Here is a 70,509-nt window from a genome sequence, read left to right as displayed (position 1 = left end):
GACGCTCATGACTCCCACACTTCTGATTTGGATCATTCTCTGCCATTAAGTAGTGAAGCTGTCACCCAGGAGGTAGAGGAGGTTGTGCACTAACCAGTCAGTTGTTGGTTCAATTCCCGGCTTCTTCAATTGGTATTCTGAAGTAAACTTTTGCAAGATACTGAACACAGATAATCCATTTAACACCAAGAGGTCACAACATGATTTTTTTTAAAACGATTTCTTGAGTTTGAGTACCAGATTATATGCTAGTTGTTAATAATGCAAATACAACATAGCGACGTCATGTGACATCACGATACCCAGAAGTCTCAGGCGGACAACAGACGAGGCGTTTCAGGAGCTTCAGGAGTTTCAGGAAAGTTTTCTGTTCCGTTTCCTTTGGGCTTTTTTACTTGCAGAACTTTTACAGACACAAGTTGTCTACTAAATACACTAAAGCAAAACTTCTTGTTTATACATGCATTCAAGAATAGTTATCAATATTCTTAATAAACTTGGTTTTTCAACTATCAAGTGACTGTGTGTTAAAATGTTATTTACCTTTAGGAGCATCAGCTTCCAGGCACATTACAGTTGAGTGGACCGTCTTGCTTCACTGTGATTATAAAATAGAACAGAGAGCATTGAAATAGCCGAGAGCTGAAAGAAAATGGGCCATATGAAAAATGAAGTTGTGTTTATGTTAAGTTTAATATTCCCTCTGGGCTTGTACTGCCCTTTTTGCAAAGCATGCTGTGTTTGATTGATCAATTCTACGTCCCTGAGGGAGAAGTTTCATTTTTAGTCAAATGGAAAAAGGTCACAATTAACATTTTGTTTATGTTTCTACGATCGCCAGACCGAATAACCCTGAAAATGTTCACATCCAACAGTTCAGATAACGTTAGAAACCTTTCAAAGAAATGCAAAACAGAACTTTATGCATGAGGACATCAGTCACCATCATCATCACGTTGGAAAAACACAAAATCTCAACGCAAGGAAGTTAATACTTAATAAGTTATACTCTGACCTACAGGTCCAGACTCAGACAGGCTCATGAGTCAGTGTGGTTTTTATCTGGGTTCGATAAAAGGTATTTTTTGCATGTGAATCATTACTTGTCATTATCGGAGATCGTGAAATTTTGAAGAATTAAATCAAATCAAATAAAATTAGAATGAATCTTAATCTCATTTTGCAAGTTCCACTAAATGAGTTTGGGGGTTTTTACCAACCAGAACAGTTAAGGAACGTTACTCGCATCACCGGGGCGTTTAAACATTCAACTCAACATCCCTGGCGCAAAAAGCGAAGGTGACATATCAAACGTCCAGAGGACATCACATAAACCGCCGTCCTCCCTCTCCCCCGCTGCCCACTGAGCTGCTTCCCTTTGTTCTCGTGCTCAGAAAGGCTCTCAGTCAACGCGTGTCCACATTGAAACACCTGTGAACACCTGTTGTTCTAAGATCGATGGTGGTGGCGGGAGGAGAGGCCAAGATCTGTGGTTTAGGAATTGGATTGAAGCTGCGCGAGAGGCCCGGTGGGGATGTTGAATCGTCGGCGTGATTGAGCGATGGTGAGAGGCGCCGTGCCCTTCAAAAGAATGTTCCAACTGCGGGCCGGGAACACGCTCTTCTTTTGAAGGGGCCGTCGGCATTTTTGTATTCGCCCGGAGAACCATAACAATGTGATGACAAAACTGCACTTGGTCTGTGTTGAAATAATTTGATTGAGAGCGGTTTGCTAAGGGTGACTCAGCAGCCTGCATAATCACTTGCATCTGTTCATTACAAGTCCAAATGGTTGTGCCGGGGAAAAAACAACAAGAAGGTGAGCGCTCATGAAAAGCTACCGCGTCAGCGCTTTCTGTCCCAAGCACACTGTCCTGATGAGGATTGGACCCAGTGTGATAAGATGAGTCAGTGAGAGCCACGTTTCCCGGCTCCAGGGGAGGTTTTAAAGGGTGACACCGGGCGGCTGCCCTTTTGTTGACCACAAAGACAGCCAACGCAGCAACTCTCTCCGCCAGCTGCAGCCTCACAGCATGTAGCCTAGCCGGGGCTTTACAATCTATTTCATTCAGGAACACTTTTCCCAGGCCTTTGAGAGGAGGGATGACAGCGGGATTAGTGTGCCGCAGATCTAGAGCTTTGTCCTCTCATGAGCTCCGCCAAGGAGTTTATGTCTCCTCTCCTGTCCGCTTACCGGTTGGTTTGTTCGGATTTAAGCAAGATTACGTAACAACTGCTCAATGGATTGTCAGAAAAACTTGTTGGAAGGATATTGCAAGATCGTGCATCTTGTTTTTCAACTCTTTTACTTGTTTCTCAGAAATTACTTCATGGATCTTGGTGAAAATATGAAAAGATAATTGCTCTGATATTTATCTAGATGTTGATGGTCCTAAGAGGATAAGCCACAGTTATTGTTTGTAGTGGACCAAACCACTGTGGACCAAGGAGGGGACGGGGATTCAATCTATCACGCTTATGAATGCTGTATTGTGCATCTATAATTAGCTAACATGCTATTATATTATAGTGCATGTTGTACTACTATAAAAAAATGATGTTTGCAGTATGGTTGCTTATGTTTTCATTGATATTGAGGGGGACAATAGTCTGAATGAGGGAGTCTGGACCCCCCCAGCCCCCCCTGGAACTCCGTCCCTGCCCTCTGGAAAGAAAATGTAAAACTTTGGGGATCCCTTAGGTTTTAATTTAGATTTTTTGCAATGCATTTTTTTTTTTTATGAATAATTTTCCCGTCAGCCTCAGCTGTACTTTGTGTGCAAGGTTGTGTGTAATTTTTATTAAAACACTCCTGTGTTAAAAATATAACCTCTAACAGTCTCCCACAGGACTTGTTACCCTTGTTTCATTCTTTAGAGGCATGTTTTTCCTCACCATCTTTATCCACTCCTCATTTCGGTCTGTTTCAGGTCGGTAACATTTTGCCATCTTTTCATATTCCACCCTTCATCTTCCGGCTCATTGATCCCATTTAAAGGTCACAGGCACATTTGACCCCCCGAGTCGTTCTACTTCCTGCTAACGACTTCATCCCAACAAGATCTTGCACTTCATTACCTTTCAGTTAACATGATTAACCTTGCTTGTCGTCAAATTGTCACATTTGTATTGCCATGCCTGCATGAGCATCATAATATCAAATTCAAAACTATATATTGATATTTAGTTACTCAGTGGAAATGTGGGACATCTTAATTCCACAAATAATAGTCTTTAAAAAAAACTTGCACTTAAATTCTCTCTATTTTTAAAGACAGATGTTTTCATGCTGCATTAATTATGAATCAATTCGTTTTTTTGTTTAATTGCCCTAATTGGCCTTTTGATGTAAAGTAGCAGTCTTTCTGACATTCTTAAATGCTTTTATTTATTCCATCTGATTTAATTATGTGGTAATACTAAAACACAGACAATATTATTTCAGCTTTGTGTGAACTGTGTGAGTTTCTTAAGGAAATAATTTGAAAGTGTGACATGATGTGGATTTAGCCGAAACAAAAATAGTGTCGTGATCGATGTGATCAAAGACTGACTAGGGTTTTCTCTGCTTTTAACCAAATGCATGCTGGGAAGGATACAACTGCCCCCCTGACACTGGAACAGAATGCAGTATGGATGGATGGAGGATGTGGAATTCTGAAGTGTTTCAGCTGGAACCTAAAGCCCATTAATAATGTAATAATTTCCATGTGATGGCTGATGAGTGGTGGACAGGCAAGTGGACAAAACCTGGCTGGGAAAAGAGACTGAGGGAGTTGAAGCGGTAGAAGAAGATTTAAGTTTAATGTGAGCATTTCATTAGGGCTGACAGATTGGAAAAGAGAAAATAAGATCATCTCTCAAGAGGTGTATGATTTATGTTCTTTAGAGTTTTGACTCATTTACATTAAGAGCTAAAGTTCATCAGTTATATCGAACGGTGGGATTTCACTTTCTGTACAAATTACAAAAACTTGTGAGCCTCCTTGGGAAAAGTGTCTGAGATCTTCCCCGTTGGTGTTTGTGCCTCATTTGACAAACACAAATCTGGCAAAGTGATTATACACTGCCACACAGTGTGAATAAAATCTCCAAGCACCTTTTAATAATAAATGAATTATTCATGATAATTGAACTACTTCTGTAGAATCATTTAGTCACCTGCATTATTCATTCAAACTAGGTGTGCATAATGAATGTGGCAAAACAGCAACAACACAATAGACCGTTCCTGTTCTCCCACTCGGGCCGGTGTTGTTGCCCCCGAGGCTTTGACATTCACGTTTCTTTGCTTGTTGATATTTCTTTGGGCTTAAGTTGAAAAACAAACAAACAGACTTTTCTTAATTTTGTATGTGTCGGATTAGGAAAAGATATTAAAGACAAATAGGCAAAGGTCATTTTCATGCCGGCACCGCTGTTGTTTATCCCATACAATGTGTTTATATAGAAAGCATGTCTGCATGTGTGTGTAATAATGACCAGTCCTGCTCTGTCAGAGCTGCTCAGCCCACTGTGTTCTCTGTTTGAGTGCAGCATGAAATTAGACACAACACTTCAAAGAGAAAGTCCCTCTGAGACATGAGAAAATTAAACATCAATTTTTGCTCCGCGGCCACGAGTTCAGTAAATGTTCAGCCATGATTCTCCTCATTGGCCTCAGCCCGTCAGTCTCCTTGTGCTTGTTAAAGAGGAAACAGTTCACATGCAGGACATGAACCTATCCAGCGTTTTCCCTCTGCGATCAGAGGTTGGACTCCCATATAAAAACGTATAACGTTCACTCCCAAAGAACATTTCAAAGTTACTGTATTACAAGATTTATTAAATGTAATTTCAATATATTGAATTCCCCAAGAAGACTTGTATGGGACTTATTCAGCGATTAAAAACCAGGCCTCAGTCGGTCCAGTTTATATATTCTGGCCCACAGCCACCATCACATGGATTATTATCCAACCCCCAGGAAGCAGAATGAATGTACACAAAAACATCATCGCATGTGAGAATGCAAACATCCAAGTCAGTTGACACTTTCTGGAACTGTTCTTGCCAGCCCCCCCGAGTGAGCCCACGTGAGAACACAGCAGGGAAATATCTAGAGGGTGAAATGATGACGTTACATTGCAAGGGATTCAAAACAGAAAAATAAGACACCAAACCAAGATATCAACTTGAAGAGACGAAAAGATTCTCAATCTTTTGATGATGAGGATTGACGTGGAACTTTATGAGTCACAAACAAAAAAGTTCCACAGGATAATGTATACGCCACATCCTGCATCCTTCATGCTCTGCCTGCAGCTGCAATTTCCCAGAAACTTTTTTTAGACTTCATTTCTGAAATCGGCTTTAGACATATTTTTTGAAAGACGGCAAAAATTACAGAAATTGCATCTGCACTACACAGTCCAGGAGCTGAAAAGGTAAGGATTCATGAATTTGCAAATGATTTCCTTTAATGCGTGAATTTGAGCATTGAGTGCGTGCTCTGTGTCGACAGCAGTAATAGTAAATACTCGGCCTTTCCTCCTCTGCCGCTTCTCCTCTGGGTGATCGGTCCTGAAAATGTATGTTATGGTTCTTGAGTGCTGAGTGCACTTGTACGTTTCACAAGAACATCAAAACACAATCAAGTTGTGTGGATCCCTGAGGCTGGAGACCGGGAGCTAGCACTTAGGGAGAGAGAGGACGGCAGGAGAAGGGGAAGAGGAGCTTCAGAGGCGGGGATGTGAAGGCTTAACGGGAGGAAGAAGAACGATGTGCATTTGGGGAAGAGATGACTAGAAAGGTTGGGATAAATTACTTTCCATCATTTAATATTGTTGGCGCCAGATGATAAGATATTTTAATATAAAACCCAGACTGGGTGATATTGCATTGTTCATATCAGTTTTTAAAGCAAGCACAGTTCATGACTAATTGATTCTCTCATACATTCATCCTTCACTGAGAAGTTGTTACCCTCCTCGCCGAATCCGTCCAAAGCTGCACCTCGAACCCAGAAACCTCCTCAATTATCCGGTGTCATAATTCACCGCTGAGCCGAGTTCAGAAAACCTGGTGGATTTTTTTTCACCTTTGAAGCCTCAGTGTGACGACGAGTAACTGAGTCATCACTCCAGCAAAATGAATAGACAGCAGGGAGAGAGAGAGGAGAGGAGAGGAGAGGAGAGAGAGAGAGAGAGAGCAGGAAAACAGGCTTTATTTATATAAACTATATTTGTATTAGCAAAACACGACATAACAACGTCAAAATAACTTCTTACTGTTAAGTTAACAAAACAATTGTTACAATATCTCTTCAAAACATAGACCTTGTATAAAAATGGACGACGAGACTCTATTTCCTCCTGTGGTCCAAAACCGGGGGTGAAATATCCGGATGCTACCAACTTTATCTTTTTATCTGGAGCCATCATCTGCAGTAGGACAGAGGCTCACATACATACATCCGTCCAAACATAAATGAGCCTGTAGATGATTTACAGTCGTGGGAAAACTCTTACATGTGTAAAAAATAAACTGTTGATTGAAGCATTTAAAGATAAATCCTCTTTTCTTGTGTCTGGAAGTTTAAGGTTATAGTCCAGATAACCAAATAGTCGGCATGTTGCATTGTGGGTAATGTACAGGGAAGAATGTAAAATACAAACGGCGAAATCTCTTGTTCTGCATTGATTTTAATTATTTTTAATACAGTACGTCACCAGCGCAATACTCCTTTACCTGGCTTCTAGTGATGCTACATATTGCATCCAGATGACTATCACTCACCAGGTAATTATACACTTATATACACAAAACATAACATAACATTTTCTGCCAATGTATTTCCACTAAATCCTCCCGGATCTCTAATAAACACAATTAAAAGTTGCTACGTGGAGTATATCCACATTAGTGTTGTTTTGTTTGACTGTAGCCATCGCTCGGGTGCATGATTAAATGTGGCAGCATATGGCTCAGTATAATTTCATAACTGTTTCAATAAATCTTCAGCTCTAATTTCTCCCCGCTCTGAGGATTGTTGTCTCTTGATAGAATATATTTTTTTCCCTGTGCCACTGGAAAAGCAATATTTGTAGCGTCTCTAATGGATATTTGTCTTAATTTACCTGTTTATTGCCATGGAGAAGCTTTGTTTCCTTCATTTTCTTTCTGTGCAGTAATGATTCAAAATTACAAGAGGCTCGTGCGATGACTGAGAGTGAAATATTTGGGCGTTTAAGATATTTTTGGCATCTTCCCATATTCATATATATCTAATACAGTAATAAAATGACTTGGCGATGAACGTATCGTGTTATATAACAATTCAATGTTTATCTTATTTCTCTGAATGATGAATAGCATCAGATTACAAGTGGCTGTGGTGTTGTGTTGTGTTTTTATCCATAGAAACAAACAGCAGGTTACAGGTTGGTGTGTTTGTCACTGATAAGGACATTGCAGTGTTATTGCTGTCACCACATTTATTTTAGTCTCTATATGTACATTGCAAACCTTTTCCTCACCTCATTTGAATTTCCCATAGTACCTCCACACACACACACAGAGACACACACACACAGACACACACACACAAACGCACACACACACACACACACACACACACACACACACACATACACACACACACACAGTATGCTAGTGATTAGGCGAGTCCAGGCCTGTCATTAGATCGGGCTGCGCGGGGAAATTATGTCTCAGTAGACCTCCTGCAAAAAGGCAGAGCAAGAGTTAAGACATTAATAGGCAGGGAAAAGTCATACAGCATCACTGTCTACCTCTGCTCAAGGACTGGCAAGATCAAAGGCCGAGTCTGACAGAGAGAGAGAGGAGGGGGGGGGGGGGGGGTGCAATAGAAAGACAGTCAGAGACATAGGCGCAGAGCAAGGCGGAGAGAAAGTCGTCCAGCGACAAGGAGGCAGAGAGAATAGCAAGTTCTGAAACCACAGAAGGGCCAGGGAGGCAGGTGAAGAAGAGAACCATCGACAGGGAGGATTAATAGAAGACATCTCCCTTCTGCCACCTCCCTTGCTGCTGACTTCAGATTATCGGCCTCAGTGTCGCCTTCCCTGCGCCTCGTGAAACCGCCTCTGAACGAGGTCAGCCGCTGCACCGGTGTGGTCAGCACGCCGGCTACTGACTCATGCTGATTGGAAAAAAGCCACGCAGTGAACATGTATTCATCGAGGAATAGTGCAGCACCAATTTTACACCATTGATCAGTTCATCAGCCACAGCCAATAGCGACGGCCGAACAATGTCAGTCTGCGGGTCGCTCGTTCCACCAGTGAAATGTTTCAATAACTGACGGGTAGATGGTCACAGTGTGTTCTACAGACATTCATGTCATACAGATGATGAATCCTAATGATTATAGTGATGCAACCATCAGGCCAATATTGAGTTTTTGTGTTTTCCGTAGCCTCAGATCTACTTTGTGTTTGCTGCTACCAATGTACACATTCCATAGCATCAGCCTGTAAACACTGTTAGTGTGAGCAAGCTACAATCTTTATCAGTCTTAAAACAGGGAAACGTACCAAACACGACCATGATAAATTAAAATCCCCAAAGTAGCACAACCCGTTCATCACTGCAGGTACTCAGTGTATTTTTATCGGTGCCAGATTTTAACGGCAACCTGCCCATTTCTCATGACATCAAAATAGAAACAGAGGGTGTGAGAACGCCGAGAGGAGAGAGGGATGGCGTCCTGTACCACTTTACAGCTGCACACATTCCACTGAGTATGAATAATAAATATATTATATATAAGTGCTTAAGTGCCTGCATAAAATGTGATGAATAGACTATTGAATATCCCATCTAAGGATTTGGAAAGGAGGCACCAGGAGGAATCCATTTTGCCTGGATCACCTGCAAATATGTTCTTAACTTGATGAGGTGTCCCCCGTTTGATTAACACCCCCATCGGATGTTTTTATGACCTTTTAACCTGAAAGTATTGGAACTAAATCTATCAGTTTCAATCAGCAGCTTCTTACCTCTTCCCCTCTGACTTCCTTTACCCTTTTCTCCCTTTGGGTGAAGAATCTATTATTCATGCTTCTGCTCCACTCGGGGAGCGTCCGCTCCGACAAGGTTTGAAGTCTGGAAGTTCAATAGAAGTGAAGTAAAACTGAAATGAGGCAACTCGTTCTGTGTAGACCTGCTCTGGATGAACATGTTATACTTGGGGCACGTGCGCTTGCAGGGGTCTAATAAGTGTTAACGCATGGATTCAGTGTGCAGCTTCATTTAAGTACAGGGTCATGAACTAAAGCTATGGAGCAGCCTCACATGAGGTGGATTGGAATGAGAGAGGGATTCTCTAGAATGATGATAAAGTGATAATGAAGCATGGAGTTCCTACCGTCCAGGCACCGAGTGGCTCATTACCACACGACAGGAGGAAGACTCCAGTGCTGCAGGAAATCGTCACTTCAAATTGAGAACTTCTTATTTCAATTTCCTCCATATGCATTAATTTCATACTGTATTTTGTTGAAGGTGGAAAATGAAGCTAGAGCTAGAGGTTAAGCCAACTTTTTCAGACCAAGTCCAAGTCAAGGATATTTAGCAAACTGCAAGTTAAGCCTTAAATAATTAAATTAATATGACACGAGGATGTTTGGCTGAAACTCCTTTCAATATTATAGCCAAATATCTTGCTGCACAGGAACTGTCTGCTAAGGTCGTTTTTATGTGTCCCTGTCCCTGGACTGGGTCAGAACTTGACACTTCTAGTCCAATTGTTTTGATTGAAATCCGCTTGAAGTGAGCAGCTCTGCATGTCCATCATCCGCCCTTGTCTCTGAGGTCATGAGCTGAGATATAATATTTAATGACGTGGAGAACTCCATGCTATAATTCTACTATACACATTTTGATAGTCAAAGCACATCAATAATTGAAGCCGGTTTCAAAGTTACATTTAATTTGTGAATGATCATGACTGGATTCTTAAAACTGCTCCTCCCTGTTCTGTATTTCCCTGTAACACACGTCTCCCATGTTTTCAGTATTTTTCTGGTATCTTTATGAGAATCCCTGGATCACTAGGCTCTCTGCTAAATCGAAAAACATCAAAAACACTTTGCTCTTGCTTTGTTTGCATGTCAAGTATCTGCAGGAGCGCGACAGACAAACAGTGGATGAAAGCCGGAAAATTTCTGTGTTCTTTCGCTTGATCTTAAAGTTTTTTCTTTGCCCTCTCAATTTCCCACCAGTCCCTTTCATTTCCCTGTGTCGTCTTCTGTCTGTGGTGACACCGACGGCACCTGATGTCCCTGCAGGGCATAAAACACTTTGTTCTGTCAGCCCTCAAATAAAACCTTGATTGTTTTTCTGCATTATTTATTGGGTCTGGATTAGACAAACACTTGTGCTCGTTCATGTTTTACTTGTCTAACCGGAAGTGGCAATATGATGATTGAAGCAGATTTGTTTGAGGGGTTGCATCCCAGTCACGTCGGAGTTGGTCCGTTGTGTGTTTTCTCTCCAGCAGAGATCGAGCTTCTTCGTTCTAAGTGTGTTTCTTCTCGTATTCAACAACACTACACACTCATTCCAGTAAAAAATTAACAAAGCTTGTGTCTGTGTTTGTGCGGATGGACACGTGACCTCTGCGAGACGTTCCTTCTTCGCAGACTTTACTCCCTCCGAGATTCGTCGTGTAATAATCCATCACGAGCAGCAATCCCGGTCTCTCACTTCCACTGATGGAATATTGACAAACGATGACATTTGAAATGAATGATGGATTCTCCCAAAAGGCCCTAAATCCATAGATCCACTTGTTAACTGACACACACTCACTATCAAATGCTTCAAGTCAAACATTTTTCAGAAACGGCAAAAATATCAGACTGACAGACGGTGATTAGGAATCTGATTGGACGCTTTGCTAAGTTAGTGATGTTCTACAGATCCATCCATCCATTGTCTTCTCCGCTCATCCTTTAAGGGTCGTGGGTGGTGGTTCGATACGCTATATACTTCACATACGTCAACTCTTTCTTTTCGTGCAGACTGGGGGGGGGGTAATTGGAGACTCAAGATGTGAATGAATGGTTGTTTGTCTTTGAATGTCGTCCCCGGGATTCGCAGGCGACCTGTCCAGGGTGAACTCCACCTGTCGCCAAACGTCAGCTGGGATTAGCTCCAGCTCCCCCTGCTGCCCCTCAAAGGATAAGTGCTACACGCATCCCATAATGAGCAGTTGTGAGGAGGCACAGGATTAATGACAGCGGGGCTCCCTGTGAGGCTGAGGGTCTCACAGGGAGGGTCGTTAGGCACATTTTAGGGGGGCTGAAGCCCCCCTAAAATGTGCTTCAGCCCCCCAAAATAATTAGTGTGATTTTTTTTTTTTTTAATTAAACTATTGTTTTACACATGGACAAGTTATTTATAACTCTAACATGCTACATGTCATTTTAAATTGACTTCAGGGCCATGAACATGTCTTCTGATCTGATATTGACCTCAAACATGAATAAATTGAAAAAAATGTGTATATATACAGTAAATATATAAATGATAATGACTTGTGTGTGTGTGTGTGCGTGCGTGTGTGTGTATGCGTGTGTGTGTACGTGTATGTGTGTGTGTGTGTGTGTGTGTGTGTGTGTGTGTGTGTGTGTGTGTTATGTGTGTGTGTGCGTGAGTGTGTGTGCGTGTCAGATGGGCGTGGTCAGTGTGATGGGTGGGCCCTCAGATGAGATGATAGTATTATTATTGTATTGTTGTCATAATTAATATATAGATTTGACCAAATGTAAAAAAGTTAAGAAACATTGTTTGTCTATGCTCTGCTGTGTTCATATGAATGGTAGCAAACTAAATGAATCACACTGATTTGTTTCACTCCAACAGTGTGTTAATTGATCAATGAATCCTGTGTGTATATTCAGAAAGACAGAGGTAGATGTTACTATACTTGTTATTTTTATTCAAAAAGTTTAACATATTTACAACACATCATTAGATCATTTCAAATATGTACAAAGGGGGACAGGGGAGGGGTTTGTTTTGAGGAGTAGAAAAAGGGTGAGGGCGGGGGCTTCTCCACCTCTTCTCTCTCCTCCAGCTCATCTCGGCCTCCTCCTTTCTGTAGCTCAGTCCCATAGTTGGAGTTTTCTCCTGCTGCAGTTTCGTCTCCTTTCGGCCCTGAAGCAAGCACCTTCTCTTTCTCCTTCTCCATGTTGACCTCCACCTCACTGCTCACATGTGCAGACTTGCTTCCAGAATTTTAGCCTTGGCCTGACAGTCAGTGAGCTCGGCCAAGCAGTCAACATAGGCCCTGAGGCGAGCATGCCCTTTCTCTACCTCCTTCGTTATGACAACATCTTTGTCTTTCAGCTGGTTTTCCAGCTGCTCCACCTTCTCCGTCAGGGCCTGGATCTCATTCTCCTTCTCCGTCTCCATCTCCCTCTCGGTCTCAGTCTCAATCTTAATCTCCCTCTCCTTCTCCTTCTCCTTCTCCGTCTCCTTCTCCTTCTCCTCCTCCTTCTCCTTCTCCACCGCCATCTTTATGATATCATCTCTGTCTTTAAGATGGTTTTCCAGCCGCCACACCTCCTCCTTAAGAATCAAAATGTTCCTGTTGGCTCGGAGGATTTTGACATTGTAGATCGTCACAAGTTTCTCCTTCTCCTTGTCCTTCTCCTTGTCCTTCTCTTTCTCCTTCTCTTTCTCTTTCTCTTTCTCCTTCTCCTTCTCCTTCTCTTTCTCTTTCTCCTTCTCCTTCTCTTTCTCCTTCTCCTTCTCCTTCTCCTTCTCCTTCTCCTTCTCTTTCTCCTTCTCCTTCTCCTTCTCCTTCTCTTTCTCCTTCTCCTTCTCCTTCTCCTTCTCCACCTCCACCTCACTGCTACATCCTGTATCAGGCTGGGGTGGCTCCTGGTGCAGCCTTGCTTCCATCAGCTTAACCTTGGCCTGACAGTCAGTTAGCTCAGCAAGGCAGTCGAGATAGGCCCTGAGGCGAGCGCGCCGTTTCTTCACCTCCTTCGCTATGACAACATCTTTCTCTTTCAGCTGGTTTTCCAGCTGCTCCACCTTCTCCGTCAGGGCCTGGATCTCATTCTCCTTCTCGGTCTCGGTCTCAATCTCCTTCCTCTTCTCCTTCTCCTTCTCCTTCTCTTTCTCCTTCTCTTTCTCTTTCTCCTTCTCTTTCTCTTTCTCCTTCTCCTTCTCCATCTTCACCGCCATCTTTATGAACTCATCTCTGTCTTGAAGCTGGTCTTGCAGCTGCCACACCTCCTCCTTAAGAGCATTGATCCTCCTGTAGGCTGTGAGGAGTTCGTCATTGAGGATCTTCAGAATATCTGGTTTCTCCATGGTTCACCACAGAGAGTAGATGTATCTTTTGAAGAAGCTGTTGGATGAGTTGATGCACTGTTTTCCGAAGAAGTTTCTGCTCTTGTCTGGAACTTGAAGTCAAAAGGCTTTATGTCTGCAGGTGACAGGATGAAATAGTGTGTAAGATTTAGGTGAATTTGATCAATCAAACATTCAATATAAAACAATTGACACAGATAGAGAGACACACGCAGAGAGAATGAGAGAGAGAGAGAGAGAGAGACAGACTGGCTGGTTTAAGCGAGAGATTGAGATTGAGAGAGAGAGAGTGAGAGAGAGAGAGAGAGAGAGAGAGAGAGAGAGAGAGAGTGAGAGAGAGAGAGACTCCCCTCCTGCTACGTGTGTATCTGGTTGCCATGGAAACTCAACTGAATGCAACTGCTCTCTCCTCACTGGGAAGAGAGAAATCTAAACTCTGAGTGCACCACTCAAACAACTATAATTCAGAAACTATAAGTCCTATCTGTGAAATAAAGACATCGGGAGAATTCCAAGACTTTGCCGGACACACAGATATATTTGAAATTTGTGAGAGTAAAAAAATGGGACCGTGTGAGCAAGTTATGCAAGTTGATGCTCCTTCCAGAAAAGTTTTCTCTGAAATAACATTAGACCCAATAGAGAGGGATTGTTTTTTTCCTTAAAGGAGCTACACACCTCATGTAATGTGCTCCTAGCATTAACTAAAGCTTCCGTCAACTTGTCCTTCAACACATTCAAACTACACATTAACCAAAAAATCACCAGTAAATTTTTTGGGGAAATAAAACTTCCCTCATCAATCACCATGGCACCAAGCCCCTTTGATTTGAATTTGAATCTGAATTTGATTGGCAGTGATGGAAGCTGTTGTTTTTTTACTTTATCTTAAATACTAAAGTTAAACACCAAGGTTAATCTTCCCAATGTTACAAAACACATCGTTTGGTAGAATAAGATGTGAAATGGGAACATTTCCTGGTGCTACAGGTGTTTTGTCCACAATGCCTCGCTCTGCCTGGCCTCGGCGACTTAAAGCTACTTAGCATCACGTTAACACATATCACTCATTAAGATAAGCAGCAGAAAACACAAAAGAAGCCAGCAACAATATTTTCACATTTGTCATAAAAGCAACAGAAAACCGCACATTATCAACATGTAACAGCAGAAGCTTCATATTATACAGTGGTTTAATTTCAAACTTGAATAATGAGCCTGAATTGTATTGGTTAGCATGCTGGGTAAACACAGAGAGAGGGTGAGACATGACTTACCTCAGTCAAGGTCAGAGTGCAATAGCAGCTGTCTTAAAATTTAACAGTATTTAAAGCAATCAACAGCCAATCAGAGGTCTCCTATCAAAATACCAACTTTGATGCTGTTCATCAAAGCATCAAAGGAGGTATTGAGAGAGTGTCCCTGTCAATCAAAATAATCTTCTATTTCAAATCTTAGCATCTGGTTGCTATGGTGATATAACCACCTACTGATGAGGAAGTTTTGCGATAATTTATTTCTGTAAATAAAAACAGGACGTTTCATTTTGGTGGACTTTTAATTGCGTCATTCTTGCAGCATCTGATCTTTAATTTTTTTAATGGCTCCTGTCTTATCACCTTCTTGTCTTAGTATGTATATATATATATATATATATATATACATATTATATATATATATATATACAATATATATTTACATATATGTTTATATACATTAACATATGCATGTAATAAATGAAACAAAATACATTGTTCATTTCGTCGTGTAACTCTTAGCCGCAGTATTTCATCACAAATGAACATGTGAACATTATACAACCCAGGATATTTCCAAACAAAATTCAGACTTAAATAGTTTAAAATTATTTTACCAAGAGGTTCATGTCACACTGTATGGAGAATATTTAAGATAAGACGATTTTCTACAACCACAAATTCCATTGCACAAGTGTTTTGCAGCAGAAAATACCTTCATAGGTGTCTATGGATGAGAGTAATTCAACTCAGAGCTCAAACAAAACCTAAAGAATCACGGAGACGGATGACCAATTACAATACATATGATTAACTGGATATGAAATGACTTCTACAAGAGGATATGACATTTTGATCATTTTGCGCAGCCCTAGTTTTCATTGAAATGCTTGTTCTCTCACATGAAAATACTTTGTTCTTTAAAATGCACAACAATGTTTGTCAGTAGGACTTCCTGATATCTTCCTCAACGATGAATGGACACACATTCTGTTCATCCACCGACTGCCCTACCTTACACATGGCATGACAGTATGATTTTGAAGGTCGGATTTCAAAAACATCTCAGAGTTAATTTTACTGTTTTAGATTCTTAGTACTGGAGATTCTTAACATCTTTCTGTCTAAAGTTGATTTTAGGTCTATTTAAGAAGACGTGTACTGTTTGCAGTGATCTATTAATGCAAAATGCAACAAATTGGTAGCTAACATGGTCTATCAATGAGGCCTAACTGGTTTGACCACTATAGAGGCTGTTGGAATATATGAACTTCATTTGTTTGGTTAATCTTTATAGTTATTTCTAGTTTCTTGGTAGTTGTTTGTTCTGCCTTAAAAGATATAAAACAAGCACGACGATTTCCATGACTTTTATAACTTCAGACGACAAGAAATAGCAAATAACGATTCAAAGGGAGCAAACAACATGGAACCTCGAACAAACACAGAAGAAATGATACATGTAAAATGATTTAGAACAGTCAATTATATTAATGATTAGATAATAAGATATAACAAATACGATTCTTAGTTTAAAAATGTACTCAAAGGAGAGACGTTTAAATGTGCAAGAGTATTGACATTGACAAATGTGACAACTGAAACAATAACATTTGTATTGGAAGCTATCAAATCTGCACCATCAGCAAATGTAGTCATCCTTATAAATCCTAAACATCTCATTTAATTCAATTCAAAAATATATCAGGTAGCACTATTTTGACATGTGACCATCAAATACTACAAATTGCAGCACTGACTGAGCTTTCTCATAGGTTTGACCCAATAGTTAAGTCTCTGGGCTTCAGAAGAGTGTTTCCCTTTAAGTGCCACAATAAGAATCCTTTTCCAACAGGTTGGACATCTCCATCCACGACAGGTCCCACTGCACCTCCGTCACATCCAACTTGGTGGCAGGAAGCACCCCTGCTGGAACTTCCTGTTTGGAAACAGGCCAGCAGCTCCAAGTGCAGAACTTCTGGTACCTTCAAGAAAATACAACAGGCAGTGAATCATTTACTTCACCACCTGTTGGGCTTGTCGTTCATGCAGTAGAAAGTAGGAAGTCAAGACGGATGAAAATTTTATAAATACTAACCTGTAGTGACAAACGAGCCAAACAGTCAAAGGAATGACGATCAGAAGTAGAACCCCACATGAAGCAATGATCCATTTCCAGGAACCTGATCAAGACGACATAATACTTGTTTAAATAAATAAAACTGTTATAATAACCACAACAATTGGATTTCCAATCAACTTGGCAGACAGATGTAGTAAGTGTCAGGAAAGGGCCCACTGTATTTTGGTATTAAGCCGATCCAGTCATTTTTTAACTCTTTCTTTAACATTGTGCTTTTAAAACGTTTTCCTAGGGAATAATTCTTGGACCTTAATGAAAAAAATCTGCCGTATGTAGAGGACTGATATCTATGAGTGTGTGAAATTTGGTGCAGCTTGATTGTATTTAAGGGGACTGCTGGGCCTTGGTGAATATGCGCTCTACTGAGTCCCATTGGAGTTTCTTTCATCTCATTAGATCCTGAGGGATCTTCCTGATGAAATAAGACCTTGATGAAAAGACAGAGCAGGAGGAGAACCAGACAACCAAAAGGCTTCACTCAATAATGGAAAATGTGTTGATTAATATTGAGTATTTCCTCCAAAACAAGTAGATGTATATGAATAAGAAAAATACCAGTGGAGGCTGGAGTCTCCTCTGATGTGAAGTTTCCTAAAAGAAACAACAGTTGATATGTGACACTGATCCACTTCTATAGAACACACAGCAGAGTGATGATGTTCAGCTGACCTCTGTCTGGTCTCACTGATAACCAGCTCTCTGGACTCTGCAGCTGTCTGACGCACACCTGTAGAAGCCTTCATCTTCCCGTGTCACATTCTTAAGAGTCATCTTTATGACTCGGTCTGAACCGGACGAACTGTTAGAGTCAATCAATGCTCCGTTTTTAAAGAAGCTGGTTTGTTTGTGTTTGCCGCTCTGATGCTGATAACACAAGGTGACATCGTCATCCGTAAACACAGGGGAGGCTTGGGTCTTCAGAATTATGTCGCCATCTGTGGAAGAAAAATAGAAGGCAAGATTGAACTCCTACTTCTTTTAGCCCCTAAGGATGCTGAATTTTTGCGGGCGCAAACATTCAGCATCCTTAGCGGCTAAGCCCCCCCTTTCTTTCAACCCTAGAAACGCCCCTGGTCCCACCCTCACTAAACTCTCGCAATTAACCCAGACAGGCAGAGCCTCGATTAGCAGAGGACACGGGGGACGAGTCCCATCGCTCAGCGGGGCCACGTCACCCCACATGCACCGTCACAGGCCGGTAGAGGGAGAAGAGCTCTGCAGGTTGGTTCTGTAGGTAAAGTTTCGCACCAAGAATATTTAAGGTTGCATTTTTAGGTCAGTATCAGAATAGTTCTTACACAAGCAGTGGATGTTCTCAACCTGCCTGTTTGGAAGGGGCTGTTTGGGCCGGTGCTGATGCTGGTTGCACGTTATCTTGCTGAAATTGAGAAAGAAAGAATGACCCTCAGGAATTGAGCTGTGGCAAGAAAAGTCCGACGAACACAAAGAGCAGTTCACCTGTTTACTCAACGTTCAGTGAATCTCAAACTGGAGTATCAGTTTTCATAAAGTAACAAACACAATCTTCAGGCACAAGTTTTCAAAATAAAAGCTCTGTAATTCAGCTTGATATAAAGTATTTTAGCAACAAAATTAAGAATGTGCTTTTATTTTGTGGACAAATTGCTTAAGATAATGATTCTGTGAATGGTGTCGCCATGAGGGAGATCAGCATCTGCGACACACACGAACGCTCAGGTCAGTTTGATGTTGTTAAATAAAAAAAATTCATAATTATCAAAAGGATCTGCCAGAGCAGAAGATAAGTTCATCTCGGTCCACAGACTGAGGCACGCTGCCCAAGCCCCTCTGACCGCAAGGCGCTGTTTATACTGTTTATACTGAACCTACTGTGTGTGCTAATCACATCAAATTCAAAACTGCACATGTCAAGTGTGAAGCCTAAGACACGTGTTCCAAATACACACAGACTTCTGGAATCCTCAGCTGAATACAGGGGTGGACTGGGACAAAAATTCAGCCCTGGCATTGTCTGTCCAGACCAGCCCACTACATTATCAACGGACACCACATATAAGTCCACAAATCTCACGGCGTCTTCTCTCATGCATACTACTGTTACCACCTAGCTCAAAGATGGCAACAAGAAGGGAGGCCACACACAAACCTCTCATGCCAAAAGTAAATGTATTTAACTCCAAATCAAGATAGCTCTAACTACGTAGTGGGATGTGTAAAATATGTTACGCGTCAGTGGTGTAAACAGTGTTTGGATGTGTGAAAATAAGGTGTGATGTATGTTGTAAGGTGCAGAAGCAAAGAAAAACAAAGGCTGAGGGCCCCATGCCCCTGGAAGCAGCCTTTAGATCTGCAGCTGAAGCCCAGCCCAAAAGGGCAGGCCCAGGGTGACGCCCCTGCCAGCTCTACCTGTGTCTGGAAAACAACTCTTCAGACTCTCACATGTCAAGTGGTCAATCTGAGAAGGACATGGATACATTATAATGTCTCTAATCATCACAAATTAAGTATGATTTCATAAAACATAAAACATGATAAACTCACCAGACTAGAGGAGACTCAACAGACAAACTTTGGTACAGTGAAGGCAGAGAGTGGAGGCAGACAGAGAGCAAGTCCTCGAACATGGACAGAGGGGGAACAACTCCTCAGGCTCTCACATGTCAAGTGGTCAACCTGAGAAGGACATGGATACATTATAATGTCTGAAAAATAAAGAAAATGTTTTCCTCTGTCCTGAACCTAGAGTTGAGAACTTTTTGGATGTGTGTTTCTTTTAAAACCTTTTGAAAATTATTATAATAATGAAGTATGAATTTATACATTAAAAAATACATGATAAACTTACAATTCTAACAGTGGTCCCAAATGTCCACATATAAAACAAAGGGAGAACGACTCCTCAAATATGTCACAACAACCTGTAATAATTGATAATTTAGTGTACATGATCACACCATTAAGGATCAACACATAAGCACTCTCATCTCTATTTACAGCTCAGAAAGTTTACTGATGCTATGGCAACAGTAAACGACATTAGTAGCTCTTAGCTAGCTTAGCTAAATCATCTGAACAATAATAACCCATAATATCACAATTCGGCTAATTAAAACAAAATCAAAAACGTTTTCTACTTTGTTTTGGACATGTCTAAAAAATGTAGCCTAGCCAGCCCCAGGCCAACGTTACTTACCATGTCTGCCTCCACTCGCTCATCATTGTCGAGTCCTCCTCGCTCGTCTCCCGGCGCACCTGCTGCTGCTGGGCTGGTGAACCCGGCACCAAACAGGTCCGTCAGTTTGCCACATTTAGCAGCCTCCACCTCCAGACACTTCAGCTTTTTTTCCCGATGCTTCTCAGCGCCACCCGGGCGTTTTTTACTCTTATTATCCATTTTAAGTTTCTGTCTCAGCAGCAGCCCGTCCCGTGACTCCCCCCCCAAAATGGAATGAGGTCCCGCCCCACCCTGGTTTGTGTTGTGATTGACAGCACTGTCAGGGCTCTCTGAGCCTGTCAGCCCATGACTGATTGACAATGGCAAACAACAGACCAATAATATGTGTCGATACTGGCAACACACTGCTAGCCCTCTGTAGCCAATTGGCCGGCCCAATTGGAGGGAATTTAGAGAGGAAGAAGAGAAAAAAAACAACCCCAGAGCGGACCAGACCGGCCCACATTGGGTCAACCATAGATATATATAAACACTAGATGTCTCGTCCGCATTGCTGGCCAATGGAGTCGAACGTCCGCACATGGCGGCCATCTTGCCACAGGCAGCTCGCTCACCCATAACATTGTGTTGGTAGTGGAACATGTACTTTTTAATTAACTATAACTTGCTCAATTTTCAACCGATTTTGAAACGGTTTGGTTTGTTATAAACGCTGGAGATGTAGTTATGACACTGCATAATTATTAATAATTATGTTATGATCTAAATAATAGAATAATGTTCTTAAAAATAGGTACAAGATTTCCCTCTACAAATGAGATGTATACTTATGAATAATTATAATTATAACCATGGGTTTTCATATGGAAATATCATTAAACAGAATAGATAGGGGCAATAAATACACAAATGCACAAGGTTTTTATGTTAAATCAATATATAGGCTACTAAAACTCAACATACAGAATGGCAACATGAGATATGTATACTTTTATAATAGGAATATTACTAATATAATAAAATAATTTGAATTATCACATGTTTAGTTTAAACAAGTCATAATTCAAATTATTGTATTATATTAGTAACATTCTTTTTATAAAAGTGACATTTATTTGCAGTAAAAAAAAAGGTGTAAGAGTTCCATTTACAAATATACATAAAGAAATGCTGCATGTTGAAAATTCCCACCCTCTAGAGAGAACTAGACTACTTTGGAGGTATACAGATGGAGGGCCGACATAAAAAATTACCCAAAAAACAGTGAAATCAATACAAATCTATAATATTTACTAACCTCTAAAGAGGCTGGTGATATTCGCCTAAAACGCTGATATGATATGATAATGGTGATTCTTAGGTGAGTCGCATCGACTTTGTGAACGTAATTTTTTCTATTTCCGGTCTGACTGAGACGTTGATTGTACCGGCTGTGGTGATCGGATCTTGAAATGGTTTACATTTCAGTCCTCACTCCTGAAGTGTTCACTGCAGAGCAGCGTCCCGTCAGAAGCAACAAAACCGTCCCTTCTTAGGGCAACCTCCCACGTCCTCCTCCTCTCTCTGGTTTTGGGAAACCTTAAAAAAAAGTGAGAAATGTATCCAGATATTTAAATTATTGTCAACATTTTCATTCCGGATTTTCATTTATGTATGTATGTAAATTAAGAATAAGAACCACACTAAAAACAATAAAAAGGTGTCCAAACAATCTAGCAATACTATTATGCCATAGCCCCGCTGTTCCTGTACATACTTCCAATGAGTAACTAACGATTATCCTAAAACTAAATCATAATATCCTACGGGTGAAAGGTGATCCCACGGGTTCTCGTTTCGAGACATCGGCGATTGGAGCATCCGTAGGCGGCACAAAAGTCTGGCATCTTCAGAATCAGAATCAGAATCAGAAAGGATTTATTGCTCAGTAGGTTTACACCTACCTGGAATTTTTCTTTGGTAAAAAAGGTGCATACATTTAACAAAAAAAAACAAAAAACAATAAGTACTACAAAAACACAATAAGGACTTCACATAAGAAAGAAATAACTATACATGAAACAAACAAAACAAAATTAATACAAGATGTAAATGCAAAACAGAACAGAATGAGGATGTGCAATATGCAATAAACTGTAGTGTGTGTAAATGTAACACAGAATTGAGGCGTGGGGATAAGAGTCAAAGACAGATGGGGGTCAGTTGCAGCCGGGAAGAAGCTGGTCTTGTCCACTGGCAATAAAGTCAGCAATTTCCTGTATAAATCATAATGCAAGATGTGAAACCTCAGTTAAATCATGTGCAGCTTAAGTTATATTGAAAAGAAAGAACAATTCTGCCTCTCCCATAAATGTAAAATTACTCGGCACTAGCCTAGCCTAGCCTAGCCGTGGTACACAACTAAGCTGCACGATTAAGTCGTTTTTCGGAGAGAAAAGCTGCGATTTCAACATGTTCAAGCCTCCAGAATTATAACCACATTAATAACGTTTGTAAGAAACCAAACCATTTGTAAATCCGTCAAGATTTCAGCGAGATAAGAGTATAAGTGTTTGAGCAGATCACTGACCCTACCTCAGGTTCCACAGATCCTTCCAGAAAGCCTGCCTGTGGCAAGATGGCCGCCAGTGATGACGTTCTAGACTCCGCCGGAAGACATCTAGTCTTTATATATATCTATGGGGTCAACGGCCCACCGGGACGATGCCCGGTATGCCAGATGGCCAGTCCACCCCTGGCTACAGATAATGGATCCCTCATATAAACAATCGACTCCATAACAATTTAAAATGAAAGAAAATCATACTGCATATATTGACTGCAAGCAGTGAGTTATTGTCAAAGCCTACAGCCTATATTTATGGATATCTATCGTCCTCCACAGCTTCTTACAAACCGGGAGTTACATTTCAAACAAAAGACCCCATGAAGTTTAAATGGGCGATCTGTTAAAACACTATTAAAGTTCTTTCCAGGATATTTTATATAGTTATATTCAAATTACAGCTTATTTCTTGGAGTGGAAAAGTTCTCTACAGGTATTCAAGCATTAACGGGGACCCTGATACAGACTAATATAAAGCTGTCTTAATAACCAGTGACATGTTTTGAAATAATAAAAACAAAGTGAATACGAGAAGCGAAGACAAACATCATCCCCACATGTTCTAAAAATGACATAGAACATAGCGCAGAACACATTAGTCTCCAGTGTCCTCTGCAGTGTTGTGCATGAACGAACGCAAAAGAACGCGCTCATTGAACACGTTCACTTTTATGAGAACGATGAACTGAACGCAACTCAATGACAAATAATGAATTTGAACGGTAAACACGTTCATATTGTAGCGTCCTCGCGTATAGACGACAGGAAACTTCTCTCTTAATGTGTAACTTTATTAAAGTCCAGCGAACACGACACGCTTCTTGTTCGTAACTCTGACACTCCTCTCATCCACCACTGTACTCTTCACTCCCCTTCCTCATTCACCCTTGATACGCCAACTCATCAGCCAATGAGAGCCTGGCATCCCACAAAACCCTACAGCCATTGGCCTATAACTGTCACGTGCCCCACGCCTACCTGTTCACTGACCCTCGGGACATTTCAATACTTTCTCCTCAGGAGAGACGCTGTCTAAATCGAATGCTTTCACCATGTCTTTGCTCAGTGCCCGTAAAATGTCCGCGATTTAGCCTAACCGAAACCAGCTAACTAGACTTATCACTACGTTACCCATCACTCATGGCACACATATGCAGACCAAACAAGCAACGTATTCCAAGTGTTTTCTTCTCTGGCCAGTGTCTCGGCTCCGTACCACACAACTGGGTTATTCTCTAACAATAGGTTTCATCCAGTATCTAAAAGCCAAAAATATAAAAGTAACTTTTAAGTAAGGCTGTCAGATATATGTCGTAAAGTAGAAAATATTTTCTCTGAACTGTTTATCAAAAGCAGCATAAAATGACACCAACACACACACGATAGTCTGTCCATCTATTTAATCTGCTTAGTTCCCGGGAGATATCTAACAACTGAAGTGGCCTAGTCGGCAAAGTGTTCGGTCCCTAACAACTGCGACCCGGGTTCCAATCCCACTCATTCCCATTTTAAAGTTGGCAATATGTTACACTTAAAATTGGCAGGACTTCTTCTATTAATTGCAAAATATCTGACACTATGTTAATTTAAATTAATTAAATATAAAATAGGAAAACATTTAATTAAAAAAATTAAAATAAAAAAATAAAAAGCTGCGCGCGCAACTCCTGCGCATTGGACTTCTGCGCAGAATGTGCGCAATGGGCTTCTGCGCAGAATGTGCGCAATGGGCTTCTGCGCAGAATGTGCGCGCGCAGTATTTTTTTTTTTTTTTTCCCCATTTAATTTAATTAAAAAAATATATATTTAATTTAATTAAAAAATATATATTTAATTTAATTAAAATAATATATATTTAATTTAATTCTTTTTTTTTATATTTCATTTTATATTAAAAAAAATGTATATTACATTTCATCATCATTTCTCCGCGCTGGTTCAGGGGTAAATGATTCTGGTCTTCACAGGTGACTGACCTACGCAAGCCTGTAGCCGCCACCCCCCCACAGGAGATTATGTGCTTGTGTGTGTGGCTGCGGCGCTTCCTGGTTCTTCCCGGCACTACGCTGCCGGTGCGAACAGCCAGAGTATTTAACATGGGCGAGGAAAGGAAGCGGAGCGCTTTTCGCAGCGCTTCTACCTCCGGTGAGTCCCCGGGGTTAGAGGATGATGGTGTGACGTGAATGTATTGTTTTACATTGCATGTGTCACGTCGTGATAAATCAGTCTCCTATGTCGCCTGTACCAGGAGCCGCCCCTGTCACTGGTTATCTTGGCTCGCTGTCTGGCCGGTAACCAGCCGTCCGGACCGCTCCGTGAAGAAGGAGGAGGAGATGTTTCTTTACTTGGAATGCGGCCACTTTATTTCTCGGATATACAGCAGGAGCAACACTCGCATCACCTCTAGGTGCTCCGTCCCTTCTCCTTATAAACACACTTTTAGCGTCTTTTCCCACAATACCCTGGTGCACTACGTCACACACTACAAACTTTCCTTAAAGGGGCAGGCCATACCTGCAACACAACAGCTCTCGGTCTCATATACAGATGGCAAGAGAAAGCAGAGACGCAGACTCAGCAACTACATCCGAGATCCGATGCACCTTATTATTATCTGAGTGATTTTTACACACTGTCTGATAAACATTCCGACAGTAAAGGCAAGGGGTAGTGATGGATAAGGTTTTCTTTAACAAGTTAAGTCGTCATTCTCACTGTCCACCTTAAAACTATGAAATGAACTGAAATATGAACTAGTTCAGAATTTAAATGGTGAACTATGAACGTGAACTATTCATGTTTACTTGTATGAACTGAACTTTGAACTTGTTCATGAGAGTAGTGAACTTGCACAACACTGGTCCTCTGGCATTCAGGTCCTTATATACTCCATATCTCTTTCTGGTCCTATCTACTGTTCCTCCTCTGGTTTCGCCTCCTCCTCTCCCCTTATTGTCAATGACTAGCGTTTTAATGATTACATCTGGCGGTGCAACAAATTAATTCCTGCCTCTCTGGCAAAAAGCTGTTCTCCACCTGATTATGCAAAGCAGGCCTACATTCTCTCCCTTTGAAGTGGAGGCAAAGCTGCTCAGAGATTCTCCCCTGGAGGAAACACTGCAATGAGGGGGAGCATCAACAAACCAAGAGTTCACGCAGAGGTCAGCAACATGGTTAACCCCGATGAAGCCCCACTTCATCCCCTCATCTCCCCACACGGATGTTTCGGTAGCGTAATGATGCGCTCGGGTTCGAGAGCTACATTTCAAAACATGCAGAAGGGAAGCAGAAGTAGGACAGCTAATAAAAATAGCTGTATAAATGCACCGAACAACGCTTGTGTCTATGGTCAGGCAGGGTGGTTGGATGAAACTGGCTCTTGCAGCTTTCCTATTCAAGCAATCACACCCGTGACAGTGTGTCACAGGCTCGCTCCGAACCTCCAGCCTCATATATATGGGAGGAAGAAATAAGGCTTTATACACACATACGCCTTTTCAACGGCAGATACTTCCACTTCAGTCTGATGTGTTTCAAAAGGTAAAAACACAGCTCATGAATTCTCATGCGTTATTGTCTATTGACACTTCCAAAATACTTTCAGCTTCTCGTCTGAGCAATCACAGCCTGATGAAAAGCTACAGCACTGCCACCAAACGGCGTCTGCTCTTCACTCAGGCGTAAGACGAGAGCCACAGAGTAATGAGCCACGGTGCGAGACGCTGCTGCTTCTCAATCACTCTGAACACAGGCAGGATGGAAGAGACTCTGTTCACTCAGAGTGGGACGATGCAGGGAAGGAGAAACAGACATAAACTGTGTGTTAATTCTGTCAGCACTGCTTCAAAACATTTCGTGGTTATGAAACCGATTCCCGCGGGAAGCCTCGAGCGCCCGGCTATGGTTTGTCGACAATGAAAACATTTACAGTGCGGTAACTGCGATGACAGTTATATATTGAAAAACAAACTGGCCAATAAACTTTAAATTAGTCGCGGAGGTTCAGATAGAAACTTCTGACTTAAGTGGTTAAATTTTGGTTATCAAAATTTTATGAGCACAACCTAAATTACAGATTCAAAGAGTGTGAGACGGAGATTCTGAGAGTGAGCCTCTGTGGTGCCAAGTCTCATGTCATCTCTAATTCAGTGTTTGGAAATAAACTGAAATAAAACTTGAGGCATTATCACTCACAGCCAATGGAATTAGCAGTGGCTGAGTTTTCACCAAATCATTACAGAACGTTGCAGCCTTAGAATGACTGCTATATTATCAAACATGGACACAATGTGAATGTGAGCGCTTGAAAAACCTGTGTTTAATCAATATCGCATAACTGTAAAGCCAGTGCAATGAACAATAAATAATAAATATAAATAATAACCATAGGCTAAGAGATCATGTCTGTTTTCGGCCAATCGGTGTCAGCCAACACAAGTTGTGAAAACATCACTGAAGTTATAGCACCCCTGGCTCATGGCAATAAGGAAGCAACATTAACATTCATTTGACTACTTGATGAAACACGTTCAATATTCACCTTCCGTTTTTGGTCCCCACGAACTTGTGATAGAAGAATCTGGTGTTTTAGCTGCTAAATGCTCCAGTTAGAGCTCAGCACAGGTCCCACTGGGGCTTGTTTCCCCAGCAGCAGCCGCAGCTTCAACTCTGACTAGAGGCCCTTTGCTGCATCTTCTCTTCTCTCTCCTCCCTTCCTTTCACTCTACAATCTGTCCTGTCAATAAAGGCAATAAAATGCCTGAAAAAGTAATTACAAAAAAAAGAAACTAAAGCTTTGACAGTAGCGGCTGGGCACATAGAAACTGCAGACACTGATGATAACACTCTAGTTAGTTCACACAACCAACTCTTTTTATAGTTTCACATTATGATTTGATTTCCTGCTACAAAATATCAATCGAGCTGCTTTATATAAATATATGTTGTCGCGGATCTATATAACTTCGATGAAGAACACTGCAGGTAAGTGTAAATGATGTGAGCAGAGTTATATTGTTACTTTGTGTTTTTCAGCTGCTTTATACCACAAACACTTTAGCTCCAGCACTTCCTCTAAAAGGTGAAAACTGTTTCACCTGCAACAGTTCATCTTTGACACACATACATGTTTATTTCTCCAGGTCTAAACTACTGTTTAGAACTACTGTGCTTCTCTAATAGTTTCACAAATTGACATTGACGGTTTCTACGATGTACTTTGAATCTCAAAAGTTGCACAAAGAACATGTGTATGCTTAGCGATTTGTTTCTAAACATCTTCAAGGGACAGTCAGCCGCTACGTCCTTCTTCTAATCCGAGACAAAAACATGGGTCCCCAGGTCCTGCCAGGCTGAGGAACCACTAAGATGCCGAGTCTATTGGGATAAGAAGACACATCACTATTCTGTAGCAGCAGCGAGGGCTGGTGAGAGGTCTGTCCATAAGAAGGGTGTGAGGGTCTAAACACAAAGTGTTCTGATAGAGGAATGGCTATCTCCTCCCACAGGTCTTCAGGTTCCGCGTCAGGAAAGTCCTTCAGCACCGTCTCGACCACAGCGTAGTTCTCAGAGCTGGACAGTGTGCAGGTTGAATAGACCACAAGGCCCCCTGGACGCACCACTGACAGTGCAGACCTGAAAAGAGAGTTAGAACAGTTTATGTTGTTTTCCAAATGTGTGGAAGTATTTCATTATCCCTAATCTGACCAAAAAGAAAGTAATGTTTTGAAAACAACTTTGGACAGTAATGCTAGAGGTGAATACCCCAAGGGTACATATAGCTGAGTTTATATATTGGGAACTGGATTTACCTCAGCAGCTGAGCCTGGAGCGCAGGCAGCCTGGCTCTTTCCTTGAGTCTCTGCACCCCCTGCTGGGCGCTGCTAGAATACAACCAGCTCCGGTCATTGGAACAGGGAGCGTCGACTAAAACCTGAAACAAAGAGACACGGAAATGTGAGTAATTCAGAGTCCGAGCTAGAGAGCACCAGAGTGCAGTGGCATTGAGAAACAGAAAAGGTCAAGAGGAGTAAGTGAAGGAGTAAGAAAACTGAAAGAGATAATGACAGAAAGAAATAATGACTTTAAAAGCTGCAGGTCTCTAAAATAAGCCACGTACATGTTATATTTCCTATATTTCCATTATCAGTCACTTCCAATCAATGTGATTCCTCCCAGCCATTTCTTTGTCTCCCTCTTCATCCAGGCTCCTATTTTTTAAATGGACAATTTTCTTCATTTCAGCTGGAAGTCTGCCTTAAAACACAAGCTCTCATACACATGACCGGTGTCCCTACCTACCTTGTCATATGTCACATCTTCACTCTGAAAGCGTTGTCCATCCTGTGCAGACACCATCACTTTGCTGTGAAGTGAGTGAGGCACATACGACTCCAGGGTTTTGGTAAGCCAGTCCCGTCTATGAGGGTCTGGTTCATTACAGCAGAGAAGTTCTGGAACATGACAGAGGACAAAATTATTTATAACATGCTAATCCACTTGAAGTAGTCAAGACAGTGCAACAGTGAGCTTCAACTTTGGGAAAATGCTCTGGTTTCTGAAGTACATTTCACAATCGTTGTCTCCATTGATGAGTCCGATTTTGCATATGTACTGAAAACAATCGGATCATTGCAGACAGGATTTTAACGATTGTGGTAAACATTTCCATCCAGTCATCGATCAGAGATCTGACTTAAATAACTGAGGATGTGGGTAGTGTTGTACGTCTCCTTGCTTTTATTAAAAAACATGTTTTTCTTAAAGCACAGTTGATATCATATTGACTTGTGGCTTCTACAGGAGCGTAGGTCTACCTTGAATGGTTATAATATTAAGGCTGATAATAAAAATCTATATTGAGAAAATGAACGAGAGTTTTACTTCCAGAACCACATTGTTGAGCATTATAAACACAGCAGAAAAAATTTTTACTTAGAATAAATATCATATAAAAATGTTTTTTAAGAAAATCTCCATTTCTCTAAGTTATATTAACTTATTAACATATCCACAATCTTTAACCTCTTAGCAAATCAAATCTGAACAAAACTTTGAAAGTTCTGTTTAGTTTTACCTGGGGTGGCACACTGCATTACTGCCAAGGCTTTCCCCCCCGGGGCGGAGCAAAGATCCAAAACCTTTTCTCCATCTCTGACTTGTAAAGCCAGTACAGGGAGCAGGGAGGCAGCGTTCAGGAGGTAGTACTGCTTCAGCTGGCCAGGCCGGTGAGCCTGAGAGGGGAACCTGAGTGGGTGTGGGTGGATGTAACACTGGAGAGAAGGAAGGGGCAAAGAGAGAGACGGATCGGGTTGAAGGTCCCGACCGAGTGCAGGAGAGGCGCTGACACGTTGAGGACTGGAGTCATCTGGAGGGCACTCGGAGAAGCAGTGAGGTGACAACAGAGAGTCTTTTCCTGTCTGGTTCAGCGAGGAGACGTCAGTCTGTGGCAGGAACCTGGAGAAACCCTGTGACTGGAGATTCTGTGTGATGTCTGTCACAGCTGTAAAGCGGTTCAGCATGACCCCATATTGCCAGGATCGAGGGTCCAGGAGCACTGACCTGCAAGAGAAAAGAAATCAATGAAGAAGGATACAAACACTGTCTGTGTAAAATCTGTTATCAACAGTTTCAGAAAGAAAATTACCTTGCAGACGCCCACAAGTCCCCAAGCTCATGACTGTACTGCTGGTCAAACAGATCCAGAACCGGCTGACATGAAGGACGATCTTTTTGGCCCTTTTTGGTTACCTGTTAAAAACAGGATGTAGGGAAGAGAGGTATATTATTTGTTTTCCAATTTTTACAACATCCATTGTGAGGAGTGTTACACCCGCAAATTATATGATAGGACTGATTGGTGGATACATGTTCTGATTGTATTTCTGATTCAGAGCTTTGAATCTTATATTCATGTGTTTTGGAGTAAACATTGATGAAGTACTGAGCAGATCTTCAGAGTGATACTCTAATAGTGAAGAAGTAGTAAAGAAAGTTGATGGGTCAGGATTTGGGGTCAGAAACATGAAGCAATTGCCTCAACCTGCCTTTTGTGAACAGTCCAGGCTGCTGGTGGTTTGCTGTCTGGAGAATGTTTACATCACACACTTTGGGGCCTTGATACAAGTAACTGTCACAGTCTATCTGGGTTTTAACATCTTAGTTATGTGGTATAATTAGCAACACAGATGGGACAGTCTCTGCAGAAAAAATGGGATACAGTCGTGTCAACATGGATCATAGGTTTCCTACACATTTAGGAATCCTTCCAAGGGGCTCTGGCAGAAAAGGAGCCTCCTGTTAACCCAGTGAAGGAGACACTTCAATAATATTAAACAAGCAACCCTCCTCCCTGTTGTCTCCTGTACCTGTTTGTCACCGGCTCCTCTTCGGTGCTCTGCTCGTAACAGAGATGTGAGACAGCGACGCGAACACACACACCACGTTAGCTTCTCGGTTTTAAAGCTAATTCTCCTCCACAAACTGTGAACCTGGTGTAAGAAGAACATTTATTCAGATCTCTGTGTCTCCATTTTACTGCAAAACGCACACGTTCGGATTTATCTCCACTCTTGTTAAATCCCTTTCATTAGAAACATCAGCAGTGGCTCAACACTGACAGGTCCGTTCTTCAAATCTGTCCTCCTGCAACCGGGATCTATTCTTCAGTTCCACATGGAAACCTGTGGTTGTGCGGAGAGGCGAGAGCAAATGTTAAACATCAAAAATCTATTATTAACCCCTTGTGGGAACAGATGATGGATTTAGTCTAGTTTCTGTTTATTTATTACAATTTTGCACCATTTTTTAATTCAGTACTTCACGTGTTATTCCCTGATTTGTTCACAAAATTCATCTTCAGAGGCAGCACATTCTTATACTGATAAAAAATATCCTGCTTGATCTAAAGAAGACACATCTTGTCTTTTAAACAGATGCAGTTTAAGTCCAGGACTATATATATTTTTTACAGATTTTTATTGTTAATATCATATATTTAATTGTGTTATATTTACATGCTCCCACGATCACTTTTTTCAGTGCACCCTCAAATGACCAAATTGGTCTTCTTGGGGCCTCCAGGGAATTGCTGTTAGAGCTTTCATTATCTTATTCTGTACTGAACAGTTTCATTAATTTCCCCAGATTACCAGTAACTGAAGTAATTAATCAACAATTTTGATGAAAGAGAATTAATTGGCAACATGTAATGTAAAACATTTATGGTTTTATTTTTTTTTAATGAAAAATGCTAAAATTCAATTGTACAGCTTCTGAGCTAATAATACCGCATAATAAATGATTTATATTCATTATAAATAATCAGAAACACTAAGATATTTGTCCTGTTTATGTTGGGAAATAATGAAAGAGATGTGACCTGCCAGGTCACAAGAATTTCACTACCCGATGACTGTCAGGGGTGCATGTGACCATAAACTTTGATTTGACCTAGTTAAGCAATGACATCTGATATGATGCAAAGTCAGGGGTTCACATGAAATTGGGCTATTGAACAAATATGATTATAGTTTAATATTTTTCATATAAAATAAGCAGCACTACAATTCTCACAAAAGAGGTGTGCCCTGTTTTTCTCAGGTAATAATAGAGTTCAGTGGGTTTGGAGTCAGTGGGTCACATGACACAGAAGCTATTAAAAGCAATGCAACTATCTCCAATTCAAACAGGAAGAGTGAATTATTGATGGCCCCTATGATCCATGGTGATTGCCTTTCGAACATCTAACCTTAGACTAACTTCTCCCCTGTGCCATTTATCCAGTTTTCTGTCATAGTAAATTCCAAATCATTGGGATTTTTTTTACTGTTGGTTTAAAAAACAAAGCAATTAAAATATGATCACTTGAGCTACTGAGAATAATGATGAGTACCGTTGTATTGAGGATGAAAATGATTGTTGGTTGCAGCCTAACTAAGGTGAAATAAACAGACAAAATAAACCTGGACACATGTAAAAACACACAAAAGAATGTACACGCACATTGGACTTATTAACTCTTTTACTTCCATTATTTGTTGCATGTTTGTGAACAATTTTTTTTGATTAAAAATACAATATGGTGTCAAACCGTCATTTAAAATGAGCAATGGCTTGCCAGAGTTTCATACATCACATTTTTTTTAAGGGGCACAAATAACTGGGAATAAGCAACAAGATAAGAGGATGACTTTGTGATGCGTTTCCCTTTAACACCAAGTGCTTAGCTAGTTTACATGGCGAACAGAATCAGGAAAGCAACCATCAGACAGAAGAGACCCATAGCTTCAGACAGAGCAAAGCCCAAGATGGCGTAAGAGAACAGCTGCTGCTTGAGCGAGGGGTTCCTGTTGAGAAAGAGAAGAAGTTAGAGGTATAAAGCATTAATAACATCTTGGACAGTTATTCCACTTTATAGGTGGAGATTTTAAAATGCCCTTAAAATGACAGATGATGCGTTTAATTTACCTGGCATAACCAATAATAAGGCTGCCGAACACTGTTCCGATTCCAGCCCCGGATCCAGCCACTCCCACAGTGGCAGCTCCTGCACCAATGAACTTAGCGGCAGTGTCAATGTCACGGCTCACGACACTGGTCTGGAAACCCCGCACTGCCAGCTGCTGCTGAGAGGCTGCGATAGACTGTGGTGCAAGGAATGAGGCAGTCTGAAACACAAACGTACAATGAGGTTAGTGCAAAGCAAAACACTGCAGGATCACAAAGGCCCCGTTCACACCTCGTATTAACAAGAGGTTTTTGTGATCCGATCTCAAGTGGACAGCTCCAAATATGGGTTGGAAAGCACTCAGATCGGACATAGATCCAACTCGTTTCTCTACCTCTCTTTCACTTGCTCATGCCGACACAGACACACACAGGCCATCGGACACACTTGTGGACTCAGACTGGGTAAAAACAATGTAACTGGTAACTTTTAAATTACCTAAATTACTCATGACAGAACAAGAACAAGTTTGTCACTCACCTCTGCTTTCCTGGCATCTGAGACTACTGCTGCTGAGAGCGGTCTGTACAGTACCCGGGATCCAGCACGGATCTGTAATCAGAACAGAATAAAAATTAAAAATCAAATAAATACTAAATTAGAAATACACATGCACTTGAATAGATAATTACTACCTGCATCTTACACTTACATTTATCTCAAATACTAAACTCAATTAGATATTTGAGATACTTCATTTACTTTCTACTTCTACTCCATTACCTTTCAGATGGAAAAGTGGAACTTTACTGCAGCGTTACTTTGCTAAATGAGGGTTCCGTGTATAAAAGGGGAATGACAGGTATTGGCTACCCAGCAGTTTATACATGTGGAACAATATCAACTGATTGACAGAAAGGAATGGCAGCTGTTCTGATAGTTTAATATGCCAAGTGCTTTCTCATTTTGGGAACTTGTGTGTTTCTTTATAATAAAAATAATATCATTTTAAGTCAATACTTTTGATTAAAGGAACAATCTGAAAACATTTTTCTTAAAAGAAAGAAACTCATTTTAAGACATACTGAAAGACGTTTAAAAGTTTAGTGTGTCGAATTTAGTGAAATGCCTCCCAACATGAAAGAGAACCTGTGGTCACCTTCAGTTGTCATAAAAACTCAAAAGGTGTTTAGATTGTCCAGTCTGGGCTACTGTAAAAAAAAAACATGGCAGCCTCCATAGAGAGGAAGTATTTAAATATAAAAGGCCCATTCTACGGTAAAGAAAACAACAATTTGTAAAATAAGATGAAACACACTAGTGAAAACATCACTAGGATTATTTACTATTCAATTTCTGCCAATAGATCCCTTTCACCTACATCTTCAACTGGACCTTCAAGACTTTTCGAAGGCCTAAAACTCAAATGATTGAATTTCAGACTTTCCAACATATTTAACACCCGGTGTGGGGGGAAAGGTACATTATCCTGATTATATTACAACCTTTTGCATAAGTAACATTTCAACACAATGACCATAGACTGACAATCTTTATTCACAGACTATTCCTGTGACAATAGCTGCTGTAAGAGATCAGTTGTCAACTGTATATTACAACAACTTAAGACAATTCAGATCCACATGAGTCTAAAGTGGAGCATAAACAGTTGTACACGAGGACACAGGGGACAGACTGAGGGTTGTCCCTGCAGGAGGAGACAGCAGCTGGGGGTCAAAGAAGCTACACAGCTGAGAGCTAGTGTTAGCATAGTTAGCTAACATGATAGAACAGTGAGTTCCAGGCACATATGCAGGATCGGACACCAAACTACACGGAGAACAGGAGTCTGCAAAACACCCCAAACACCCCCCAGGAGGACCCACTCACCACCAGGGAGGGCGTGGAGACGAACTTGGCGCAGGCGAACATGACGACGGGACGAGCGGCTCAGGTCAACGACAGGAGGCTGGAGGTGATGCGAGGAGGGCTGCTGTCTACACGAAGTAACACAACACAAGACAACACAACAGACGAAAGTCAGGCTCGACGTGTGATCACCTCACAAGACGAGAAGGAACAGAGTGTGCAAAGTTAAACGGACACACGTAAGGTCAATAATCAGCTGCGGATAGAAAATGGTGCTAAAAGACGAGCTAGCAGTCGGAGAGAGGAGCTGAGGTTAAAGCAGCTGCACTCAAACCGAGTTACACACACGAGTTGTGGCTTTATATTTACATTAGAGTGAGTTCGAGGCAGAGCAGAGATGATCTCACCGGTCTGTAGTAGAGGTCGAAGACACGAGAGGCTCGCACATGCGCAATGTCGCTTTTAAAAACGTCGACTTCCGGTTTCCTGGAGCGACAGAGGGCGCTAGAGAGGTCATCATGGAAACACATCCAGGACCTTGAGAGCGAGCATGTTTTAGATGAATGTATTATTTATGATTATGTGTTAATATAACGTTTATACAAGTCTTATATTCGTCCTCTGTAGATTTAAACAAGAGGATGCCTGGAATTATATGAATAGTCGGGAGGAAGATGTCAAGCAAAAATAATGATATAATACAGTTTATGTAAAGTACAGTAATGAGGAAAGACAAAGTGCTGTATATATAGATACAGATACATGTATATAGATATTGATATAGAAGTAGATATAGATAGAGATATAGATAAACATTCTGAGTTGCACTTGAAACGTTTTTTAAGCATGTGATGAAGTTATGAAATATCTAAATGCAGATTTTTGTATGTTGCTTTTCTGGAAATTGATAATTATAATGCTGTTTAAAAAATCTCTTTATCCTGGATATGAATCGTTGTTTGATCGACCTTATAATCAATATAGTTATTAAAGTCCGTCAAAAAATGTTGTGATACACATATGGTGATAAATGACATATTAGTCCTATCAACTAAAGCACATGGTGTAAGGGATGTAAGATACAATATTTTTGATAAACAACTTGAAAAACTGCAGAGGAATTACATCTCATGCAGATAAAGAGGACAGATATTTACTAAGGTATATAGAGATATATATATAGAACCTGTATTCTCATAAATACTTTGAGTGTCGATTTATTTGTTTGTTAACGACTGATAATGAAAAAACACTGAACGTTTGACTCGTGCTTGTGACCACACCAATGCAAAGAGCTCTTAAGGTTAAATAGTGCATGTACCAAGTACAGTCACAAGGGGGCAGCAATACATAATCCTGAGTCCATGGTTCACACAGGGAAACACTTGAAGCCTCGTTGTGTGTCTGTGTGTCCAATATATGTCAAATATAATGAACAATGAAACCATAACGCATGCAGAGGCAAAACAGAAAAATTACCTTGAGTCATGAGCTGCTTTAGGAAATGACATTCCCATATTTTCCTCTAATAGACTATAGACTATTTATTTATTATTATTATTTTACCATATGTCATCGGTATGGACCAGATGTATTATAGCATTTTTGTAACATTCATCTCAGGCATGGATCCGAAGAACCACAGGGTGTGCTTGAGGTCGATCAATGATTACAGCTGCAAATGCAAGGACATTACATTTCGGCCATGCCTTCATTTTTCTAGACAGGGAGGTGGCGGGAGGAGGAATGGGGGATGAATGATAAATAAATTCCACCGTGAGTAGAATTCTTATGAGTTCATGTTTCTTTTTATTTGCACATATGATAGAGAATGTATCCACGTGTGATGGCAGTTTGGAGAACTGCTCCCCAGGTTTAGTGCATTTACAATTTTAAAACCAACATCAAACACCATTCATAAAACAAATCCATGAAATAGATGTGATGGTATTGCACTGGTTTAAAAAAAGAGAGCAGGGTTAAGCTGCCACTGAAAACCGAATCAATCACGTCAAAACGTGTTCATCGTTGAAATTAGATAACTCTAAATTCCTCAACACTAAAATGGAATAACTGAAGCAGAGATCTCCACATGACAGAGACAATGAAACTCAAAATAGATTTAAGGAACACAGGGGGATCACATTTCCACTCATCTGCGCCCTAATACACTTTAGCTTGCATCATGAGGATATCCTTCCACCGTCTTATGCTCTATATTATTATTAAATATTTATACACTATCTCTCTGGCTTTAAGTGGGCTTCCCCTCTTCAAGGTTTCATCCCTGGCCGCCCCCTCACAAGAAAGCTCCATTTGGAGATGCGGAAGGGAGATTCCTCTGCGCCCTCAGCCCTCCCCCCTCCTCTGTATGATGGCACCGTTACGCACCACTATAAACAGCGGAGACGTGATTCTCAGGGGCGAATCCCTGCCGACGTCACTCCCGGTCCTGTATAAATACACTGAGCAGAGCCTCTCATCAGACTCGAGCAAATCACGCCTCACCGATCACAGGATCTCTTCAAAACCGAGGATTATTGTATTGCCTTCGTTTGATTTATTTACCAGCACCGGGTAAGTGTCTTCAATACTGACGAGACATTTGAAGTATTAGTTATTTGGCGTTTTTATTATATTGAGTAGAGCAGAACACGTGTGCTCAGGTCGACTATGAGAATGAGATCCCCAATTTTACGCACGGCGCATGTGTCCACAGATCCACGCCATAAACGCACAATGACTTTGAACAAGGGTGACAAATTGCGGAGCATGGACAAGAGGAGAGGGAGCATGCCCTTCCCCATGAATCTGCCCAACCTGCACCGCAGGAGCATGCCTGTGGACGACCGGGACCTGCGCGCCACGATGCCCGAGACCGGGCAAACCGACGAGCTGTCAAACCTCCTGCGCTGCACCTCCTACTCCCCGACCGAGCAGCACCGGGGCAGCTGCGCCTCGGACTCCTCCGACTCCGTGATCTCCACCGGCAGCGAGGCGGAGTCCCAGGTGTACAAGGTGGTCCTCCTCGGGGAGCACGGCGTCGGCAAGTCCAGCCTGGCGCGCGTCTTTGGGGGAGTCGAGGATCCCGGTCACGACTGCGATGAAGCAGGTAAATAAACGGTGATGCTGGGGGATGACTCATCTACCCTTGAAACCCACGCACACAGATGCACTCCAGATGTGCACTACCTGTTTAGTCATGTGTGATAATTAGCTCTGTCCAAGGTCAATTTAGTCCACATTATAATGAGCAATAGGTCAGTTTATCCTGATAACCTATACTTAAATATAAGGTTTTATGCTTTTTGAACCTGAGTTTAAAGACCACATTCTTCTTTTAAAAACAATTCAACATTTACAAAAAAACACATCATTTTTTATTTTCATGAAAGTCATATGAAGCCATATAAACTCAACATTTGTATCTAGGATGCATAGTGCTAAAGTGGAGCTGATTTAATATAAAAACAGACAGGCTTCTTATTTTACACTTGCATTGATTATTACTATTTCCATCTTCAGCCAGGCACCAGTGCTGCCCATAGTCGTACAGCTGTCAGAAACATCCAGTAGCTTAATGGGAAGGGGAAATATAAAAGGCTGGTTTGATCACAGGCTGTGATCAGCTCAGCTCAGTGTGCAGACTACAAAAGAGAAATGTGCTCAAATCAGATTACTGAAAAGCAAAAACACACATTGGAGACACACTCAGATAAGTGTCTGCGCCGATGTGTAATATCTCTTTTTTTTTTTGCCCCCTCAGGAAACACTTATGACAGATCTATCCTGGTGGATGAAGAGGAGGCATCCATCGTGTTGTACGACATCTGGGAACAGGTGAGCAATACATTATTGATGAAATGTTTATCCATCAACATGGACTCCACGGATTCTAGGCTACAGGCTTGTATCAGACATGAATAATGTCTAACTCAGCATCTGTTTCTGTCCTGCAGGATAACTCCCAGTGGCTGAAGGAGCAGTGCATGAGGATGGGAGATGCCTACATCATCGTGTATTCAGTGACCGACAAGTCGAGCTTCGAGAAGGCGTCAGAGCTGCGGATTCAGCTGCGTCGGGCCAGGCAGTCCGAGAACATTCCCATAATCCTTGTGGGCAACAAGAGCGACCTGGTGCGGTCCAGAGAGGTGTCTGTTGATGGTAAGTCAGTGTAATTGACTCACTTTTGAGCCTGAAATGTGCAGCAGTGGTGCGGAGAGACATTATTAGGTCAGGGGAAGTGGTTTTTAGTGAGTTTAAATAATGTAATGTGTATCATTTGAAGCATAGAAACTGCCCTTTAGGCTTTAAATGCTCCAATCTGAAAGAACTACTGGGGCCTGACCATCCTATATGGGTTCAGGCCTCATTTCTCACTTGACTGCTCCGGCGCAGCACAGGCCACATTCCTATACTACTCCAAACTGTGCCACAGATTTCAAACTATTATCCCTGAAAGCTTATATATGCACTTTAGAACGATCTAAATACTCTGTTTGTTGAACGTCTTCTTAAATGTACACTTCCTCCGAGTTTTAATTTCCTATTCTCCATTTTCTCTGTGTCGCAGAGGGAGGTGCCTGTGCAGTGGTGTTCGACTGCAAGTTCATCGAGACGTCCGCGTCCCTCCACCACAACGTGCGGGACCTTTTCGAGGGCATCGTCCGACAGATCCGCCTGAGGAAAGACAGCAAGGAGGAGAACGCCCGGCGCATGGCCAACTGCAGGCGCCGGGAGAGCATCGGCAAGAAGGCCAAGAGGTTTCTGGGCCGCATGGTCGCGCGCAAGAACAAGAAGATGGCCTTCAGGCAGAAGTCAAAGTCCTGCCACGACCTCACGGTGCTCTGAGGAGCGTGTGGGACAGATGGACACTTCTTTTCTTTGGCCTCTGAAGACCAGACGCTGTGTGTGTTTTAACACTAACCCTAAAGGACTAATAGAGCTGTACAGAAATATATTTATATTTTTTTTAGACACCAACCGAGAGCCAAGAGAGGACTTGATTGATAAACCACGACTGACATTATTCAAGTCATATCATGATAATGGTGATAGACTGCATGAAGATTTGCAAACTTTTATGTTCTTTTGTTTTTGTCTACCTTATATCATGTCGCTGTCATACAATGATCAGTCGGAAAAAATCCACTGAAATCAAGGCTTGTTTTTTTTTCTAATGACTTGAAAAGATTGCCTTGCTGTTGGGTTGTTGTTGTTGTTGTTGTGCTCCTGTATTGGAGGGGATTTGGTGTATATACGTATATGGATGACGCTGAATGTAACACATCTCATTATCCCTAAAAAACACGGTGGAGGATCACTGTACCAGGTCATCTGGAGTCGTGTCTACTTGAAACGTGGCATGCAGGTTCGTGCCTCGGCCAAGTCACTGAAGAGATGTCAAAGACGAGAGGACGCCTCTGTTATTGTGTGTTGTTCCATAACATCGAGTCCAGGTTGTGAATGTATGAGTAAAGCAATAAGTTATATCCGTCTTGTGAACTTTGACATCATTTGGGAATTCTTTTCTTACGTAGATTTCCTTTTTTTTTCAATAAAACATGAAAACAAAAACCTTGAAATCTCTTTCTGCCTTTATTTCCTGAAGCAACATGTCCTGCAGAATAAACCAGAAAAAAAAGCAGCCGCGGCCGCTTCAGGCGATTTACGTCCTTATAAATATTCATTTGATTGTATCAGCGGAACGGAACCTGACTGGCCGTTGGTTTTAAAGCAAGGAAACATGGTAGTTAAACGTGTGTGTGGAGGCGTTAACCATTAAACCACCAAAGGAGTACAAGTACCCAAGTTTTCCATCCAATTTAAAGTCCCCTCACACCTCTCACAGGGAACACACACATCATTCGGAGAAGGTAAGAAACAAAACCTTCTGTTTGAAATAGGTGAAATTCTTTGAAAGTACCTTCTTGCTGTTTTTATCATTGTCATCCTCTTAATTGTCGAGCTACAGTGTGCGTAAAGTCTGTTGTTGTGTAGTTGTGTGCTTTGAAATAGAGTTAAAGAAGAATATAGGGCATTACTGCTACCATTATTGTGATTTGTGTTATTGTGCGAGGAGAAAGAGTTGTATCTATAAATGTGTTTTATACAAATAGCTGTTTTACTTACAAATCAAATCAGCTTTGTTATTTTCTCCTGTGCTACTGACTGACTCTGTTTTTTTTAAAGGCGGTTATGCATTAAAATCGTTAAAACCTGTGAAATCTTTGCTTATGAAAGTATTGCATTGGTGGTGAATCAGTAACCGGGCAGGAATTGTGTTGTTTGTGGGTCGGAGGCCATGTGGTTTGAAATGCTGTGAATATGCCACATTCACAGAGACTCATGGCGAACACAGGAGCCACACCGATGCTGATCCTGGCTCTCATAGTAAGATGCTGCCATTAAAAAAACATACTTTAAACTGTTATTTTTTTAATTTAAAAGAACATGTTACTGTATGAGCAACTTCACTAAGACGTAACTTCATATCTCGTTTCACAGCTGGTGATACTTTACACTTTAGCACCGTGCTCTGGGGCAAATGTTAAAATCGGTGTCCCTGAAAACTACGATGGTATTTTCCCATGGTATCTAGCCAAGGTAAGACATTTTAATTTACTTGAATGGACCACACAAGTGTTTGAGATATTGTGCTTTTTGGTAAAATATTAAATATGCAGTCGTCAGTTTTAAATCTTTTCCAACTAAAACTTGGGGGAGGGGTTAGACCATATAGCTAAGTGCCAAATCACTAAAAGCAGAATTTGTTGAAATGTTTGTCTGTTTGTTATTTAGCAGGATAATGCAGAAACTATTAAACAGATTACCAGGAAACTTAATGGAAGGATGCAGGATGGGTCAGAGAAGAATCCATTAAATTTCGGTGCAGATCTCGGTCAAGGGAAAGATCCTGGGATTCGTTTTTCACATTTACCGAGAGATAGGGCGTTTGTTCACATTTTAGTTAACTTCGTAAATTTCTCAAGGGAACAATAAATGGGTCTTCATGAAAAATGTTTAAGGGACAGATGTTAATCAGTGTGTGCAATTTGGTGCAAATCGAAATAAGAAATTGGGAATTTTAAATGTCGATTTGTAAGAGGACTTTTGGACCTTAGCCGAGATATGTATTACCTGAGTGTCCCTCTAGATGTTATATTCGTTAAATATACTAAACAAGGATGCAGGTTACATTACATTTTGACAGTTTGGCAGTAATTCTATTTTAGATGATAAATTAACACTGTTTGCGATGCTAAGAATAAATCAGGTGAATGAAAACATCTTTCTTCAGCCTTTTGAGCCAAGACCTTCATGGCTCTATGGTGAGCAAGTGAAAATAGAAAATTGTCTCTTTTTCTCTAGCCCTCAAGGCTGGAGATGTACGAACATGCTGCCGTCATTTCCCAGACTATAATTGGAGTGTTCACAATGGTTCTCGGGCGTCACACTCAGCCTCTGCATGCAGCCGCACGGCAGCAAGGCGGTTTTGTTCGCCCGTGTCACTCAGGCAGCCTTTATGGATCGTGCAACAGCATGAATATCTGGCACTTTAATTAGTTGAGTTTAGAAGTCATCCCATTTTGTATGAAACCCATCGTATTGTCAGTCTTTTCGTCTGACTGATGTCATTAACACACTTTAAACAGCACGTTAATGGCCAGAGTGGAGGAGTGGGATAATAGTCCTGCTCCTGAGTTATGAATGGGGAGGACACAATAATTGCGGCAGATTGGTTCAAGGTAAAAGCTCCTCATGCCGGTGTGCTCACTTGTCAGCTCTTCACTCATCATAGCTTCCATTATAGCTTCTTGAATTATCACCTTATTTAACCTTTCAAAGTGCAGGAGCACAGTGAGAGATGAACTTATCTTGTGGGTTACTGTGAAGGAGTTGTCCTTAAACAGATCTGGATCAAATTGAAAATGTTTGGGTCCTGTGATATTTCTATTTACCTGCGCCAAGGAAAACGTTTCCATCTGTCTGTTTGCTTTTTAGTTTGCAGGATTATACAAGAACTTTTTTTTTTTTTTTTTTGCAAAAAAGGTGAATCTTGGTGCGGATCCAGAGCAGGGGGCCGATTCAGAAACACATATATTCACTTTTTTGAACATTGCAAGAGATGATGTGTTTTCGTCGACTTGTCAGAGGATTGAAATTGTGAAACGTCCAACTGATATTTACAAGTGTCTGCAAATTGGTGCAGATCCCAAAAAAATCTGGCTCTGGTGAATTTAAATGTTCTTTCACAAGGGGACTGTTTGCCTTTGTGGCGATGTGCCATTCGAAGGGAAAGTTTAAACCTCATTCAGAGAAATCAGAACATTTAAGTTTCATTCCTGCTTATCCGAGCCTTGCTGCAAAGTATGGGCCTCGTATAGGGGTAATTAAGTCATCAGTCGAAAGGCAAGGTGCTGGCACAAAGAGAATTTAAAGGAATACATTTGGAATTGTTTTATATTTCTAAAACCATTGAAAAGATTGAAATCAACAATGTGTTGGCTCATCCTTTAATCCTGATTCCCTTTCAACCCCTGAGCCTGTTAATTCCTCCTGAAGACACAAACCATTACAAGTGGGTCACAGCTATTCAGTTTGAACAGCTCAGTCTTTCCCCAAACAGCCGGGCGATGTGGGTTCAGCTGTTTAAACAACATTAAGGAGGCAGCTGATTAATACACATTTAATGTACTAATGACTTTTTAAAGCAGCAGGACAGCATATGCATGTAAGTGGCCGTGTTAATGGTGATTAGTGCACGTTAGGATATGCACGTGACTTGCTTTTAATCGGGCCACAAAACCGTTTAATGAATGTTCCCTCTCCTCACTGCAGCTTCACAGCCTGCCCAGTAATTACAGCGACCTGGTGCTAACCGGGGACGATGAGGGGATATTCGGAGTCGACGCTCAGTTTCTTTACGCCCTGAAGCCGCTGGACAGAGAGAAGCAGCCGTCGTACTCCCTGCAGGTAGCACACCACACTGTGGCACCAGTGGGGATTTTGTAAATATCTCAGTCTGGCTGGGGATATTTTCCAGAACTTGTACTTCAGACACCCCCCAGTATATGTACAGAAAATATCTTGAGTGTGGTTCATTACAGACTCATTAGATATGACACCTGAGGATTCAGATATCTGAGTTCTGCTGATGTACCACTAAAAACTTGCATCACCAAAATGTTAGCCTTTGTTTTGTTTCTAGTTTATTTTTGTTTATTGTTTTATTTTTTATTTTCCCTTCGCCTAGAGACAGGTAGGGTTGGGTGGGTGTGTGGGAGGAGGCCTGGGGGTGGGGGGTTGCTGTTGATTGTAAAAATTTGAAAAATATATATATATCTTGAGTGTGGCGATTTGAGAACACAGCAGGAAAATGTGCAGGTAAGGCAAGCTGGTGTGTTGATTCACTTTCTCACAGGCAACAGATGCAAACCTTTCTTGTTGTTGTGAACACGTCTGACTCTGACAAACTCCTGCTGTCTTTTTTTTTAACGAAAAGCAAACTCCAGAAAATGTGTGGACACAAGTTCCCAGGGTTGAGTCTGAGTGATAGTCACTCTTTGGATTGTTCGTGATGTTCTCCTGCGAAGGCTCATGCGCACCACTTCCATGAGGGGGCTATTTAAAGATGCTTTGTGTTTGTGCGTGCAGGTGTCCTTCAGAGCCTCGGTGCACAGACAGAGCTTCACTGTCGAAGTGTGTGTCATCGACAAGAACGACAACGTGCCCACTTTCCTCGGGGAGAGCATGCGAGGCAGCGTGCAGCTCGGCCTCCTCAAAGGTACGAGAACCTTGAGCCCTGACTCCACCGTCTGACTCAGTCTGGACCTGTCGATTCAAATTGAATGTTAAACTCAGTATTAATGGAATAAATTATGTGGCGACGCAGAACAGCTACATTTCTATCACTCTAAACAAGATTTCTCTGCAAACTGCTACAAGGCTCAGCAACCACATGGGCTCAGGTAGGACATGACTGACTCTGCACTCCCCCCTCAGGGATCCCATTCATGCAGGTGGAGGCGCTGGATCGGGACGACCTCGACACTGCTCATGCCGACCTGCGGTTCAGGCTCATGGAACAGACGCCCAGGATTCCCTCCAGCCAAATGTTTTCCATCGGCTCCATCACCGGAGAGGTCTCCCTCACTGAGGAAGGTCAGTCCCAAACAGGGTCAGAGGAGAACACCCTATAGCTTAAGGCTTTCTCATGTCTTGTAGTAGATAAGACTCGTAGTAGCTTATTACTCACCTTGCCACAAAAACAACCAACTAGGAATTTGCATTTATTCATATTAACCAATGAGTAACAAGATATGGTTTTGCAGCATTGTCAGTAATGAAGCTCAGTATTTATACTGGTCACATTCCTTTAAGAAACAAGTTGAATATGTTCTAAATATCAAAACTGTGTTTGTTTATGTAAAAGTAAGTGAATTATCAATTTACTTCAAATGTAAAATACGGTTATCAATTGAATAAAATACAATAAAGCCATTCCTGCACACACAAAAGAAAACAAGTAGAGGTGCTTCTGAAAAACAGTGAAAATTCATAAAGAAAAGTTTCAGAATGATTAAAATCTGAAGACAGAAACAATAAATGGGACTAATAAATAGAAATAAAAATAGAAGATTGGCTTTGTCACTGCACAGAATGGATGTTGCATTTGAGACAGACTGAGCTAAACAAAATGAACTCCCTCTCTTCAACTCATATATACCTACTAGTTTTAATCACTGTGGTTTTTTACAACATGATTTGAAAAACGAGGAAAAGTTTTGAATCATAAAAATGAATAAGCTTCAGTCATGCATCCTCATTTCATTAGATATATATCAAAGGGTTTATTTATTTGTCATTCTTACTGTGTTTTATATATGAAATGGGACACAAATAATATCTTGTGATGATACACATCATGATGCACTTAGACTTTATTGGCCAATAACAGTTAATTTAATCACATGCACATACAGAACACACACCTACACACGTACACACACACACACACAGAGATATACTCAAGATGCAGTAAAGTCCAGTGTGTGTAGCCCTGGCTCGGTCCTTTGTTACGGCCTGGCAGGAGCCGGACGACTTTCACGCTCGCTGGTCCCTCGCTCCCGGCCGACATCTCCACTGGTTTCCCTCAGATTACCTTCTTGATTTTCTTTTCTTAAGTGAACTGTGACTAACGGTTAGAATTGCGATTGTAGTGGGTGTTTGTGTCATTTCTCTCCATCTGAGCAATAAGTTGGAAATGAAGTGATAAAAAAAGAACCGCACACAGGTGGCTCAGACAGGCAGCAGCGTGTTAAATGAAGCGTGTGATGTGTGAAATGTCACATCTTTCTCAGGGAACTACAGCCAGAGACGGGTTCCCTGTTTTTCCACAAGTCTTCACGTGTAGTTATTTGAGTGTTTCTTGAAATGGGTTATTTTCCGTTGCGTCAAATACAGCACTGATGTATTCGTAAAAGAGCTACATTCTGAAATAAAGTGATTTTGAAATACAGAGTTCTTGTATTGAATTCATCGCCCTGTGACCACCAGGAGCCTCCACTCTGGACCCAGAGATGTGTGGCCGTTACAAGCTCTCGGTGATGGTGAAGGACATGGCCGGGAAGGCCAACGCTTTCTTCACCACCGGCATCGTGACCGTTGAGGTGACAGGAAACACCTGGGCATCCCCGGACCCGGTGCGACTCCAGGAGAACCTGCCGGGCCCCTACCCCATCCCCATCTCTCAGGTGCGTGCCACGCAGACACACAACAACCTCAAGCGTTTTCACTCATCTTCATTCGAGCCAATTTTACTTATTTTAGCTTTAATCGAGCAAACAACTTTGGGTAAGTGCGGGACGTCGTGTGAATGCAGTTCCGACTGTTATCATATTAAGATTAATCAAATTCTATCAATAGCCTGGACTGAGTAAAGTGGCCTCACGTTGCCAGTTGCTGTTTTTAGAGCCTCTCGGGTCCTCCTAAGTGACCAAACGCTGAATTATTGATGCTGTGCAAATGCCATGGATCCTTTCAGGCTACTGAGTCACTTCAACTCCCATGACCACCCACTCTCCCACCCACTGACCACTGCAGCCACCACTCAGAGCGGTTTGATTAAAAAACAGCTTAAGAGCAGAATTCGCACCAATCACGTCTTTAATGTCCAGTTAAATAAATGATGTTTCAAACACAGAGAAACTCAATAAACAGTGAGAATATGTTGCAGGCTGCTCGATACCTCAAGTGTCAAACAACCTTCACATTTGATTTGTTCATTAATTAATTCAACAACCTTAAAAATGAATCAGCAACTACTTTTATTAATAACTCAAAAATGTATTTACATTTTTCCAAGCAAAATGCCAAACATGATTTGGTTCCAGTTTCTCACTAATTGGCTGCTTTTCACAAATTTATGAAAAAGATTTTGTTTCCGCCTTGCATGCCAATAAAGTTTTTTTTTTGTTGCTACAAACAGAACAATGGAGGAAGCTACAGCCATAACGATGGTGATGTTGTGAGGATATGGGTACATCGTCTGTTCTGGTACAGAACTTTTTGGATGTTCTCAAACTGTTCCCACGCCCACAGACTCAGTGTCTGTTCCTTCGAGGACCAACTCCAAACTAAAGTGTTGCCTGACGATATCTGATCATCAATCTGGTTCAAATTGATCTTGTTAAGCAGCTCACTCTATTGTTCGAGGGGTTTTTCTCTCAGCTTCCTGTAACACACAGGTCTCTGTGTCTGTCCACCGGGCTTGTCTAACCTCTGGCTCATCATCATATCCATATCAGCTGCATGTCTATAAATAACTTAATAGCCCTCAGAGGTTTTTCCTAACACGTGGAGTAAAGAAAAACTAAATGGCCGACGGCGGTTGTGCTTTTTAAAGAAATCTTGAAATGCACGGACTGAGCTGGTGAGACAGAGAGTCGTGTGAAGTCGATTCTGCCGCTGAATTAAACGCAGCGTGCGGGTTCTGCTGCGAGTCACAGTGGCCAGTAGATACATCACATTACCTCCCCCTCCTCCTGTCTTCTCCCACCTCCCCCTCACTCGCCCTCCGCCTCTCATCTCTCCTGTTCCAACAGCCCCTTCCACCCACCGCACATGTGTGGATTCACAAGCGTGGGCACATTGGATAATTTTTTTTGTTTTTCATATTTTCAATGGGCGAGATGAAATCCACCAAAAAAGAAAAGTGTCTTGCAAGTTGAATTCCCTAACAACGCTTCAGGACAGATAGTTTTGTGACTCATTCATTAATCATTTTGATATTAATAAATAAGCGTATTAGTAAATGAGGGGATGTGATGGTATTTTGCTGAGATTGTGCATCCGCTTTCTGTTTTAATTTTAAAATCTGTAACGGGAGTGAGAAACAAAGCCTCTTTTGTTCCATGTCTGACTCAATCATATAAAACCGTTTAGTTACAGCGTCCCATTTGTCCTCACCCTGACTCTGAAACCCGATTAGGTGACCGTGGATGTTTACTTGGGGGAAGCCTCATCTCGCCCACTCTGAGTGATGGTACATGCTGTGCTCCGTGGGTGGTGGGACTCACCGCTGGGATGACACACACAGATACAGTCTTGTTCAGACACACACACTCCGTGGATCTCGCTCCTCCTTCCGCTACTGCCTCGGACAAATGGAGCGGTCAAGTCCACGTCTGCTCATCTGTGACAGATGTTGTGCCCACACTGTCCTTGGTGTGACACCATTTTTGACAGATGCTGGAATGAAATCTGCTGCTCAAAGTGCTTTTCTGCATTCCTACCGTCGTCTGTCTCTGTGTGGAAAATCAGTCATGAGCTGAGATTGATGTTGAGATCAATTTGACTGATTCTGCAGTCGGAGCCAAATGAGCTCTGGGTTTGATTCTAAATACGAAAACCGAGGCATTCGTGATGATAGGTCTGCGTCACTGGGGCTCGGGAGGTTAATTTAAATCTGTTATCTATCGCATGTTTCTGATTGCCTGCCTAAAACTTGGGTTATGTAATGTAATCAGTGGAACGACTTGAACTTAGCAATGCAATCCATTGAGACTTTGGAGTGGAAGAGAGTCCTCGGAGCCTGCGAATGAATGAGTCAAAGCTCTTAACCGCATCAGTTTTTTCGCAGTCGAATGAAATCTGATTATTTGCTACAGGATCGGTCCGAGCCCCACTAGACCTTCGTCATGGCCTCATCACCAGCGTTCAATACCACGACTGATACGCACATCATCCATACCCTTCAGAGAACGTTACTCATCAGACATGATCTGACGTCGGTGTGAACACCAGGCTGCTGTAATCACGACTTTCTCCACTCTAACAATAGATCAGATGATTGTGGATAATGTCGAAGGCTTCACTCATATTGTCAAGTCCTCAGGTCGTCTCCGCTCTACAGAACCATTTAGCTTCTTTCAGCTAAGTGCTTTCCCGCCTCCTCCATGTTATTAGTTTGGACGAAACAAACACAAAATTTGCAACAAAAATACATCTTCCTCAAATATAGTTTCTGTCGATTTAAGACTTCATCATCACACTGATGTTTGCTCGAGTGCTATTTTTGTTTTTGGTTTCAATTAATTATTTGATGCTATAAAAATGTGTTGTCATGATTGACAGCTGAGACTGACTTGTGATTTGTCCAAGCATGTTGTTTTGACTGGACCTCGCGACCACTAAGCTACATCTCCCCTGTTCGCTAAGCTACTGCTTATAGACTCTACTTACACCCCGAGATGTGTCTGGCTAGTTGGAGGAAGCGGAGATGCGTCACTGATCCTTGTCTCCAGCTGATGGTTCATTCTCACTCCGAGAAGCTCTGAAAACTCAGTGTAGGCTCATTTGCTGAACCTGCGCAGCGACAAACAACAGACAAAGATACAGCTGATGAGGAAAGTTTCCCATTGAGCTGACTGAAAAGCCAGAGGTGTTGGAGATAGGACAAGGCTTTAAGGTGTGAGAATTAAAAGGTGGCCAGAAAAGTGACTCCAAGTAAATCGGATGATGCCCCGTATCTGCTGAAGGTGTAAATAATCAGTTTGATGGCCTCTCCAGCTTGTTTACACTGCCCCCAAGAGGGAGATTTGAAGTTTTAAACCCCCCAAACAATCATCATGATTAATGATAATTTCTCAGAGGGGACATATTTGATTGCTAGCAGAGATATTTAGTGTGTTATTACTAATGACAATGAAAGGTAGCAAATAAGAGACGATGACAGCAAACTCTTAGGACTTTTTCCTTGACAATGGACAAAGACGATTATTGAATTATCAAAATTGTAAAATGTATTTGCTATCGATTGGATCAATGAAGGGACAAGTTGCATCAGCTGCAGGGCATCGTGCCCTTTTTGTGTAATTCAGCAGCTGCTTACTCTCTGCAGCGCCTCCTAGAAAAGCACACACAGAAAACCCTCTTGACGCAGCCCGAACTATCGAGGGGGACGGAAAGTGCTCTGCAGATTCGAACACTGACGGAGGCAAAACACATGACCTCATAGTTGTTTTGTACAGAACTTTATATAGAGCAGACAGTGGTCATCAATCAGCTCTATCAACATATAACTTCTGAGGTCCAGAAAACACAGCATAACACTCGGAGGCGGCCAGCTGTATTGAAGTGGCTTCGTGTATACAAGAGCCGATCATTTGGGCAGCCATCTCCAAAACATGGGAGGAGTGTGTGACAGTGAGCTGAGCAGATACACATGCCCTGGCTGTGCATCAGCTGTGCCGTGACCGGGCTCCTCTCCTTGTTGGGTGCTGTTTGATGGCGACCATGGGTCCTTTCAGCTCCACTGAACAGCGCTCTGTCAAGGGCTGTAAAGCAGAGTGGAAAATCCCCTTCAGCCTGCATAGTTAGTTTTGGCCGCGCTCTCTGTTCCACATCATTGTCAGTGCATTTGGATGGCTCCTTATCATGTACACAAACGGTTGCTTAGCTTTGTACTTACGCGTCGTGCCGTTCCTGCTGCAAAGCTGCGCAGGTTTATGATATATTGTTGTACTCAGATAAATAAAACCTTTAATAACATGATAGAAAAAAGCAAGGTTTACCACACTTGTATAATGATTTTTTTTTTATTTCATAACTTTGTGTTTGTGTGTATGTAGGTCAAATGGAGTGGAAGTCAGGCCCAGTACAGTCTGGACGGGGAGTTCCCAGAGATGCTCTTCACCATCAGCAGAGAAGGAGTCATTTATCTCAATGCTCCTCTGGACAGAGAGACTCAAGACCAGGTCTGTGCAGCTGCAAGCAAAAACACCTCCAGTGCCCAGTAATAAATGTGCTCATGTGTTTACTGTTTAACCTATCTAAACATTAGAGCTGTAGGGCTTCACGGCTCCTTCAGGACCGGCACAAGCCCTTATTCATATCTTCATATCTGGACACAAGGCTCGCTCGGATTGAAAAGCTCTTTATTTACAGATTCTCTCAAGATGCTCTCTTATAAAACCAACGGAGCCACACCGATTTAATCCACTTTTTAATTATTTGCAGCCGCTGATGGCCCAGAGCAGGATCGTGGATTAATAGGCCAAAGAAAAACATCATCGAGCGTCACATGCAATTGCACTAATCAATATCTCATGTTGTTTATCAAAAGAAAACTAAAATTTACGAACAGCTTATGATTCTTAATGATTTTATTAAAGGACCTCTGAGCACAGAGAACAAGCTATTTTTATAGTGAACAGAGGTGATTAAGGAGAGAAAACTGAAGAGCAGCTCTGTTCCTTGGACATATCCAGCCTCTGGCACAGTATAAAAATTGTATTATGACAAGGGTTATAAAACGATATGTTCCAGTTCAAAAGTTCCTTGCTTCAGAGTAACAGAAAGGTCAATATCTGTTGGTTTTACTCTTGAGTTGTGAACACAAGTGAAGCCCCTGAGAGCCCCAAATGGCTCAGTGAACAGTACATTCTGGCACAAATGCTCAAGTGGTCGAAGAACAACACGGACTAATACATAATACTGAACTACACCAGAGGAAGTGATTATCTTTAAACCAAAGTGTCGAGCACACTGCACCTTATGTCTTCTATAGAGACGTATTGGTTGAAAATGTATTATCAGCCTGATCAGCTCTACTGATTTAGTGTTTCCAAACATTTTACTAAAGAAATGGTAATAGACCATAATGTATTCAAGCAAAAGCAAAAGTACCACATTAACATGTCTACTTGATTAAGTCATTAATTGTTCTTGAATATACATAAAGTATAAAAAGTTAAAGTACTTGGAGAGTGTTTCCTATTCGCTAATGCAGTGGTCTGATTCTCGGGGTGGCGTATTTGCTCCTGCAGGTGAGCTATGCTTCTGGAAGGAGGCGGGGTTTAATGTTACCTCTCCACTCTGATTGGATCAATGGACTATATAGAAAAAACATTGAGGACATGTCACGCAATGTTTTGTAAAAATAGAAAGTACGTATTTTGGATATGTTGTGGAGTTAAAGTAAAAATCACCTGAAACTAAAGTTAAGTACAGATATAGTTACATCCCAACTGTAGCTGACTTTAATAATAGAAAGGTAAGATAAAATCATATTTATGCAAATGTTACTTTCAAGGAAATTTAAATTGATTTAAAGAAGAAAAAGAGGAAAAGGTGAAGTAGAGGAACTTTTTTCTATCCTGACTAATTGAAAGGTTCTAGATCCATCACACCAAGAATCATTGATAATCCATGGATGTGTTAAAGAGCCTCTTGTCTGAATACAGCTCCATCAGTCAGGCTGTGAACTTCCTGAGTGATGGAGCCTGTGGAGCCTTTTCACAGCGTAAGCTTCATGCATCCGTCTGCCAGGGGAGAACAAAGTGATGAATGTGGAGGTGCACTGTCACCTCCATTCATTTGTCCATCCGTCCATCCATTCACTATTTATCAGTCTGTCCGTCTACTGCAGGATAACTTTATCTTTTGCATTACTTCCTTTATTTCAATATATTAAAATAAACGCTTTTACAATTAATAACAACAAAAAACAACAAAAAACTGTGTTTGTCCATTGGTCCTGTCAGTTCCAGATCAGCATCGTGGTTGAGCGTCCCGACGGCAGAGAGATCGCCAAGCCCGTGGAGCTGAGGGTGATGGTGGGCGACGCCAACGACAACAGACCCACCTTCCCACAAGCTCAGTACCACACTGTGGTGAAGGAACTGGCTGCTCGAGGTAACCGGCCGGTTCCTCACCGAACAATTGGAAAGGTTTTTGTAGAAATTGACTTACTGCATTTATTTAAGTCTCCCCTTAGCTACTAGAACTGGGGCTGCAGTGATTTGTCAATTGATGATAGAAAGATAATCACTGAACACTATGAAGATTTAAGTCATATTAAACTGATTATCTTGGGATTTGGACTACTTGCTGGAAAAAATTATCACCTTGGATGAGATGGCATGAAAAAATGGCTATTTTCTGATTCCATGGACATATCTAATATCTAATTGAGAAATAGATATGGCCTTCAGTGGAGTGCATAGCATGAAACCACATTTCATTTCACATGATCAAGATTTTCATTTGGATCTGTACAAAAGGTTCAAGATGTCGAAAAACGTCCTATCTTACGATGTAAAAGAAGGTATAAAATTCACCAAGTGATCAAGATCTGCACCAAAATTGTAATTGTTCCTCGTTAGCTCATGTGCCACCACCTACAAAACATTACATCTGTTTTTAAAAACAGATGCAGAAAAGTCTCTACGAAGGTATGAATATAATTGTTGATTTCAGTCCTAGAAAATACTGTCCAGAACTGCTCTGAATAATTAGTTTACAGTAGGAATTTTACATATTGCATCAAAGTAGTCATATTTCTAGCTGAAAATTAAAAGCAGCACTCACATGTTTTAATGTGTCTTTAATTACTAACAACCCACATAATAGAACATCATAATGAGCCCTCTGAATAACGGTAATGGTCACATTTACTCCATAATGGGAATATTGTTTCACAACAAGGCCGAGAAACGCTGTCTGGAGGCAACGCGGCAGTGATGAAAAGGCCGAGAGTGCCAGATACCTTTTGTGAAAGGCGAGTGGGAGTTTTGCCAGGACACGGAGGGGAAAGCACCATCGCTGCTGCCCGTGCTCATAAAAAGCACATGGTGTGTTATGACAAATAAGGTCCCGCCATAAAAGCTTTTTTGTTGACGCTCGAGAACGGATGATTCTGGGAAATGAATCAGCCAGGACAATCTGTTAATCTAAATGAAATCGCTGAGTGAGGATTAAATGAGACAGCTATTGTTATATCCATCCTCCCCCTGATTCTAATTTGGTGTGTGACTGTATCTCCTTGCAAAGAGAAAAACAGTTTAGTTTCTTTGGCCGTGCACAGACCAGGGAAAACTGGGATGAAGTGTGTTGTAGTCAATGAAAGTTGTATAAATTAAAATTGCAAAAAAAACAAAATCACAATGTTACATTTTGAGTTTGAGAGAGCTTATCATTTTTGTCGTATCCCAAACCAGGGACAGAAATCCTCACAGTGCAGGCAGCCGACAACGACGATCCCAAGACGGACAACGTGAGGATCTTTTACCGTTTAGTCGGCCAAATTCCAGAGAGTCCTCGTGCCCTCTTCAGAGTGGACCGTGACTCGGGGGTCATCTCGGTCCAAGCAGACAGTATGGAGGGCACAGCACCGCAGTACACTCTCACCATCACCGCCGAGGACGCCAAAGGTGACTATGGATCATTTTTAAAGCCATGTTGAATTTAACAACCTCACCTTAAACCTAAAGATATTAACTGTGACTTGCATCTTTACTTTAATGGGTTGGTTTTTCCAACATTACATCTTTTTATTTACCCTAGAACGGGCCCTTTATATTTAAATATTCCATATTTACATCAGGACTGGGTCCTTTCTACGTAGGCAGCCATGTTTATGACAATAGCCCAGGCTGGACTAGTTATGACGACTGAGGGTTACCTCATGTTCTCCTTCATGTTTGAAAGGGAAGAATGAGGTGAGGGGTATTCAGCTGCAACATGCAACTTCACCACTAGATGTCGCTGATTTCTACACCCTGAACCTTTAAACATCAATCAGTAGGAGGAAATTGTTATAAACCAGTTGATTCATATAGCAGCGGCTGTGCTTCAGAGTATCATAATGCCATGCATATGTAAACAGCTTTCATAATGGAAAAGCTGATTAACCTCGTGGGCGACTGCGTCAGTGGCTTCAATGATGCTACGGCGTCCAGTGGATGTACGCTAGCCTCTGGTCGGGTGACAGATGATGTGGTCTGCATGACTCAGGGATCGGGGGGGTAGGGGTGGTTGGCACTGAACCTGAGTCACTAACAGACGCTGTGATGATGTCCCTGGCAGGTTTAAACAGCTCCTGCACTGTTGTTGTGACGGTGCAGGACGAGAACAACAACCCGCCAGTCTTCTCCCGACATGAGGTACGCAAGCCCGCTGTTCAAACCCACTGACACACTCACTCACGCTCACAAGCACACGTAGCATTCAGGACAAGATAAACAATGTGGTTGAAAGAAAAGACCTAAGCTAAACATCACAGGCCGTAATAAGTGGCTATTGGACTGCAGACTGTGAATCTACTCTGCAGGTCACTGATCTAATTTTCCTGGCGGGGAACTAAATATGTCCTCTAATCTCTGGCTTATGGCGATAGGACCGTGTTATTGGAGGAGTTTTATTCAGTTCTTTGTACTCACAAGTGGATCCTGTTATCAGAGTCTAATCTCATGAGGCTTTCTTTGGAGACTAGTTTCCACTCATTAATTAATGGCCAAATCTTCATAATGACGACATCCAGGGCCATTAGCGTGGTAGATAGTTACGTAAGAATCTAAATCAGATGATTCTTTATTTCAATGGTTTGCTGGAATAACCAAGTTCTCAGAGTGACTCTAATTTCAAACTATTTAAAAATCAAATCAAATCAAATTTATCTGCATTTCCCGTATTGACAAATCACAAGTTGTCTCATAGGGCTTAACAAAGGGCGACATCCTCTGTTCTTAACCCTCAGCAAGACTGAGGAAAAACTACAAAAAAAACCTTTTAACTGGGGAATAAAACGTAGAAACCTCCGAGCGGGCCACATGTGAGGAGTCCCTCTCCCAGGACAGACAGAAGAGCAGTAAATGGCGCGTGTAACTGAACACATCAGCAAAAGCCAGTGAAGCAAGGCGTTGCAGTCCTCGTTCCGTTGCAGCTGCTAGTGTATGAAAGAACAAAATAGGCTAAAGATAGGCAATTATAGAAAATCCCCTCAGTTCCACCCACATATATAATAGAGGAGAGAGAACAGTCACGAGGGTTGATAGTTACGTGTGAAGGCCATCATGCTGCGATAATGGGGAGGCAGTCTCTGGCTGTTCCTTCCGTCAGACTGCGGTGACACTGAAAGATGTTTGCGGACGTTATGAGCTGTGAAGGAACCTTTTATTTTGACAGGGGGAGAGAGAGGCAACGCTTTTAAATGTAACAGCGGAAATTGGCCGCAGAGCTTTGGCAGGACTGTCCAAACCAATAACAAGAGACGTGATAATAGATTCAAGAGTTTTTGTCTTTGACAAAAATATCTGATGCCTTTGTGTCGTTATTACAAACCAGGATTTTAATTATATGCCTTTCAAACAAACAATTGTTAAAGCTGAATGCTTAGATGTGTTCGCTCAGATAATGGCCACCACACACACATGCACGCACACACCACAAACACACACACACACACACACACACCACAAACACAGAGGTGGAAAATGCTCTTGAGCGGGTCACGCCTGAGTAGTGCAGCGTTTTCCATGCCGATGTGAAGGCAGCGCTATAGGGGGGTGATGTGGGAGGCGAGTGGTGACAGGGCTGGGTTCAGAGACCCTGCTGATGGGGCAGCCAGATCAGAGACTGTGGCTGCTTCACCAGAGGACATCTGTGAGTGGTAGATTAAACGGCTGTCCAAACACACAGAGGTGTGTGAATAAAGGTCACCTCACGCCGGGAGGGCAAGCCGGGGCAAACGGAAACTCACATGCAGTCACATACGGCAGACTTATTGATGCGTGACTTATTGATGAGGACAAAATGACAACATCAACACACAGTAGCTGAAACATACTGAAATTAATATTTAAAATTATGATTCAGTTTCTACTGCAGCTGAATAAAACATATGTTCTCAAACTACCCTGCCTCCAGTATTGCAGCTCTCTGAAAATTACTTTTCAGGGATATTTTCGTCAAATGTATAAATCTGAAAAGAATATCATCAGATGCATTGGTCCTGACTATGTGTTGGTTATAGACCACTGTTTAATCTGCTTAAATAGAGGGCTTATTATTATTTTATTTTATTATTAATACAAAAACTCGAAAAGTGCTAATGCTTATTATAAAGTTCAAAAGAACACATTAATATATCACACAGTTAAAACAACCTAATATAGAAGGGTTAGATGCACAGTCTACAGATTATAGAAGTTATTGCCAAAAATGTTCTTTGCAGTTAAAAAATATATATTATATATTGAGGCTGTTTGTTTTGATTATAATTTATATCCATAGTTATGTCATTGGTGTTACAGTTTACACTTTATTCTCAGTGATTGTATATTTTCTGTCTCTGCCCCAAACAGTATGGGCCCTTTCACATCCTGGAGGACGCCCCCGTGGGCACCACCGTCACAGCTGTGCTGGCAGGGGACGCAGATGTGCGAGGAGGAGACAGCTGGCAGGTGGACTACCGCTTGGAGTCTGGAAACGAGGAGGAGGTCTTTACATTAGTGACGGACAAGCAGACCAATGAGGTGTCGCTGGTGCTCTCGAAGGTGAACAACACGAAAAACATTCCATGGTTTCTATAAACACATCATCACCAGACCTACCAAGATCGGGCAACTCTTGCTCAGTCCAAATTGCGATATGTTAATTGAATATTTTGGCGAAAATCCTGTTTAGGGATTGAAAGCGTATATACACCGATTTCTGCTCTCAGGGGCACGTCTATAAATGTCAAGGACAATTTTGGGGCTTGGTGCCTTGTGTCTGTCCTCGGTGTCTGTGCAGTCCCAAGAGGTCACGTTTAACTCGAGTCATATCTGGGATATTTGGGAGAATATCACAATACATCAATACTTTAGCCTCAAATAAAGAAAGAGTCCAGATGATAATGACCTGTTTTGTCCTAATAATCTCTTCTGTCCCCGAGGGGCCATCACCCTTTCAGCAGCCTATAATCCGGCACAGCATTTCAGGGATGCAGGGGGAATGTGTCTGTCTTCGTGTGGGTGTGTGTTTCTGGTTGTCTGTGTGTGTGTGTGTGTGTGTTGTGTCTGTCCTCGATGTCTGTGCAGTCCCAAGAGGTCACGTTTAACTCGAGTCATATCTGGGATATTTGGGAGAATATCACAATACATCAATACTTTAGCCTCAAATAAAGATAGAGTCCAGATGACAATGAACTGTTTTGTCCTAATAATCTCTGCTGTCCCCGAGGGACCATCACCCTTTCAGCAACCCATAATCCGGCACAGCATTTCAGGGATGCAGGTGGAATGTGTCTGTCTTCGTGTGGGTGTGCGTTTCTGGGTGTCTGTGTGTGTGTGCGTGTGTGTGTGTGTGTGTGTGTGTGTGTGTGTGTGCACTGTAATGATCTGGTCTCTATAAGAGGGCGAAGCGGGAGCCAGGTTATTACTTTCAAACTCTCTGTGGGAGTTGATGGATGTGATTGAACTGTGAGTTGCACAAGGTCTGAGATGAAGCAGGAGATGTCAAAAAGCAAAAAAAAATGGATGTTGTTGCTTTACGACAGTTCGACACATGAAGACTTTCTTTGAGAAGCTGTGTTTAAAGCTCTTTTATTAAACTCGTGAAATATTCCTATGACTAAATGTGCACCACTCGAAGGGAAACTGTTGTTTTATTTAGCACATGAGAAGAAATATAATAATAAAGCTCAAATCTAAATCTCTTGGAAGTAAAAGCCCCAGAGGATTCACACGCTCTTGAGCAAATCCTTTAATACGTCGTGCCAGAATGTGAGGTCAGCGCCACAAGGCAAACAAGTTTCATTATTAGAAATTACACACTGCTCACAGCCCATAAGTGAATAATTAGATTGTGTTGAACAATAATAGCAGTTTACCGCCCGGGCTCGAGGCTGCCCATTGAGGTAAATGTATAATGAACAAGAGGAAGTGAGGAGAATTGAATCAAGGGGAAAGAACTGTACACGTCAGACATTTTACTATTTTTTAAAAGAAAAACAAAATCAAACTTTACAAGGCTTTTAACACCTCAATTAATCACGTAGATACGAAACACAGATTCATCCATCACTAACTCAATGAGTCACCGGTTTAAAGTGCAAATTTCCTGTTGTAAGAAAATGAGTTGACCCCAAGTGAACCCCAGGTTCCACACGTATCTCAGTTGTAACTAGAATCACAGCCAGTTGAGCCAGAGATCCACTAAGGCTGAATGAACCTACACACAATTGTCCAGGTCTTATAGTAGAAATATAAAAGTAAAAAGATACAAATTTACGCCACGGCTGATCCGCCATGTTGCATTAACATGTATTATAAACTTATACAAGGAATATTTTCAATGTACAGTCTGGATCGTATTTTTTTAATAAAGTTCTCTGATTTATTTCTCGGTAAACCAACAAAAATGTTACAATAGCCTAATTTTGAAATATTAAAGAAAGAGAAAAAAAGAATATCCTAGATCAACCCCCTGATCCGGATCCATTCCAAACTTTAAAGGGTTCTTCCTTGGGTCATGCCCCAACCCTCCACAAAGTTTAATGGAAATCAGTCGAGCTGTTTTTTAGCAATCCTGGTAACATACAACAAACAAATGCAGACAAACACATAACCTCCGTGGTGGAAATAAAGCAAACATGGTTTAGCCAACCAGCCCCTAGTTTGAAGTCCCACAGCAAAGGGTCAGAAGATGTCAATTTAGTTTTTTTATCAAGAAGCCAGAACAATTTTTTCACTTAAATAGGCAAAAATCTGCCTTTTCAACAATGTTAAATTTGATTTTACAAAAAAATGAAGGGGTCTGAAAACTTCTGTATTTGTTTTAAGGTTAAATACGTCCTGTTACACCTGTTCTGGTGGTTCAGATGACCGACCACAGCCTCCAGGGTCCATGCACATGTTCTGGTGCACTGACACACGCTGAGTAGTTGGATGCGTCACTTCCAGTCACCAGTGGTACTCATGCACCCTCCAAGGCCTGTGTTTCTTCTCCTTGGCAACAGCACAGCGTGATGTGAGGCGGCGCTGGTTTAATCGTGTCTCGTTTTTGTGGCCACAGAGAAAAACGTTGGAGGAGAAAACCTGACGTCTCACACGCTCTCCAAGATGAGATCCAGGGAGTTACATTAAACTAATCGAATAAATAGGAGATTCTGATAAATCATGACTCCTTTCTCTTCAATCTGTGGGTTTAGATACTAATTTCCAATGAATATTTACATACCACAGGTTTTTTATTCTGTCCGACAAAGTCAACAGGTCCCAGTTACTATTTTTACTTTGCAGATTATCTTATTTTATATCTACCACTACTTATTTACCTTATTATCTATACTCCTTATTATGTACTGTTCATCCCAAACAAGCATTGAAAGTGGTTCATGGCTAAACTCATGTACTTATAAATGCCATTTATAGTCTTTTACAATCAACAATTTATACATCAAATGTCCTGTGACGTCAACATCATTTTATGTGAATTCCATTGTCGTACAAATCTATCGATGCATCCGCCCCACACAGGGATATTCACTGCTCTATCACGTAGCAGCCGTTGTATCATCATGGAAAATTAGTGACACACTAAATCAACTGTTTTTTCCGCTGTGACTTCAGTGTCTGCTTCGTATCGGAAACGCAGCAAGACTCTGCCAGTAAAATCATTTTTCTTGGAAGAAAGATAAAGAGAGTGGACACAAGGGGCTGTGCCGGGTCCCAGATGACACGCTGTGTTTCTTTACTGCGTGGGTGTTGGGCTGTCTGTCAGCCGCCTTGTTACATGTACTTGATTCCACAGAACAAATCCAAAGGTTTGTCTTTGAATTTGTTTCTAGTAGCTGTAGCTCTGAGAAGTTGAGCATCTTTTAAAAAAGGGATAATGTCATTAAATATTCGGGGGGGGGGGGGTAAGTTAGCCTATTGAAGAATGCAAATATTTAAAAAGAAGCTTTCCCCCCCCCCATTTAATCCAATTGAGAATTCGCAAAAGAGGGAATCTACTTAGCCCCTGAAGGGTCGCAACGAGAATTCTTTTGAGGATTACTTTTGTGTTACCTCATCATATATATATATTGCTTAACCTGTCAATACTTTTTCCTGCCCTCCAAATGTGTCTCTTCTTCTCTTCAATCTGACTCATACGTCTTCCATTTCCAGTCATCATCTCACACCAAGGACTCTGCCGCGTGAATCATCTTATTGAATTTTCCATTGAGCTTGGTATAAAGTTTGCTGAAACAGTATAACTGCTTCAATAGGCATGGTTTTTATAATTTGTAAACTTTCATTCCGAGCCGGGTACTGTACTCAGGTCACGGACACAGATGACACATGACAGTACACTTGTGCACCCAATAGTGAAATGACGATGTTGCATGATGGGAAGGGAAAACTATATCAAAATAACCTCCAACAGTTTGGGTATTTAAATGGTAACAAAAATGTGTTAAATGTTCCTGTTTTTGGCGAATACTGTCTCTCTAATGGGATTCCGTCACTTCACGGCATTAATTTGAATTTGCAGTGGTTAAAAAAAGTCATAGATCATTTTTCTGAATAACATCACACTCTGTCCTCTGTGGGTGTTCGCTTGTCGTCACAGGTGTTGGACTTTGAGCGTGAGAGCGAGTACATCCTGGTGCTCAGCGGTCAGAACCCAGTGGCTCTGGTCCGCGGGCGTTACGGACCTGCGTCCACGGCCACAGTCGCTATTTACGTGGACGACGTGAACGAGGGTCCGATCCTGTCGCAGAGCCACTACGAGGTGACCGTCAGGGAGGGGGAGGAGCCGGGACGGGTCATCGCCACCATCCGAGGCTATGACCCCGACTCGCACCCCATCAGGTAAACCTCGGATGAAAACTGTATGAATGATGACTCGTGAAATAATGCAGCTCTAATTTGACAGAGATGCACTTGTTATTCCCCGTGCAGGTATTCTCTTCAAGGGGACACAAAGAAATACTTTTCAATAGGTAAATACTCTGGAGAGCTGAAGACTGTGCAGGCGCTGGACAGAGAGGAGAACAGCACGTACACCATGGAGGTCATTGCAGTGGACGGACGTAAGTTCACCTTTATTCGTTTTATTCGTATCGAGCAAGTATTTTATTAAAGAGGTCTGTGCGTGTGCATGTTCTATTGATTCAACTGAATTTTATGCAGGTATGATTCAACCTATTAATATATTTATTTACTTAATTATTATTTTTCTTTCTACTGACTCATCTTTGTGTGAATCTCATAGACTGCTTTAAAGTGAGTAATTTGGTTGCACTGGGATGAACTGGGAGTCATCCAGTTGAAATACTATATTAGCATCAGAACGTCTCCCAGTACCCAAAAACTCGCCTTGATTCTCACTCACAGATATCAGTTCCCTAAATATTTATTCATGTTTTTGCATAATGCAGCAAACAAATCCTGCTGAAAATCGAACCTCCTTGACGGAGTTTTATATCGACTTCCGGCTCGACTTCCATCTCTCTGATTCTCACAGCATCCAGTCTGATTTTTCAGGGATTAGCTTTAACAGGGAACATAACAACTGAGACATGGATTTGTTCTGTAGGCCTTGTTACCTTGGTGTGAATTTGTATTGTCAACATCTCTTCCTATCCCCCTTCAGGAAACTCGTCCTTATCCGCGTCCACCCTGGTGACAGTGCAGATCCTGGATGTGAATGACAACAGCCCCGTGCTGGTTGGAGACTACTCCTGGAAGTACCTGTGTACTCCTCGCTGGGAGGACCAGGCGCTGGTGTTGGCCTCGAGGGACAGTGACGGACCTCAGCACGGGGGACGGCTCAACTTCTCCCTGCGCAGTGATGCCATGGTTCGGCGGAACTGGAAGCTCACGCCGATAAACGGTGAGGTGAACGCAAACGAGGTGAAGCCAGCCAGGATTATCAAGTCATGATGATAAGAGAGAAGAGGAGGGTCACTCTTTGTCAGGAGAATATCTGTGAAGATTCTCAAGTCATCCAGGTCATTGTATCTACGGTATGGTCGTGTGTGAGGGCATCTGGACTTGTTTCTTGAAGACGTTTCACCTCCTCCCAAAAAGGCTTCCTCAGTTCTTACGGACTAATGGCGTCGTTGGACCAAACCTCACCCGGTGGTGGGGGGGCAGCAAACTGACAGATTAACATAAGGACTCTCAATACAGGTACAGACCCACAGAAAGGGAGAGGTGATGAGAGAGGTGAAACGTCCTAACAAGTCCATTGTCCAGCATACACGTGCACAATTTCTTAAGGTTTATCAGGGGAAGCTACTTTTCTACAGTCATCATAATTAGAACAACTTTCTTATCAATTATTAAAGTGGACTCATTGAATATAATATATCATTCAATTTTTATATTCTATAACGATGTCATGTTCTGCGTAGGTAGGTTCTGTCTCGAATCTTATTGGTTGCCACAGTTCATGCAAGATGACACTACGTGATGTCATTTTCTGACTTCACCGCGATGTCATAATGATGTCATTCCTGCCCTGTTCATACCGGATATGATCATGAATTAGTCATGTCTGTCGCTCTCACAGGATGCAGAGATAACTTGAATCTACGAACGGTGCATGATGTCATTCTCGGACTGATCTCACTTAGATCGGATTTTGCTCTGGATTGTCTCTCTGACTCCATTATTTGCAGAGATATCTTGAAAAAAAATATCAATTATGTTTAAATCCTGTATAAAACACTGCAAAATATTCGTATTTATAATTCCAAATAAGACCATAAATCCTGCTCAGATCTGGTGAGCATGCACAGTGAGCCGTCTGACACTTGCTCCTAAAATAACAGAGCAATAAAGAATTGAGTAGACATCTAAAACGTTCCATCATGTTCCATTTTCAAAACTGACTTTCAAATGGACATGTAGATAAATTACCCCTGCAGCTCGAAATGGTTTGTGTCTACTGGTTTGTTCACAGTAAACAGCTTTAAGTCTGTATTGATAAGAATCTGCTTCTGAACAACGCGGAGAGCGAAGAGAAAGTGAATTTATTGGAGAAGACAGATTATCAGGCAGCCACAAGGCCGAGCAATGTGACATCACCTATAAATGGATTTTCAAATGCAGCCCCTTTACTTATGCTTTCACTCACAGGATTTGCCGTCCATGGGGAGAGTGAAAGAAACAGAGCGATGTGTGCCTGAACATGTGCCAATCGCCCTCTTCTATTTTTCTTCCTTTATAATTTCTCCAGCCCTGTCTGAGATGGGAAATATAATGTATTTGTTCTTTTTTCGGTAAACCGCTCGTGTTGGCCTTATTTAATGTCAACCACTTACTGCCACTGACGTCTTGTCATATTAAGTCATTCAAACAGCTCATCCACTTCCCTTCCTGTTTTCTTTTTTAAAACCTCCTTCTTTCCCTGCCCTGTTCCTGTGGCTATTGATTGAGCCCGGCTGTAATTATATCATCTGTGTAATTTCTATGGCGTCACCGCTGGGCTCCTGCCAGCTAATGGAGGCTAAAAGAGGAACCACCCAGAATGCTTTGCACCTGATTGCAGCCAATAATGGCCGTATACTAATGATGTGTGCTTGTGCCAGTGTAATGTCAGCTGTAGGGTCGCCCGTTTGCGTGGCACAACCACTACCAGTGTGCGTGTGAGTGTGTGTGTGTGTGTGTGTGTGTGTGTGTGTGTAGGTGTGTGTGTGTGTGTGTGTCATCTCACGAATGTACTGTCCAGCCGTAATGGGAGAGACTTGGTACATCCAGTCTGACATTTACACATTTAATAACATTGCGAGGTATAAATACTTTAGCCGGCCACAGATCCGCTCTGTGAAAATGTCTCATCAGAGGCTAAACAACGCGTCGATAGAGGATAAAGACATTAGGCGTCTCTCGAGGAGCCCGGCACAGCTTTTGCCTCCCCGGCTGACAAATGGAACAATGAGGGGGAATGACGGTAAAGGTGCGAGCGTGGAGTTTAAAACCTTCAGATAAGAGTTCAAACAGCTTGATGAACACTTCTCTCTACTGGACAGGGCTTTTACGTCACGCGGCCGGCCGTGTATTTTAGACTGATTTTCTTAGATAAGATAAAGGCTCACTCTCGACAGACCTCTCCATGCACAGCTAAAACCAGTCTCTCATGCTGTGTTGTGCAGTAAGAGGGTTGGTTCTTTTTCTCCTGCCAACAAGAATGATGAAAAGATGTAAAGTGGTATGTGATAATTATTGACACAGGCTTCAGTGTAACAAAGATTTTGTAGCTTAATTTAAAACCTTTTCTGATCAGTGAGCCTGGATTGTGCATTGCAACACGTGCTGCACAGGAAGCAATGCTGTTTGTGCATGTTTCTTTGGCCCCCAAATAGAAGTATCAGGAAATGTACACCTATTATTTCTCAAACATCATCGTCATCTTGTTTGTACTGTGTCCTGCTGTTCATTCATTCTAGCTAGTGCAGCTCTAACCCTGCATGTTTGGAATGGGCCGTTCCCTTGGTCTGTGGTGATGCTGGTTGCAGCTTTCTCTCTGCAACAGGGAAGTGATTTAAAGATCGCTTAACACCGATTAATTTCAGTCGCCGCTGCCACAGAGCGCTGGTCACATGCTTACTCGAAGCTTATTAATATTGAACAAATTACTTTTCCAAATTACACAAAATTTAATACTGCTCTTCATTAGGCCCTTAACAATTCACATGCAAAATCTGAAACAGATAAGATGAATGGTGTCCGAAATGTGAGACATGTTGACAGATTACATGCAAGTGTGATCAAAATGTACCCCTCCTCCAATTTTTTTTGAATTATTATCCAATAAAAATGTGAAACGCCTTGTGTCTATAATTATTATATATTTATAAGAAAACTGTAATAATCAGTCAACTTCAATTTCAATTTTTTTTATTTCAGATACTCACACCAACCTGTCCTTAAACATCCCCTACCTGTCCCCCGAGGTCTACACCGTGCCCTTCACCATCTCTGACAGCAGCTCCCCTCCCAGGAGCACCTTCATAAACCTGCCAGGTAAACGCTGACGCTCCTGCTGATGAGCCGAAGCGAGCGCGGGGAGGTTACGGGACAAAAGCGTACAAGAACAATCAATAGAGATCAAGCCCTGTGTGCCAGCTCGTCCTATAACTCTGTCCTAATGTGGCTTTACAAATGATTTTTTCCAGCTGCAGGCGTGTGATTACACAGCGATCCCAAAACTGCGTTCTGCCTAACATAAGCCGCTGACACCTTATATACAAACCACACAACAGCACATAAGTTATTGTGCAGATAGATAAACTATGTAGTTCAATATAAGCTTGAGAGGTGTAAAGAGTATTGACCTTTGGTTTTAACTGCCTTTAATTTTACAGTTAAATCGGGGTGAGGTTCTTAAGCACCTCAGTGAGAAAAGTCACTAGTGAAGCATGTGTGAAAACAAGCTGTTACCTTCCAATTGAGATTAAGTTTGCATGTGTTATCATCAAATATATGAGCAGGAATGAAGATCTGCTTCCAAAACACATTTTCCATTATTTCAAGGACATCTGAAGTGTTTGAAACAAAACAAATCAAACAGTCCTGAACACAACACATTTTTCCAGTGAGTTATATTTCTTTTTTTTAATTAACAACTATGTTTTTGTGTGATGTTTTTGTGTTCTGTTGTTCTTTTCCTGTCAGTGACAGTGTGTCCCTGCAACGTCAGAGGGAACTGCAAAATGGCTGCCAAGCGGTTGCAGGGCATGCCAACTATTCAGTCAGCAGTGGGAATTCTGCTCGGCACCTTTGCAGTCATAGGTAAGAGGCTTCGCGCTGACTCAGCGACTCACACTCAGTTCACAGACTAAACTTAGAAGGAAAAATTGCATAAAAACTCCAGAGCAACTGACTTTGAGATTTGAGCTCCTCTGGAAAATTTCAGGTAAAATGTGCAGACTTCAGCTCATGTCTGAAAGCAGCTTCGGTGGCAGGCTGATACGAGATGATACAGATTTGACCGAGACTTCATGACACTGTGAATGTTCACTAGTAACACAGCAATGTTGGGAAATATCCCGGAATATTTTAACAAAATTGTATTTTTCTTTTATTCCAGGAACTATCCTCATTGTTGTTTTCGTGAGACTGTCCTACCAGAACCCAAAGACGCCGAGCGAAACAAACCAGGAGAGAGTTCCCCTGAAGATCTCAATCTAATTAAGATGATAGTGTTTTGTCCGTCCTGCTCACTGTCCTGGACAACAGGGCTAATGTAATAATGTTGCTTTTAGGGCACTGAATCCATCAAGTGACTGTGAATGTCTAAAAATGAATGTATAGTATATTTCACTTTGTAGTTTAGATGTACACTGACCTAAAAAATGAAAATCCCATAATAGTTGTGAGCTTGTCCAGATGTCATGTGAATGCTCAGTACTCAGGCCTGAGCCTGGTTGGTCATTTTGTATTGCTGTAGATCAGTATATGGTTCTTATTATATTATATTAGGGAGATTTTTAAAACAAAGTCATTTTCTTTCGTTATTGTTTTAGAATATTAAATTTAGTTGTAATTATGTGAGAACGTTTTTTCATGGAAATCATTAATAAAATGTTGAAATTAAAGTAATACTATTGCAATAAATTGCTTATGAAAGAAAATAGGGATTTCCTTCCTGTAGATTTCCCATTTTTTTCTCTCAAAATATATTGACTCTTCTCTCGGTGTTGAAATTATTCTCCAAAAGTTCTTCGTCTCAATGATACACAATTTACATATCCTTATATTCATTAATGCCATTGCATCTGGTCATAATTAGCTGATCTTTGATGTGATATGATAAAATGCTGCAGAGGGATTGTTGTAAAAGCCCAAATTAGAAGAAACCTGCATGTAAATTCTGACATATAATTGAATTCAATGTGATACCTCAACAGAATAAAAACATTTTCACACCAATGTTCTTATTTTTAAAACTGTTTATAGACTGTAATGTTTCGAAGCACTCATACCTGCAGCTGAAGATTTGGTCGTCACCAGAAAATATCTTCATTTCTTCCCCCGCATAATTAACACATCTACTCTAATGAGGCAGCCTGAAATCATCGTGTTCGTGTAACTTCATTTGCATCGAGCTCCTGTCCCTGTGATTAAGGCATTAGAAACCCGGAACAGGCGACCCAACAGGCAAGCCACGCTAAACACAGATCTAAGTGTTGCTATGAATAGCTCAACAATTGAAGGTCCACTGAATGACTCTCAACCGCAGTGTCCGACGAACTAATCACTTCCAATTCACAGAAGACAGGGCCTTACAAATTAAATACATGCAACGTACTCATTCATCAGCCTGCTGCACCAAAGGTTTGATTTTAAATAACTGCTCCTAAATGATTCTGAGGAGAAGAAAGGGGCTGAGCCACATTGTCAGTGATTTTATGAAAATGCATTTCCTCTCAAAGACACTGAATTAAATTTAGGGATAAACCATCTTCATTAAATCAGTATTGTATAGGTGGCCTTTACATTTTGTTGAAAACCCATTGAGAATTGTATCTCCTAAATTAACTTGTTGTACTCTGTTATCTTATTGTTTTCATCAGCCCTGGTTTGGTCACCAGTGCACGCCACCGTCTAATAAAGCATCTGTGTGTTAAATTTCCAAACAGGCAAACCGAGAAAGTTAACAATAAGCTAGTGAAGAATTCTCTTTTGGAACTAAACTCCTGCTTTTTTTTACAGGAGTTGGTGGAGACCAAACCAGAGCTGAGAAAAGTGTAATTCATCGAGTCAAAGATTCAACATGACAGAACTGGGTCTGCCTGACTGTTTGCAGTTCTTCTCTCTTCTAGCACAAGATCAGTCAATGCAGCTTTAAGTGCAATGTGACACTGTGACCTAGACACAAACCCAAATCCTTCAAAAAATAAAAAACTGCATTTTTCCAGCAGCTATTTTTACTTGTCATAGCCGGAGAATGCAGGAGTTTGACTAAGGATATTGATGTTGACTCTTCTCTTTCCAAGTGTCCCAGTAATGACAGTGTGACAGTGAGGGAGGCAAGAACAGGAGCCTGAACCTTTACATTACATTACACGTCATTTAGCTGATGCTTTTGTCCAAAATGACTTACAATTAGTACACTCAACATTCATGAGGGGCCATTTAGGGGTTCAGTATCTTGCCAAGGACACTTCGGCATGCAGATGGGAGAGAGTGGAGTTTGAACTGGCAACCTTCGTGTTGGAGAACCACCACTCTAACCACTATGCCACACCGCCCCATGAAGGAGTCAAATGGAAATCACCCGTTTTTCATTTTTTTACTTAACACGTTTTTGCTACTGTACCTTGACCAGATATCCTTGGTGAAAAAAGCCTTTTGTACACACCTAAAGAAATAAATAAAAAAAATGTGGACATTGACTGTAGAAAGAGCCAAAGTGTGTGTTTTCTCTGTGATCTACACAGTATGAATTCAGGCAGATTTAGAAATAGAGTCATGAATCAGAGATTGGAAATGATGACGTCCACACTTCCACAGAATCAGCCTCATCTGTGTGGCGCTCAAACTACCACATTTTAGCTGCTCCTGTTAAAGCAGACATGAAATGGAGGCGCAATACTGCAACAATAGAGGAGATGTGAGTTGACAAATCTGAAAAGAACCACATTAACATATTCAATATTAAATGTGAGTTTGTCGAGACTAGATATCCCTTTAACTGGACATTCCAAGTGATATGACTCACCAACTACAGACAATGCTGCTGATAGCCCATTTATATGAGGTTATTTATATCTCCGCTAACTGTTCCAATCAAAGCAGAACATGTATTTCCAAGTAGAAGGAAAATACACTGACAAGGACCCTGAGGGAGATGAGAGAGCATAGGGGAAGGGATTAGCTTGGGACCTAAGGTCAAGCGTTACATTTGGGAGTTAATGAGCCTCCAACTTTAGCCCTGATGTGTTCCAACAGATCCTCCGAGGACAGAGATGGTTCAGCTGGCCGACTTGGGATGCGGAGCCACAGAGAGAAATGGGATTGAGATTTCCAATCACACCAGGCAGCTTGGGAAATGAGAGATAATTCGCCACATATAGAAGGACGCTAAGGGACGGACACATGGAGCAGTAGCAGGTCCCCCCCCCCCCAAGTGGCCGGCTGGTTTTCCACTGCTCGGTTACCGGCAGACACAAGTGTTTTTTCCAATCTGTCGTCCCTTTGTACTGAGTTTCCCCACAGCTTTGGCTATTTTAAGCTTGCTTTAAGATGGCGTACTTTCACTTTGGCTCCAAACTTGACAGTTTCTCCATCTCTAGCTGTTGGAGGGTTTTTGTGTATCAGGCCTACTGCAAATCAGTCTTCTATTATAAATACGAGACATAACTAATTCCTGGATGAAATACCCACAATAGCCATTTGTGCACCTGAATCTCAGAAAACAATTG

General features: G+C 41.6%; 5 protein-coding genes across 9 annotated transcripts; 2 read left to right on the top strand and 3 right to left on the bottom strand.

The window, feature by feature from the left end:
• Positions 1-16,151: 16,151 nt before the first annotated feature.
• LOC128440227 (uncharacterized) lies at positions 16,152-20,106 on the bottom strand. 3 transcript variants are annotated; one of them, XM_053422882.1, is made up of 7 exons: positions 19,921-20,106; positions 19,269-19,400; positions 18,044-18,123; positions 17,473-17,680; positions 17,301-17,336; positions 16,701-16,785; positions 16,152-16,587 (listed from the first exon to the last, which is right to left on the bottom strand). In XM_053422882.1, exons 2-7 carry the CDS (start codon positions 19,349-19,351, stop codon positions 16,372-16,374), a joined length of 708 nt encoding a protein of 235 aa, XP_053278857.1. In that variant the 5' UTR covers positions 19,352-19,400; positions 19,921-20,106; the 3' UTR covers positions 16,152-16,371. The 3 variants fall into 3 exon arrangements, 2 of the variants coding, with proteins under 2 accessions (XP_053278857.1, XP_053278866.1); XM_053422891.1 differs by lacking the exon at positions 19,921-20,106 and having other exon boundaries at positions 19,269-19,513; XR_008338491.1 differs by lacking the exon at positions 18,044-18,123 and having other exon boundaries at positions 17,301-17,680.
• Positions 20,107-26,806: 6,700 nt separating this feature from the next.
• On the bottom strand, positions 26,807-31,145 carry nsun3 (NOP2/Sun RNA methyltransferase 3). Its single transcript, XM_053424895.1, has 6 exons — positions 30,874-31,145; positions 30,153-30,256; positions 29,583-30,067; positions 28,808-28,959; positions 28,318-28,439; positions 26,807-28,141 (listed from the first exon to the last, which is right to left on the bottom strand). Exons 1-6 carry the CDS (start codon positions 31,012-31,014, stop codon positions 27,805-27,807), a joined length of 1,341 nt encoding a protein of 446 aa, XP_053280870.1. The 5' UTR covers positions 31,015-31,145; the 3' UTR covers positions 26,807-27,804.
• A 1,365-nt stretch (positions 31,146-32,510) lies between these two features.
• Positions 32,511-35,286, bottom strand: LOC128442415 (ATP synthase F(0) complex subunit C3, mitochondrial). Of its 3 annotated transcripts, none has more exons than XM_053424876.1 (5): positions 35,231-35,286; positions 34,845-34,951; positions 33,495-33,566; positions 32,975-33,174; positions 32,511-32,853 (listed from the first exon to the last, which is right to left on the bottom strand). In XM_053424876.1, the coding sequence occupies exons 2-5, from the start codon at positions 34,884-34,886 to the stop codon at positions 32,739-32,741; spliced, it is 429 nt and encodes a 142-aa protein (XP_053280851.1). In that variant the 5' UTR covers positions 34,887-34,951; positions 35,231-35,286; the 3' UTR covers positions 32,511-32,738. The 3 variants fall into 3 exon arrangements, with proteins under 3 accessions (XP_053280851.1, XP_053280842.1, XP_053280859.1); XM_053424867.1 differs by having other exon boundaries at positions 35,193-35,283; XM_053424884.1 differs by lacking the exon at positions 35,231-35,286 and adding an exon at positions 35,193-35,217 and having other exon boundaries at positions 34,845-34,947.
• Positions 35,287-37,239: 1,953 nt separating this feature from the next.
• Positions 37,240-40,400, top strand: rrad (Ras-related associated with diabetes). Its single transcript, XM_053425876.1, has 5 exons — positions 37,240-37,400; positions 37,543-37,935; positions 38,590-38,663; positions 38,783-38,987; positions 39,397-40,400. The coding sequence occupies exons 2-5, from the start codon at positions 37,563-37,565 to the stop codon at positions 39,672-39,674; spliced, it is 930 nt and encodes a 309-aa protein (XP_053281851.1). The 5' UTR covers positions 37,240-37,400; positions 37,543-37,562; the 3' UTR covers positions 39,675-40,400.
• A 140-nt stretch (positions 40,401-40,540) lies between these two features.
• cdh16 (cadherin 16, KSP-cadherin) lies at positions 40,541-68,003 on the top strand. The gene is made up of 18 exons (XM_053425886.1): positions 40,541-40,699; positions 41,166-41,216; positions 41,331-41,429; positions 43,665-43,799; positions 44,481-44,610; positions 44,829-44,987; positions 46,383-46,579; positions 50,957-51,082; positions 52,871-53,021; positions 54,326-54,538; positions 55,194-55,270; positions 57,470-57,661; positions 61,704-61,945; positions 62,036-62,166; positions 62,730-62,969; positions 65,990-66,106; positions 66,758-66,874; positions 67,173-68,003. The coding sequence occupies exons 2-18, from the start codon at positions 41,172-41,174 to the stop codon at positions 67,271-67,273; spliced, it is 2,472 nt and encodes an 823-aa protein (XP_053281861.1). The 5' UTR covers positions 40,541-40,699; positions 41,166-41,171; the 3' UTR covers positions 67,274-68,003.
• Positions 68,004-70,509: the final 2,506 nt, after the last annotated feature.

Source organism: Pleuronectes platessa, chromosome 1 (assembly GCF_947347685.1).
Source record: "Pleuronectes platessa chromosome 1, fPlePla1.1, whole genome shotgun sequence".
NCBI classification, from domain to species: Eukaryota; Metazoa; Chordata; class Actinopteri; order Pleuronectiformes; family Pleuronectidae; genus Pleuronectes; species Pleuronectes platessa.
Note: the sequence above shows the minus strand (reverse complement) of the source record. Positions and strands in the feature narration are given on the sequence as shown.

Bases quoted from the DNA above. Each gene is read 5' to 3' on its own strand.
- nsun3 (XM_053424895.1), bottom strand. From the start codon at position 31,014: ATGTTCTTCTTACACCAGGTTCACAGTTTGTGGAGGAGAATTAGCTTT. The intron at 30,257-30,873 runs GTACAGGAGACA...TGTTTTTAACAG, and splicing joins GAGGAGCCGGTGACAAACAG to GTAACCAAAAAGGGCCAAAA. The intron at 30,068-30,152 runs GTAATTTTCTTT...TTTCTCTTGCAG, and splicing joins GACTTGTGGGCGTCTGCAAG to GTCAGTGCTCCTGGACCCTC.
- LOC128440227 (XM_053422882.1), bottom strand. From the start codon at position 19,351: ATGTTCGAGGACTTGCTCTCTGTCTGCCTCCACTCTCTGCCTTCACTG. The intron at 17,681-18,043 runs GTAAGAACTATT...TTTCTTCCACAG, and splicing joins TGAGAACATCCACTGCTTGT to ATGGCGACATAATTCTGAAG. The intron at 16,588-16,700 runs GTTAGTATTTAT...ATTTTCTTGAAG, and splicing joins TGGCTCGTTTGTCACTACAG to GTACCAGAAGTTCTGCACTT.
- rrad (XM_053425876.1), top strand. From the start codon at position 37,563: ATGACTTTGAACAAGGGTGACAAATTGCGGAGCATGGACAAGAGGAGA. The intron at 37,936-38,589 runs GTAAATAAACGG...TTGCCCCCTCAG, and splicing joins TCACGACTGCGATGAAGCAG to GAAACACTTATGACAGATCT. The intron at 38,664-38,782 runs GTGAGCAATACA...TCTGTCCTGCAG, and splicing joins TGTACGACATCTGGGAACAG to GATAACTCCCAGTGGCTGAA.
- LOC128442415 (XM_053424876.1), bottom strand. From the start codon at position 34,886: ATGTTCGCCTGCGCCAAGTTCGTCTCCACGCCCTCCCTGGTG. The intron at 33,567-34,844 runs GTGAGTGGGTCC...TTCTGATTACAG, and splicing joins TCTCCACGCCCTCCCTGGTG to ATCCGTGCTGGATCCCGGGT. The intron at 32,854-32,974 runs GTAAATTAAACG...CTTTCTCAACAG, and splicing joins CTTATTATTGGTTATGCCAG to GAACCCCTCGCTCAAGCAGC.
- cdh16 (XM_053425886.1), top strand. From the start codon at position 41,172: ATGGCGAACACAGGAGCCACACCGATGCTGATCCTGGCTCTCATA. The intron at 53,022-54,325 runs GTAACCGGCCGG...ATCCCAAACCAG, and splicing joins GAAGGAACTGGCTGCTCGAG to GGACAGAAATCCTCACAGTG. The intron at 62,970-65,989 runs GTGAGGTGAACG...TTTTTATTTCAG, and splicing joins GAAGCTCACGCCGATAAACG to ATACTCACACCAACCTGTCC.